The following is a 64563-nucleotide window of genomic DNA, read 5'->3' on the forward strand; positions in this document are numbered from 1 at the left end:
GATCTCTGCACAAACATCAAATATCTGAGGCTTCCCTCTGCATAAAAGCAACTTTTGCTAGAATTGTAAGAAGGAGAAAATACTTTTTAAAGTTTCAGTGTCTTTGAAATATTTCTGTGGGACCTACAATTTGAAGTACCTTTTCTTTTTTTAAAGAACCATAGTGAACTTCATTACCCCAAATCTATTTAAATGTAAATAGCACATCAAAAAGGGATCAAAACAAGCATGAGAGGTCTAATTCACCTTAGGTAAAAGTCTCTCTCAGATAACAAAGTTATACCAAAAATAATTTAAGTGATAATTGTTTATGAAAACCATGAAATACATTTTTTTCTTCAAGGACTGCAAATACAATGAACATGCATGTCTGTTCTTGAGAAACTCGTAGCGAAAGCTGCTGCACATTTTACTTAGAGCGTAATTCAGGCAGGCAGCAAGCAAAAAACCAATTTTTATTAAAAAGCCAGTAATCCTAAATGAACATTAAGGATTCTCCTTTGGGAAGCATTCAGGTTTGCAGAAGCAGAAGCTAAGAGCACTTTTTTTTTTTTAAGGAATAAGTTTGCTCTTACCTGACCAAGCTCTTGAGTGCGAGGCTCTCTCCAGCCAATGTCCCTGTCTTCTGAAGATGACCTGCATCAAGCATCCTCATATATAGAGCTTTAGAGCAGGAAAGAGGCAAACAATATCATCAAGGACATCCAGAATAATTGGTGGGGAGCAAAACAAACAAAGTATGGTTTCTGGTGACTTCCACTGCAAATATTTCCCTGGAGATGTTGGGTGTTAGGTAAGTCATTGCGCAACAATCCCTGGGTGCAGAGGCAGACCCAGCCAGCCCTGGGTGCCAGTCCCCCCACTGCTACCTTGTTTAGTACATCAGCCTTTTGGGCTTGCTCACGTGTCAAGATGCGGAGATGGCTGAAAAGTCGTGCCCTGATAAAATACCTTTTTTTTTTTTTTTTCAAATACAATTGAGGTCTTGCCTGAAAAATGTGTCAAAATACTGGCCACCCCTCGCTGATAAGTACTTCTACAGTTCTTGGTGCTGCAGTACTGAGTGCTTTACCTTTACGGTAAGCCCATGCAGAGGGGATGCATGACACATTATGGGTGATAAATGAAGGACCAGGCAGCACCTTTCTCAGTGTAAAGCCAGACCGTGGAGACAGTAACAGAGCCGGATGGTCACTGTCCAGGCCATCAGGACATGCCCAGCTTTCCCATCCTGACGTGCTTACAAACTGTGACCTTACCCAACATTTATCAAAGCCAACAGCACCTGTCCAGTGACCTGAATGGCTCGTAATCCATCTGATAACTGAGGAAAAGGAGGTATTGAGTTGGGAAGGAATAGTGACACCATGATAAGGCATATCGATCAGGTGTCACGGCTTTACAGCTACCCTGAGCTGACAGACTCTTCGGAGAGGCACCATCTGATTCGGCAATGCTGCACTGGTCTAACTGGCATGGCGTCATTTCTAGGTCTTTCACCTTGGCCTCAGAGCATTCCAGGAGGACTGGAGGTGGGATGCGCAGTCACGGGGAGATACCGTTGAGAGGATGATGCCATTGACCACGAAGCCAGGGAGTTCCCAGGCTGGAGCTCATTGGCTGTGGATCATTTTGAAGTCCTGGAGGGACTGTTGGTCCCAATGTAGACATATCAAGAGAGGTAGCCTCCCTGCCACACCACCTCATGCAAGGAATGTGCTGCAGGAGAGGAACAGCCATGCACCTGGCCAGGGTTAGCTCCATTCAGGCCCTCGCCCTCTCAGATTTCTGGCCAGGTTTTTTCCGTGCCTAAAAATTGTGTCCCACCCGGTCCATCATGGCTCTTTTACTGCCAGATAATTTACTGCTACAGGCAGGAGAAAAGGTGAAAAATTTCTGCTGAGCCAACATGTCATGTGCACCCACAGCCATGCTGGCTTTTCCCCTTTCGCCCCGTCCCCGATCACCAGCACCACACAGATACACAGAGCCGCTGCCTCGCGCTGCACCAGAGCAGCAGCTCTTTGGGGCAAGAAAAAGAAAACCCTCCTCTGTGGGCGACCGACCGAACGCGGCCCCTGTGCGCAGATCGTGTCCCAGTGTGCACAGCCGAGGCTGTCCGTGGCGGGGGGGGGTGCATTGACCAAGGGGACAGCGGTGAACTGTTCGCTCCCCTGATGTGCTCATTAACAACACACGGGGCTGCCCCCCATCACTGAAGAATAATAGTCCAGAAAAATGCTTGCTCAGACTTAATACTTTCTGCAAACTTGGAAATAAGTATTTGCAGCAGATTAGCCAGCTTTTGTCACACATTAATTCCGGCTTTAAAAAATATCCTAGCTAAGGGCCAAGGAAGGGATGGCAAAGGTGCCAAAGTACTTAAGGAGTTGTCACCTCTCCTTGCAACCTGATCAGCCAGACACCTCAGGAGCACAAAGCCCAGCTGTCATGGCTAGATCATGACATTTGATAAGGTGGAAGAGACTGTTAACAAGATGGTATTATGTTATCATCCCTCCTGAATCACTTCATACTTTGGGCAATCACTATACGAAACCTGAATTACCATAAAGACAGACTTGATAATGGTCAGCACACCGTAAAGTGGCACTTTGGCACCGCAGCGAATAGCTTCTGAGCAGTGACCTTTCAGGCATGACAGTAACTTGGCCTCTCACCAGCCGTTGCTGAATGCAGAGGTCTCAGACAATTAAATATTTTTGATAAACGAAAGCAGATTCCCATAAAGAGAATGACATCGCGGGGTCCAGGTCTCGCTAAAGCAACTTTCAAAGCCCCAAGGACACAAAGCCAAATCACTGTGTGAGGACAGAAACACAGAGTAAACCAGAACGGACTGGGTCAAAGGGAGAAGAATAGGACTGACGTGAACAGACGCTGCTTTGATGCTCGGATCACCTGGAAACTGAGACCTAAGGGCAGGCAGTAAGAGGGACGTACCCCCGAGAAGCGTTAGAGACCTTAACCTCAGCAAGAGGGCCATAGGCTCTGGCCGGGGCAGGCGAAGCGAAATGCATTAGCCCTGGGTGAAAAACGAGACGGTTCTGCTCTGCTCTCCCCTTGATGGCATCATCCAGATGTGGCCCTTCTGCCCGAGGAAACCATCTCCGTGGGGACCGCTGAGCCAGGGCAGGCTTGGCTTGCTCTCTCATTCCTCTGGGACCGTTAGCTGTGAGAGGCCGGTACATCCCCTGCTGCTGGGGGGATCAGGGCTGCCGGGGTCCGCGTACAGCTCCCGGGGACAATGCTGGTGCCTGTGCGTGTCCGAGGGCTGCACCTCCGCCACGTGCCCCAGGGCACCAAATACCAGTTACGTGATAGTGCAGCTTGGCAGCGTGGTTAAGTGTTTAATGAAAAAATAACTAGGTGCCCCCTGAGCTTTCCAGCCTTGATTTCTCCTAGGAGGGCTGCGCGCAGATATTTTGATTCATTTTTGTTCTTCTTAAGGGAATTCAGACTCAAACTGCTCGATTGTTTATTAGCTAATGCAAGAACAATAGGGGAAATCTCTTAAAAAAACGTGCTTGGCATTGACAATGTTTGCAGCGAAATGAAGAGAGAAGGCACCATAAACACCAGTCCTCACGGGGAGCTGGTTTTACGGCTGCTTTCCTCATTGCTTAGGACTCCTGAGGAGGACAATTCCTTACACGCGTTGCAGAACAAATGCCTGCTGGGTCTGGCAGCGCACACAAGAAAACAAATGGAGTTCTCAGAGCCTGCCTCACAGCGAGATTTTCTAGGGGACAATTTCTTAGAAACACAATGATCTTTTCAAAGATATCCTTAATTCTGCACCAGCTACCTGTCACCACGAAAAATGTTCAAATCATGTTGGCTCGATGAAATCAAGATCGAAGCTGTTTATTGACTTACTAATGACAGGTAATTATCCAGCAGTCACTGAACTATACGCTTGGGATCAGTATCTGCGATGCAGCCAATAAACCACGATGCTAGGCACTTCTGAAATATTAAAAAACACACGGAGATGTCTAAATGCCCATCTCTAACTCATCCCAAGCAGTCCTAATCCCACACAGATGACTGCAGACGCACTCCCCTCCTCTCGCAGCACATGCACCCCGGGAGCAGGGGGGTGCCCTTCTTGCACCCCCATCCTGCAGGAGATGTGGGTGCTGCATCCCGACAGCAGCCCACGCTGCTGCCTGCAGCACACTAATGCACGTGCTATTTCTGTTGCAAGTGTGATTTATTTAGGGACCAGCCCTTTCAAGAAATACCTCCTCTGCCCAGACATGCCCAGCTGGCTCCACTAGACGCACGGCAGGCCAGAGTCTCCTCATAGGACGATGGGGTCTTTTTATTTCAGCTTGTGGAGTCAAACTATTGAAAAGTCAAGGAAAGAGGGAGAAACGCCCCAGGAACCCCAGCACCCTTACTGCTCCCACTCCCACCCGGTCCCGCTGGGTCCTTGCAGCAGTGGCGGGTTGCAGCCGTACCTCCCGCACCTCAGGTCTCTGTGAGGGGCACGTCCAGCACTAGAGCATTCTGCAGATTTAAAAATAAAAAGCACACGGGCAGGATTTAGCAGTTGCTTCCATGCTCAGATGTGACGGACTAACGGCACTAACTCCAGCGATGACCCAGGGCACAGCAAAACCACCACGCGAGTGTGCCTACCTCGAACCCGCTGATGTTCGCCCGCTGGTAGGTGATGCCCAGCAGGTCGGGCAGGGGGACCCCTCCGCGCAGCACCCCTGGAACGAGCAGGAGCCGCTGTCAGAGGCGCTCCGGCCATGGCGGGCGCTGCCGGCATCTCCGGCGCTTCCCTGCCTGCCTGCCCTTGTGCTGCCTGCCCGTGCCTGCCGAAGGTCTGGCAAGGGGTTTGGGGAATACTCAGAAGGAAAATTGGCAGGGCTGGAATTTCTGGGTTTTGTATCTTAGCACGAATAAAATCTCTGCTTTTAGCATAATTTCCACATGAGTTAAGCAGATAAATTGATGTTCCAGGGTGGGGTTTTTTACTGACACTTTGGCTGTTTTCAGGCATGGTACAGAGGGACATGTCAATTTTTGGCGACTTCAGAAAGGCAAAGATCTTACAAAAACTGCTCCCAGTTATTTATGGCAAGTGGGTTTGCTTTTAAGGACAGGAACAATGTTCAAAGAGGCTTCAGAGCAGAAGCCTGCATCCTCTGCAGTGGATCTGTTCTGCGTGGGCAGATCTCTCCTGCCTGTGAAGGAGTGGGCACGCCGGAGCCCCGACCAGCAGGCATTGCCCTCCTCCAGCTCCCGCTGCAAACCCCGCGGGTGCAAAACAGCCGGCAAGCGATTTTCCTGGCAGAGTCACTCACAGCCTTGAGGGCAGGAAAAGCATGCAAGGTCAGCCAGGCAATGCCATTTCCAAAAAAACCCGAAAAGATAACAACAGTCTATAGGAAAAGAAATGAGAACTATTTTCCCCATGCAGATAGCGAATCCTCAGATGAAGTAGCCGTGCTTACTGTTGATCGATGGCACATAAGCCACATGAATAATATCTGCCAAAACTCCTTTCAGTGGAAGCTCCTGAAACACAGAGAAGTGGGGTAAACCACCCATCGCTCTGCATGCCAGCAGCCGCGTCCCCCGGGCTCACCCCATCAATTCATCCAGCACCTTCTCCAATCACAGGAAAACTGCAAATGTCCCCCCGAGCCAAATGGGAACATTTGAGAAATTCTGAATTCCCATGAAGGCCCCATGATGCCCCAAAAGCCCCAGATGAGCCTGTTCCCAGCCCCAGCAGCACTCTGCTCTCTGCCCTACAGTTGGTGCCGGGCACCCAGGCACCGTCCTTGCAGCCCGAAGCCCGGCTGCAAGACAGACGTTATCACACTCGCCCTCCCAAGTGTCCCTATCTCAGCGTCAGGACTAGAGGGAGGTGAGGAGTTGAAGATCCAGCACACGCGACCTCAGCCCAGCCCAGCCCACGCTCCCACCCCACCGGTGCCGCAGGGGCCAAAACTCTCCCATGAATGAACATGGTGCATTACGAGCAGGGACCCCTTTCCGGAGCATTCACGCCTGTGGGCAAATGGTTTTGGCAGTTGGTTTGTCAATTGTTATTCCTTGAAATGTTATTCCCTGAAATAACATTCTGATCTTCAGCATTCAGTTCGGTTTTCTTGGGTTGTTTTTAACGGATCTGTTCTTGATAATGAAAGCAGCAGGACGAGGCTCCGGGGAGCAAATTCCCGGTACCGCATTACGCAAACTGCCAGCACAGAGATTCACAGCAGCGACCCCAGCCCTACGCGCGGCACAGACCACCCAACTCACGTCAAACGTCCCGAGGGAGGAGGAAGCCAAGGCCACCCGAGACAGGCTATGGGGAGAGGAAAGGCACAGCATCATTCACCTCCCGCAGCCCCCCGGCGAGCTGCCCGGTCGCCCTCAGCAAACTCCTCGCCCAGATCTTGGCCTCCAGCAAACCTCCCCCTTGCACCAGAGGTGCCGTGGCTCCGCCAGCCCCCCTCCAAGAAGGGGCTGCTTCCCACCAACAGCGTTTTCTCCATCCCGAACCAAGTGCAGCTCTTCAAACTCAAAGAGCAAAAACCCAAACAGGTTTTAGGTCAGTTGGATTACGTCATGTTGACCCTCATCTGTTTTTAAATAGCTGTTAGTAAAAGCTATAAAAACATCATGCAGAGACAGCAAATGTTCCTTCTGAAAATGCATGGCTGAGACGCAGCGTGTGGCCTCCCCAGCAGCCCAGGGACTGTCACTCTGCTGGTGGTGGCACTGGGGACCAGCAGCTGCATTACCTTTGCAGAGCGAGGGAGAGCCGCAGCTTTTCTTCTGCAATGGCAAACTGTGCCTCCAGGTTGCTGTGCTGCAAGGGGAAAGGGAAAGGGAGTCCCCACCGGGTCCCCCCCGACCGCTCCAGCCTCACAGGACCCCCTGGCCAGGCATCCCCCTGGCAGATGTCCCTGCCTGCTGTCCCGCATCTCTCGCTCCACTGTTGGCGCGGGTTTGCTGGCTCAAGGCAGGGGTGACCACGTTCAGCCCTCGCCAACTGCAAAAGGCTTCAACTCACAACATCCAGGACAAAGAGGGATTCGGGAGCAGAGTTTGAAGGCGAAACCCAAAATTCGGCGGTGCTGAAGAGCTGCACAAAGCTTTTGTCTGTGGTTATGGTCACCACTGGTGCTTTCGCTTCTCGCATTTCAATCACCACTGGGTGCGATGGAGGCAGCACCCTGGAAATCTGTGGAGAGTCAAAGCAAAGGGGGACATTCCCTTTCCTTCCCAGTTGACTGCTCAGGGGATTATCCTAGTGGGTGCTGAGCATCGGTGACATTCACCAAAGTCAGTTGGAGTCAGCCAAGCTGCTCCATACTGCTCAGTAGTACATCCCTTAAATAATCTTATTAAGAAAAGTTTTACTAATAAAATAAAGAGAGCACCAGTTTGACCTTGGGGAAAAGGTTCCCAGCATGTCTTTGTGAAAGGAGAGCAGCTTTACCTGCTGCCATCAGTAGCCTGGGATGACCCACAGACCGGTAGGATCAAGCAAAGTCCACCCACCTCAGGGATGAGGGCTCCAAGCATTGTGGTCACCAGCGGGGGAAGCCCAAGAACCTGTTGAGAAAGCGTCACAGGGCAGGGACTTAATGCACTCACTTTGGGGGGGGGGAGTTCAACACGGGGAAGGGAAGAGGCATAGACAGCGCCTGGATCTGCCTTGAACATGGGTATAGATTTCTTTAGTGGTCTCTTGAGGAACATCTCAAGCCCAAACCGTGCACCATGTTATTGCTGATGTCCAGGTTGAAGGACGCCTGCAGAACAGAGAGCTCCGCACTCAGGAAGTTTGCAGACAGGATGAGCTGGGTAGCAGCATCCCTCTTTGGTGGCAGAGAAGCAAGAGATGGGTGGTCCATGGGAAGGTCAACCTCCTTTCCCTCCTTTTGGTGGAGAATGGTCTAAAAGGACCAGTAAGAAGAGCCATGTCAGAGAGCAGACGTCTGTTTCCAGGATTTGCATTTGGCGCAGGTACAAGGTACTGGATGCTTTGCTCTGTAGTCTCAGCAATGAAACAGAGCAATAAACTCTACAGAAAACAACGAGCCGAGGCGGTGGTTAGATGATATAATGCAACCAGCACACGTCTGCACCCCTCTGCTGCCCAAGGCTGAGAAGGACAATGCCTCCGAGCAAATGGATGTCAGCAACATCACCGCTCCAAGACCCGGCGCCAGGCAGCAGCACTCACCTTCAAATCCAGCTCTATGAAAGTTTCACTTGTCATTGGGGGGTTCAGCAGAGCGTACCAGAGGGTCCCAGCAGTCCCAAGAGGGATCTCGGCTGCATGGAAGCAAAGCGGGATGCTTAAGCAGAAGGTGCACACTCTGCACTGGGGGAGAGCGTTCACAGGCACCAAACGGCCGGTTCACAAGTGCCATTTACGGCTTTGGTGGGCTCCTGCCTCCCTGCAAGCCTCTGTGGTGCCAGGCTCTCCCGAACCTGCACCGAGGAGGGGGTGGATATTCACGTGGCCCCCATTGGGGTTTGTCCCCGCCTGGTCCCAGTCAGGGCTCAGCAGATTGTCTATCCTCAGTGACAGATCTGCGCTTTCCCTTGCCCGGGGAAGGGAAGGAGATGGGTGAGATGGATGCCGACTTACAAGTCATGGTGGTGAATTTTGCATTCACAAGGTTGAGCACCACATCCACGGCTGGACACAGCTGCAGGGCGAGAAGAAAGGCGTGAGAAAACCTTGCACGGAGGCTTCTGATGGGAGCAGAGCTTTGCGGCTGCCAGACCAGCGCAGCTCCCACCCTGAAGCACAAGGACCCTTCATTATCGATTACCCAGACAAGGGCTTGCCTCATTTTTCTCTGTCCCTGGTTGAATTAGGTTATTCTGGAGTAAACCTGCCTTAAGCTGAGCAAAGAACAGGGCCAGACCCCACTGCAGATATCTGACTAAAGCAGACCGACTTCATGACACGTGTTAAGAGGCTGCGAGTCTGCCCTTTGACAAGCCTTTAGGAACAAGCGTGCTCAGCATTGAGATCAGCTCTGCCCGAGCATCGCATCCCTAACCGCCGGGCTGGGACGAGGAGGCTTTAGGCAGTGACAGTGCCTTTGCTGCGGGTGTTGGCTGCATAAAAACCAGCTCAAAATGCTCCCCTCTACCAGCCTGCAAGCTCCTTTCTGTGGCAAAACTGTGAAACCTGTTACGGCGCAGTGAGGAGGAGGAGGAGATGATCTCCGGGAAACAAGGATGGGAGGAGGACCGGACTTACCAGACCTGGCAGCACTTTCTGAAGGGTGCTGTCCAGAAACTTGCTCGTGACTTTGGGCAGCATGCTGGGCAGAGACAACACGTCAGCCGACACGGCCATTATGCACATAGCAATAATTATTTACTAAAGATCAAAAAGGAAGTCAGGTGCTAAAGAAACCTATCTGGTATGGATTAGGCAAAAATATGCCTAATGTCTAACAAAAGACATTTTCTCTCTTTACAAACCTTTTCTCAAGAATGCCATCTTCTGGTTTTAAACAAAGCTAAAGCTTTCCATGCCTAAAAGAAGCTCTGGTATCCCAGGAGTACAGCACTAAAATGAGGACTGATGCCAAAGACGAGCATTGCATGGAGCAACACAGACAGAGCTGGCCTGAATTTGTCCATAAAAGATTTTGGGTTTCTTAGTGGGAAAAACGAACAATGAAAAGTATTTGTGTTCTGCAGAAACCCGCACCTGGAGACTGAAAGATTTAACAATGCTTTTACCTACCTCTTAGGAATTATTAATATTGGCAAATCATCGCTGCGGTCCTTTGGGACTCACCTGCCGGGGAGGTTGGTTTTAACGCTAACGAGAGCGATGTGGCAGTTCCTGGAGCTGAACCTGGGGATGCCCGCGGCGTCCTGCCACAGCCGGCTACCGGCCGTCAGGTTTGCGGCCAGAGCGATTTCCACGTTTCCACCTGTAAAGCTGCTCAGAGCAAAGCTCGGTCACCGCAGGGCAAACCCCCGGGAGCGAGCGAGCCCACCCCAGCCCCGCCAGCGGCTCTCCCCCACGGGTGCCAGCTCCCACCCACCTTTTCCCAGCAACGGTCATTTGGACTAAGACGGCCATGAAGAGCCCCGAGCCCGGCAAGAGTGCCAGCGAAATCACTGGGGGACAGAGATCTTTCACTTTTAGCCTGCAGAAAAAAAAAAACAGAAGAAAAGAGCTGGGAAAGAGGACCCCGCAGACCAGCCAGGTCGGGCTGCTTATGTCAGTCACCTATCGCTGATATTGCCATCACCATCTTTATTCTTCCACTTCTTGTTTGAACTTCCCATTTAAATACACTTTTAAATTTAAATTTAGAAATATGTTTCTTCCTAACAAAAGGATTGCAGGGTTTAATTTTCAAAATAGTTGAAAAACGTTTTGGCATTCAAAACATCTCCATGCTTTCACCCAGCACAAATCTGCGGGATGAAGGGCCAGCTCTGATCCCCCAGAAATTCTGGGGTTCCCTCAGGATATCATTGACAAAAGCCGGGCACCCCTGGCTTTGAGAGCAAACCCCACCGGCGCCGCAGAGCCACTGCAGCAGTCCCCAGCCAGCGCTGAAGCAGGAGCTGACGCGCTTTGTTGCCTTTAAGTTATAGTTTCTCCATGTATTTGCAGACACAACCATGCAGAAAATCACCGGCTTTAATATCACACTTGTTAGCGGGGAGTGATTCGTTTCTGCCTCCAGGCTGACACTTCCCAACCTTCTGCTTTTATTTTCTCATTCCCAGGTTCAGGCTCGTGGTGTAACGCTGCTGATCATCACTCACCCTGAGATGCCTTTGATGGGTTTGGCGTTTGGCTTTTTTTTTGCAGCTTCCTCTGCCAGTTTCTGCAGAACATCACTCTCATTCCAAGCAGTGGAGATGGCTGGAAGATTTGCACAAGAAGAGGAGTTCAGCACAAAACCCCCAGGGAGGAGCCTGTGCCGGAGGGTGAGGGGCCTCAGCACCCTCCACCATACCCTATAAAACGTCGTTATTAACATATTCCCGTTCCAACACACTCAGGCACCATCAGGACACAACGTGTGCCATAAATTCAGATTACCAGCACTCTTTGCCCTCCCTGGGTAGCAGCTGGAGCTCGGCGAGTGCTTGCTGGGCACGCCATGCAATTTTAGACGTGAAGCACGGGGTGCATTTTCAGGTTCCCACCTTAACGTACCAGTGAGACAACCCGCGTGCCCACGTCGGGGCATCACAGCCGTGGGCTCCCGCTTGCAGCGTCCCACACGGGACGCGCAGACTGCAGGGAAGCAGCTCCTGCTGTGGATTAAGGGCAGTGCCTGGAGCCCGCCCGGCTGGCGGCACTCGGCAGCTGGGGATGTGCTCGGGGGTGCAGGCTGGGCAGCAGCGAAAGGCGGCTTCCTTGCTGCGATGCAGCCGGTGCACCGCTGCCCGCTTGTCTGCACAGACAGACTCGTGTCCACACACAGACGCTAACGTGGCTGAGCACTTACCGCGGTCGATCATTCCAAGATCGATCCTGATGACAGCTCCCGGGTCATCAGCTCCTCCCGACCATGCCAGCCAGCTGCCAAGGAATAAGATGCACCAAATCCTTGACATCTTCTGATCCAGTACAGCTGCTTACAGAGCTCCAGGGGCAGCAGAGGCTTACAGGAGTATGTGGGCTTCAACAGACAGAGAGAAACAATGAGCTGGAGACGGTTCTCAAACTGCACATCAGGGGCTAAACACTGCAGTCATGCTAGAGGAAAGTGAGCAGGGTTCCGTGCAAGTCTGTCAGAGCTACACTAGTCAAAACACAGCCTGAATACAACAATCACTACCCAAAATTCCAATGTCTGAACACCCCAGAGCAGCCACACCAGGACATGCCTGTGTCATGCACCACCCGCCCCGTGGTCGGTACCCAAGCGGGGCGCTAAGCCTTCCTCTTTACAAGAACCAGAACTGCTCATGATGCCTAAAACCTGCCGTAGAGAAAGGGCTGGAGCTGCCTGATGGAGCACACGGCCCACTGGGTCTCAGGGCCACCTCGAGCCCTGGCCCCAGGAGTGGCAGGAGAGCTCACGGCTGTTGGCCACGGCAGTGGCACAAGGCATGATGAGCCCCTCCGCGGGCTATGGACATGGCTCCACCACTCTGCTCCCTCTCGGCCTCCCACTTCTCACTTGCACTGGAGGGAAATGACGTGAGCTGCTGCACCTCGCCATTACAGGGACTCCTGCAGGGAAGGGCCCTGCCATCACCTCACCTGGTTCTTCTCCGGTGGAGAGTCCCCAGAGGTTGTCCAGGCTTTGCACTGATCTCCTGGAGAGAGGCAAGAAACAGCCTCTATATAAATCCTGACTGAGAAAGAGGAAAAACCAAAAGAATGAAAGGGCTGGGTAATTACTGTGGTGTAAGCTAATACCCGAGTGTTTCTGACATCTGCCAACACAAATAATTTCACTAATAAATTTGGAAGTCCGGATAAGCCCTCCAGCCTCGGGTACCAGGCACGTGCTCCCAGCAGGCTGAAGCCAGGTCTCTTGCTCAATGCCCAGGAAGAGCCAACGGAGACTTGCACGTCAAGTCCAAAAGAAAAACCTGATCTGTTTAATTACATGGTACAGACAGAAGTGGGGCAAGGAGAAACCTAAGACATGTAATAGTAAATTCTGCTTTTGGAGATACCCGCATAACTGCAACTCTTGGGATGAGTGGCTCTTGCTCCCCAAAGTTTCATGGAGCTTGTGCAAACCCTGGGGGAGGACATGACATCAGCTGGTGGATAACCCAGTGGGAATTGTGATAATCTCGGTAATACCCTTACTGATTTACATCTTATCTAACAGGAGTGTAAGATTTATAGATAACTCCAGATAAAGAACCCACCACGCCAGAAAGATGCTTTTGTGCTAGTAACTTGATCAGTCATTATGCTGCAAGCTGACATCTAATTAAGCCTCCACAGGGATCATCAGGTCCAGAACAGCTCTTCAAGAGGAGAAAATCCACATCTAAGCACCATGGTGCCATCTCGCCCTGGCAGCTTATCCCCAGCCCCTTGCACTGCTGTAAACGATAATAACGCTCCACAGATAAATCTCCAGTATTGCTTGGGGAAGAGCTGCTGATATTACCTATACTGCAACAAGGTATAGCAGGGGCCAATTTCAAACCGCTGCTCTAAAACACAGCAAAGACTTAATTCTCAGAGACATTTCCAAGTTGTGTCTGAGTCCCTACCCATGGCAGATGCCACAAAACGCCTCCCGCAGCCCCAGGGGACTCGTCTGCAGGTTACAACCTTCTCGATGGATTTACCTTTCTGAACACAGTTCTTGTCTCTAAAGGGGCTGCACGCATCAGCACAGAAGTGTAAATCCTGCTCTCCCTCAGTAGGCTGCTAGACATACATCTTCATATTTTCTCTTGACACTGCTATTTGGATGCCTTCAATGGAAATGCACAACGTGGCTGAGACTCTGCTTTTCTTCTTAGCATTTCTCTGTCATGCTGAGAAGGAAAGCAACACAGCGCTGGTGAGAGCCAAAGGCTTTGAACGTGTCAAAACGCACCTGGAACCAGCGCTCAATAACTCACTTCGCCAATGCACAAAGGACAATGGTTGCCTCCCCGGGCAGCAGGTGTTTCAACAAGTGCTGAACACCTTATCCCATTGCCAAGGGATTCAGACCGAAATGGGCAATTCAACCCTCTCTGGAAGACTGGTCACGCCTCAAAGTTGAAATCACAAATATCGGGGGGGGGAAGTCAGAACACAGAGCATGAAGGAGAGCTGGGTGAGACCATGAAGGATGCGCTTACATGGCATCTGCAGGTAGTCCACGCTCTGTCCTCCAGGCCAAAAGGAAGCCAGGGGAACACGGTGGACCCCAAGCATAGGAAGGAGAGGGACTGTGACTCCCTTCCATGAACGCTTTCACTGCTTGTAGAGACATTGTCAAAGAGGGTGAACGTCACCCACCGTTATTTCCACAAGTTTTAATAAATATTGCCAGTGGCTTTTGGTTGGGAATGGGTTATAAAGAGGAAGGAGTTATTGCACATGGGCCATTCTGGAGGTTAGAGGAGATACCTTAAAAAAGAATTGATCTTCTGTCTGGTCTAAAACTCCCTGAACCCAACAGAAACACTCCTTTTGCCTTCAACAGACTTACCCAGGACTGAAGGAAATGGAGGGCATCCTTGATGAATTGCCGAGACCTCCTGCAGCGCGACACGTGCAGGTCTCATCCCTTCTGGTCTGAGCTGCCCAGCCGGGAGAGCAACGCAAACCACAGCAGCTTCTTGCTGGTGTGGTCGTGCTGGCGGCTGTCCCTGTGGTGTTCGGAAGAAACCATGGCTGTAGAGCAAAGAGACCGATGTTCACTTTTGAACAATGTTTGATTTCTTGGCACCCTCCACCCAGAGACCTTTCTTTGTGCTCCTCGGTAACACCACAACGAAGGCAAGCTGCCCCAGCACCTGCTGTTCAGTATTTCACCTCACTCGGTCAACAGCCAATGCAATCAAGTATATGGGGAAACAATAAAAATGGTATATAAAACAAAGTGTCCGCTCAACGTCCTGGTTTCCAGCCCTCTTTGCCAATTTCTGCCCCATCAGCCATGGTTGTGAGGATATATAAAGCCAGCACAATTCCTCGGTGTGGCCACGGCAAGACACGGACTGAATTAGAAGAATGGGAAGACTGGCCAGGAAAGGTAAAGCTGCATTTGCAAACTGAATCGCTTGATATAGGCATTGCTTGTACTTACTTTGGTGTGTCTCTGTCAGGGTCAGTTCTCATCAGAAGTCCACTTTCTGTGAAGACTGATATAAATATGTATGTTTTCTGCAGGTTAACCTTTCTGAATTACTTGTTTTCTTAATATTGTAAGAGCATTACAAACGCTATAAACAATTCCCAAATGTTTTTCAGAGAAGTAGATAACACTTTCACCTTCTTATTTGATTTTAGCCTCCTCCATAACTTCCATTCATTCCTCAATTAATTTTAGCTCCTGTTTATTTGCTAGTTTTATGCCAGTTGTAGGCTATTATGTGCTCTTCAGCAGGCATGATATTGCCGCCAGCACCCCTCTAGCTTTCTAGGGTTTTCAAGGCTGAGCCTTCTGTCAGTGCTTTTAAATCCCAGGCACCACATGAGAGCTGTGCCTTGTAATTGCACAAAAGCTGACAAGCTCAGGACCACAAACCTGACTTGGGAGCGGATCCGTGGCTCCACGCCTCGGTGGCCAGGCCAGGGCCGTGCCGCTCTGACCAGGCTGCTGCGGGTGCCCTCTTCTTCCAGGTGCCGGCATGGCGAAGCTCTGCACCCTGAGCATCCTCCTGAGCCTCCTGGTCCCCGCTCACACCACCAGGTCACCCGACTGCGGGGGCATCCTCACCCCATCAGGACTGAGCTACTGTAAGTCCTGACCCCACATCTCCCACACCATCAGCAGGGAGGGGAGGCAGCGGCATCTTTCAGTCCGGTGATGAAATACTGTCACCAGAAACTTATGCCTTTAATCAGCTGACTTTCATCATCCCCTTGCTATAGCTAGTAACAGGGGCGTTTAGCAAGGGATGGAGGCGTGTCACCTGGACAGATTTCGATCTGTCCATCTCTGTGCGTCAGACCACAAGCTCCAGAGGGTCTCATGAAATATCTGCCCTATTCCACAGTTGCTGAAGTTTCAAAGCCATATGCAGAGATGGTCCTCAGGCAGGACCTAATGGCCCCGACAGTCACAGACCTGTTTCTCGACTCCCCAAAGCCCAGCAGGTGAGTCCGCGGCTCTGCCTTGCCCAGGCTCTGCCACTGTACCACTGGCTCACGCCGGTGGTTCGCTGGAGCGCTTTGAATATTGTCACAAAAGGCATTTTGCCAGCAAGGGCAAAAATCCTCCTGGAGATCAACACAGCTGTTTGCCAGAGGGTTTAGAAACGAGCTCCTGCTTCCTCCTTTGGGGTCTGAGGGCAGCAGCCCCAGTGCCACCCTTGGGGCACTGATTTATCTGTGCGCTGTGCAGATCTCATGGACTTTAGGGCATTGCCCACTGCGAGGGCAGCCAGGGACTGCACATCAGTCTGTGCTGGTGTCCTGACACCTTCATTTCTGCTCCTGCAGGAATCAAATTAACTCTGTCAAAGTCACCGAGCTGTCCCTGTCTCTCATCCCCGACGCCGGGCTGCGGCTGAGCATTGATGTGGACCTCGGTATCACACCTGCCCCGTGAGTGCCGGGAACGCGGGGCTGGAAGCAGCCCAAGCTCCCAGCCGGAGCAATGGGGCCACATCCAGCACCTACCGTCTGCCTGTGGGAGCAGGGGGGCCGGGGCGAGCGGGACCGGGAGCAGCCCCCACGCTCCAGCCTCCACCTCTCCTCCCCGGCACAGCTCGACCACCAAGGTGATGAGACTGTCCATCCTGGCGGACCTCCACGTGGAAATGAACCCTGAAGGGAACCTGGAGCTGGTGACCTCTGCCTGCAAACCCACCATGGAGGAGATGCAGAGCACCGAGGAGATGGAAAGGTCGACCCTGCGGTTTTCCTCGTTATGGGCTCTGGGTTGCGGGGTAAAAGAAGAAACTGAGCCACAAGCATTTCTAGGGAGGAAGGTGATATGACTAAGACCTGCTCGCTGCCCTAAAAGCTTACAAAGGTGACCACAAACCCTTTATCTTCATGGGAGGAACTTTGTTCTGCGTGCAGGGTTGGTTCCACCCTTTTAAGTGCATTTCATTCTCTCATAAGGGAGTGGATCTTTTTTAAGTAGTGCAGCAGGAACATTTTTAATGCAAGTCCAATGACAGTGCTTCAGTGGTTTAGGATTCTGAATTGAAATCATAGCTTAATAGATGACAGAAAATAACGGTAATACTGTCTCCGGATACCTTTTGGATCCAATAAAAGACACTCACCTACCCTCAGCTAAGCTGGTTCTCACCTAACATCTTCTGTTCTGTTGTTTTCATCCAGCAAGTCCTCTAGTTCAGACGTGGAGAGCGAGATTAATGTTGATAAGGTAAGATAAAGTTTGTAAAGGTGTGAGACAGCAGAAGACAAAGTTGTGCAGTTCTGTAAGAACTAAAGCACTACAAGTCAACCTGGTGCTTTGCCAAGTGCCCCCGCAGCCCTGCACGCATGGCAAGGAGCAGCAGCCCCATGGTCACCCAACACTGCCGTGCTCCACCTCCCGGCTGCCGCACGGCCAGATGATGGGGACATCCGCATCAGGGGTGTTCGGGGACGCCCGATGCTGCAGACCCCCCTGTTCATCTACCACCTCTCTCTTTCTTCTTCATGCCACAGATATGCCTGGAAGTCTCCAAATTGCTGCTTTCGCCAAACGAACAGCTGATGTCTCTGACAGGTGAGTGTTTGGCTTTCAGCCTCCTTACAGACTAAGGGCGTCGGGGCTCAGTTTGGAGCAGGTGACGAGATGGGATGGGCTCCCACCCTGCAGCAGCGGCTCTGCTGCTGTCACCTCCCCGGGGACCCGCTCCCTCTGCCCGGCTCTCTTTCCCTGTCTCTTTACTTGGGAAACTCACACGCTTCCCAGCCCCAACCTGCTGTCACTGCTCCCCTCTTTCCGAGCGTCCCTCTGCTTGGTTTGCAGCTCAGTTCCCCATCACGCCGAGCTGCCAGGTCCAGTACCTGCCCCTGGCTGCACCCATGTTCTCCGAGCAGGGAATCACCATATCCTTGCAAGTAAGTCCTCGCTTTCCAGCACTCAGAGCCCAGCTCCAGGCTTTGGGAGAGCCGCTTCCTCCCAGTGCTACGTGTCCCAAGACACCTTAAACTCCTTTTCTCCTTGCCTGTATCCCGGCAGACGACTTTCCAGGTGGTGGGGATGGCGATCCCCCTGCCAGTCAGCCCCGTGCCGTTCAGCATGCCTGAGCCGGTGAACTCCAGCCCTTCCCACCTTACCCTGGCTTTCTCTGAACACTTCTACACCAGCCTCTTCTTCGCCCTGGAAATGGCTGGAGCCTTCAACATGACCATCCCGGTGAGTAGAGCAAGTGGGCAAGGAAGGAGTAGAAAATATGCATTTGGAGGGACAACCCTGGCCCACGAATGGCTTGGAGGAGACACGCGCAATGCAAAGAAATGAGAGTCTGTCTCCGAGTGCCTGTGGGAGCTGCAGCCCCTCACCCCAGGGCTCCCAAAAATATTTCTGGTTTAATGATACATGGAGAATTTGCCATGAAAAGTAACCAGAACGCTGGTCCCGGCACATACTGCCATGCAGGAAGGCTCCTGCATGTATGCGCAAGCGGCACAGTGCTCACCACGGGGTCCGCACGGCCGTGCTGGACGCGAGTCCCAGAGCAGCAGCCCCAAGCAGCCATCAGTCCGATCACAAGCCGTGCTTTGTTTTTCAGAGCCCACTGACCACCGCCACCATGGCACAGAAGATTACTCAGGTTCGCTGCTGTTGCTGGCGCTCCGAGAGGCACAGCCCCAGCTCAGGCAGTGCCCCCCCGGCCACCTGCCCACTGCCCCGGGGGCACACGGGGGATGGCTGCCATGCCCAGAAATAACCCCCCTCCCTCGGCAGATGGGCTCCCTCTTCCAGGAGGACCTACCGGTGATACTGCAAGCTGTGTTCAGGAGCTCGCCTCGGGTGGTGCTGGAGGAAGGCAAGGCAGCCCTGAAGCTCTTCCTCACCATTCAAGTCGGGGCGGGATCACCGGCTTTCCAGAGCTTCCTGAGCATGAACGTGGTGAGTGTGCCCTGCGAGTACGCTGAGCGTGCCCTGCGAGCGTGGCCGAGCTGCACCCAGGCAATGCCCTTTGCTCTGAGACCCAGCCCGACTGCAGCCGTTGCAGGGGGCTGATTTAGCCTTTACCTGCCACAGCGCTGGCGGTCCCGAGCAGCATTTGCCTCCGTTGAGTAGAGCAGGATGTGAGGAGCACATGGCAGGTGGCAGCACACGGATGGGTTCCTTGCATCCCACTATTCAAGACTGAAACGGGACTGTTTGCTCACTCTGATCCTGCCCTCTCTTTCCCCTTGCAGGATATGTCTGCGGGACTCCTCTTTAGCGTCGCTGACACAAGGATGATGATCTCTGCAACAGTGATAGAGTAACAAACCCAGCTACGCTCTGAGTCCTCGAAGGGGACGTGTCCCAGTCACAGCAGGGAGCGGGGAGGCAAAGTGGTCTGGGGAATTTCTTAGCTTTTATGGTTTGAGCACTGCAGAGGTAGCTCTATCCCGAGGGAAACTGTGGGACTCCAGTAACGTGGTTAGAGAGAAAAGTGGAAATTGCACCCGTCCACCCCCTGCACTCAGCACAGGCGTACGCAGGCGACCGGCACACGCCAACACCGTCTGCCTCTGCCTGTTCCTGCCACACCACCGGCACCGCTGCTGAGGAAAGCGCACGCTCAACCGACCCATCGGCAAACACAGCCTGTGACTGGGGGAACTCCAGTGTGCCCCGCCACGGCGGCACCTGCGGCTGCCCATCGCTCCAGACCCCGGCCCCGCAGCGTCCTGCGCCCCTGCCCGCCCACCCCAGCGCAGCCTGCCCGCTTCGGCAGGGCCCCGCAAAAGCTATTCAGTCTGAGTCCTGGGCGTCAAAATGTCCTCAAGCCCTTGCTGCTGTGCCCAGGGGGAAAGTCAGGCTCCAGCCGCCTGCTCAGATGTGCCCGGGCACCAGGTTCACTGCTGGCTTGGCCCCGGGCTCAGCCGCGGTGTTTGGGGGAAAACCACAAACCTCACTGCTTATTACAACTTATTACAAGCAGCTCCTGTGCCGCTCTTTGTTTTCCAGGGATATCGAGCTCAGCCTGGCTGCCTCCAACGTGGGTCCCGTGCCGGTAGGTGCCCCCAACCGCGCACCCCCCAAGCGACCGAGTGCAGCCGTGTCCCCTCTTTGCGCCATGCTGGTGTGACTTGCTGAATGCAACAGCCTGGCCACCCTCAGCTGCACCAGCTGGCTTAGACTGCCCTAAACCATCCCAGGCAGCAGTTATCGGCAGGGGAATATTTACTTTGGGTGCTCGCTGCACCCTGCAGAAGGAAGAGGCAGGTCCGTGCGGGACTAGAGGTGCCATGAGCATCAGGACCCCTCTCTTGCTGGTGCCTGCCCCTCTCCTCCTGCTTTAGAGTCACGCTGTAAGCGAGCTGACCGTGGATTTCCCTTTGGCAGGCTGCCTTACTGGAGGAGTTATTCTTGCCCACAATCCGTGAGGAGGTACCGGCTCAGATGAACGGTGAGGAGCCGGGAGTCCTGCAGCGGTGCTGCCACACAGGGTGCACGGCCAGGACGAAGGCAGCACCCGGCTGGCAACTGTCCCTCTTCTTTTTCCTAGTGGTCCTGAGCGAAGGCGTATTCCTGCCCCACATCTCCAGCTTTACCTACACTGACGTCAACGTCATGATTCACAAGGTAAGAAATAAGACATTTGAATTGCTCCCTATGTTTGATTTAAAGGGAACCCGGGAGCAATGCTTACCTCCCAGCTCCAGAATAAATCAGAGCCTGCTCCTCTAACCCTGTTAACCCCCAGAACCAAGTTTCATTGCTTTAGATGGGCATAGTTCCTCTCTAGCCCCCCTGACATGAGCACTAGCGGTGTTGGAGGGGCCATTGGCCTGCGGAGAGCCCGTGCAGGCTGACATGAGCCACACGAGCACCTTGCTCAGCCCTCGTTCCTCCCCTGCCTTAGGACTACGTCTTGGTCCCCTGCAACCTCAAGCTACAGGCGAGGACCGGAGAGCAGACCACCGTGGGCTGAAGTCTGGTGTTCGGAGTAAAACAGTGGCAAAATTGTTCCAGTGACTCCGAAATCACGCTTTGTGTTTTGTCACTGCTTGAAATGTTGAAAAATCTTCTTTCTTGCCTTGCTAAAACAACACTTTCCTCAGATTTAGGATAATAATGGCATTGCACTAGCGGCTTTCTCTTCCGCTCCTGCTCTTGGTATTTTTGTTGCACAAAGAGGATGGATTGTAACAATGTTCCATGCTTTAATTAAACATTTCTCTTTAAAACTGCATTTTCTGGTATGACTACTGACTTTTTCCCCCCTCAACAATTTGTACCTAAAGACAGATTAATTTTGTCTTGCTAAATACTGGTACCAGTACGGCTGTCCAGACCTTACATTTAATTAAGGGAGCATGAAAATTCTACTAATTTATAAGGATGCAAAGCAGGCCCATGCCTCTCAGCTGCAGAATGACATGGCTCCTACCAGCAAGAGATCTTTCATCTGCTTTTCCTCCATTTCTCACGTTACTATGGGAACATTACGGCTGGTGGTTTTCTCTGGGTCAGAAAGAAGGGAAGAAAAAAAAAAAAAACAGTCTGCACAATGGTTTCTAATTTTAGGCTTGAAGGCAGTTATATTTTCAAAACTATACTTCTGACAAAGCTCACCACAGAGAAGATGCTGAATGAAAGGTGACTGCACAGGTACAGACGGTGCCACGCGCCGGCTCAGCACGCGCCCGCCCAGAGGCGCCAGCGGCTGCATTTGGCAGTGTTGGAATGCTCTTTCCTACTGACCAAACGTGCCTCCGTGCTCGAGAGGTTGTTCAGAAAACTAAAGGGGGGGGAAACAATCCTCAACAGACTTGAGTGTCCAGAATGGGAGGGTGGGCTGGTAACAGAGCTCCCAAAGCCGCTCGAGTTGCTCCATCGCCGGGTGCTGTTGGCAGCTGCCTCCGGACAGGGTGAGTGCATCGCTGTGCCGGTGCCCGGGAAGAGCACCCTCACTGCTGACTGTGCAGCTCTCACATAAGCTCTCTGATGGTGTTGCTTCACTTAACACCCCAGCCATGAAACCATATTAATTACATATACATCTGCTTTCACTTGCAACAGCTATACACATCGTTTCTAGCCTCTAGAGCTGCTGAGCAGCACTTCAAAACCTCATATTTCAGCGACTCAGAAATAGGAAAGCAAACAAAACAAGCCAAGTTGATTTATTATAGGGAATAAAAAACCCTGAAGGTTTATATGCCCAGCTTGGGGACCTGACTAATGATTTTAATGCCCAAAGTTGGCAATAGTGGGAACTGCTCCTAATAAAAGTTTCCTGGTAGACCTGCAACCATTATTCTTTGACTAATATGTCTTAAACCAGTTTCCCAAAAGGAATAAGCTACAGTAGTAAAAAGACATATTTACTTACCAGTGAATATTCTGGCTTTAGGCTTTACTGCATGGCTCTGCATCTCCAGTGTAAGGTTGGGGTCACGGGAGCTGCACACCCCGACTCCCAGCCCCACACACCCTACCTGGGACCCGCCACGGGCTCGGGGGCAGAGCTGGCTTACGCTGGAGAACTGGGGTCTTCTGCTGCTCCCTCCTGTCACCCGACGTACAGCTGTGTCCGCAGGAGATGGCCAGTGTTGTCCCCAGCAGTCACTTCAGGTTCACCTGGAAAAAGAAATGCTGAAAAAAGCGTTGGTATTAGCGTCTTTGGCATAAACAAAATCCATAAGCTTCCGGGGCAGTATCCCAGGGTCCCACAGGACGCACGGCTTCCCTTGCGGAGGCACGTGGAGCAGGACGTGACAGCCGGATGCTTCAAATGCTGGGGAAACAGAGACGGGTCCCTTCGCCAGCCCCCGTGGAACAGCAGAGTGACGAAGCTTTACCAGGGACATTCCTGGAGCAAAAGCTGGAGAGCCCATAGTCCCATAAAGAGATTTTCCAGCATGTCAGGGTGCCAGCACGCTGGAAAATGACTGTTTAGTGGTTTTTCCACTGTGGACAGGATTGTCCCAGTTCTTAGGAGTTCCAACTTGCAGTTTCCTGCTCTGGATTTACTCCTGAACCCACCAGCAACTCAGAGCACTAGATTTACAAGCTGTAGAAGTAATGAGTTACACCGAGGAGATGCTGCCCTTTCCTTTTGAAAAGGTTCCTCTGCTCCTTCCCGCTCAGCCCCATGCGATAAACGATGCGACGGAGGCCAGGCCCCGGGAGGAAAAGCCATTTCCAGATGCCCGAGGAGACTTTTCCACTTTTCTGCTATCCCAGGCTCGCGCAGCCCCTGCCCCGGCTCGGCAAGACAGCGAGCTCTCCAGTTACACCCCTCCCGCTGTCTTTTCTTTCTCAAGTCAAACAGAGCCCAGGACAGTCACAGATCACAGATTACTCTGCAGCGTGCCAGCAACATTAATCCCCCCCAGCAACCCAGAACGCACACAGAAGCACTGGCCAGAAAAGCGTGCAAAAAAGGTGCTGAACTTTACTTACCGCACAGGAGGTGTTTGCTCAGGAACCAGAACAAAACCTCGTACCAACAAAGCCCATTACGCCAACCTGCGGGCAAAACGATGGACGGAGGAGCCAAGCCCCGTCAGTCCAGTAACCCCGAGGCGGCACAAAGCAGCTGCGAGCGCTCCGGCTGCGCGGCTGCCAGCGCAGGTCAGCGGGGCTGCTCATCCTGCCCACCGGATAGCGGGGCCACACAGCCCCCGAAACCCCGCTCTGCCGGCACCGCGAGCGTACCGACGTCAGGGAGCACGAGCAGCGGGGTCTGAAGCTCCCGGTTCATGAGCACGGCCCGATCGACCACGGTGTCACTCTTGTTCACACCCTGCACGGCAGAAACTCACCCGCGTGGTTTAGCTGTGCTGGGGCTGCCCGCAGCACGCTGCTTGAGCAGGGAGACCCATCCCCACGCAGGAACGTCACTTCTGCCCGGGGACAGGGCAAGGTCCATGTTACCGGCAGCTGAACGGCCTTTGGAGAGCACGGTTCCACGGCACCATCAGCCTGCACGGGGCTGGGAACCAAAGGAGCCGTTCAGACTCGCCAAAACACCGGTCTTCAGCATCACCATGTGCTTCAACCCACCCAAAACCCTCCTGCCGTGACACAAGACATGCCAGCTCACACAACGACGGTGTGTGACACCAGGTTTGCCATTTGGCACAGCACAGGATTGCTCTGGGCAGTTCGCATGAACCGGGACTGCCGGTCCAGCGCATCCTCTGCCGTGTTCAGTGATCCCTCTGCAACATCCCCCTGCGATGCTGGAAATTAATGCAACAACCAAGGGCTTGGGCCAGGCAGATTCTGAACTATTCTTACCTTTAGGCAGAAATGCAGAACAGGATATTGCCCCATCCGTTACCTGGTCGGTGCTAGACTTCTTCTGTGCGTCACCCACGCTTTAACAGTGACATACCACCAGCAGCTCTGGGGACACTGGCCAGTAAGAGTTAACACACTAGTAATAGCGTCTAGTGCTGGGAGAAACAGGTGTTTGAGAGGCCACTTAAGACCTCAGATGTTGGGGGGTTTACCCAGAACCTTTTATTTTTTCTGAAATCAAAAACGCCTGAATTCTTTTCCCTGGGACACGCAGAGACCGACTGTTATGTCGGTCTAAGCAGACACGGACTATTGCAGCCGGATGGGTGTGCTCCAGCGTTATCATGCTTCTCAGGTATCTGGTAATGAAGTTTTCCCCTTCAGATCCTATTAGAAAATGCTTCACGACCTTTGGAAATCCGATTTCATTCTGATTTCTGCCTGGGGATTAGCACTCGCTCAGTAGGTTACCTGGCCAGGAGTAGCCACTGAAAATCCAAGCGGTTTTTTTCTCAGGAAGTTTGAGTGGAAAAAGTTTTCAAACCGAAATATCAGTTGTCACAAAGGAACCAGGTCCCATAGCAAGAGGCAGGACAGATACTCTCCCTGAGAAGCATCAGAAACCAGAACCTCATTCCAAGCACTAAAAAAGTAGGAATGTTTATTAAAAGAGTTACATGACAAACGTACCCCGAGCTCCTGCTCAGCACTTCATACCCTTCTGAACGTGGATGGTGACATTTACTCAGAAAGCCATATGCAGCAAGTTCACTTTCTCATTATACAAGAACAATTTTCCCTCAGAACAAGTTTAACAATTCCACTGCAGCGTCACATGCAACTGCTATAACCGTGACCCCCAAATCACGCTAATTTCTCTAAATAAATATCTGTACACAGAGCTGCCTATCGGGTTTTGGCTTATGCATGTATCTTAGTACTCACACAAGCCAATTAACTTGAAAGTGTCGTAAATGTTATCAAGGACCTTGAATCAAGTTTAGAAAAGAAAAGTAGATAATGCCGGTCTCGATGCTCCATCCTTGCTGGTCTTTCTTCCTCCTTCTCTGCCCAGAAAGACCTCTCCGTGCCTTGTACTCCCCAGCTCACACCAGAATCACCAGCAGGCCCTGAAGAAGCGCAAGGAGCGACACATCCACGTTATTTCCCGACTTCCAGGGATGCTGGTTCACAACGGCTTGTCAGCAACACACAGTGAATAGAAAACCCTCTGGCAAAACACCCTGTGCCCACAGTGCCCTTCGGGAAGCGTTGGAGAATATCCCAGCTCCTCTGAGACATCTCCAGGATGCACAGGGCTGGAATTTGGTGCAATTCAAGGCACTTTGAACGGTGCCACTGGAAAGGGCTTGCCAGACCCCCCAGACCCACATCACACAGAGTGCTCCGGAAAGGAAAGGCAGCCTGGACGGGGGAACCAGGACCTCCCCCAGAGGGGCTGAACACTGCTCACCATGTACCTGGTTCCATACTACTCATGGGCATGAAGTACTCAGCACCACTTTCTGGCCTGAAGGAGGTCAGACAGAGCAACCCTTTCCAGCCTGTCAAGGCTTAAAATCTACAGCTCTCGCACACTAAACCACCACTGGCAGGGTCCTGTTAGAGGAGCCAGCTGCTAGGAACAGCCCCAGTGACCTGCACTGGCGCCTTGCAGGAGGAAATAGCCTTGCTGAACACTTACCGCCAATATCTGAATATCCACCTTTATTAAGGGAATGCCCAGCACGTTTGGCAGAGGGATCCCGATGCCCAGAGCGCCTGCAGGGGACAGACAGGTCCTTGCACACCGCCGGAGGGGTGAGCCCAGCTCCCACCCCACGGCAAAGCTGCTCCCAGGGAGGGCGAAGGGAGCAGAGCTGCTCGGGAGGCACGGACTGCAGCACCACTGCGCACCATGCGTTTTGGCTCCTCTGCCACCGTTGCCAAGGCCCTTAGGACTGAAGCTGGGGTGGATGGTGTAAGAATAAGGTTGGGACTTTTAACTACAGCCTCAAAATGGGGACTGCAGACCTTTAATCGCGCCAACTCTCTTGTTACAGCTTTCAATCATGCACACATATCCCTCTCCCCTCCTCAAAGCACTCCCAATGCTACAGCTATCCCGGTCACCTTACCATTGATAAGGGGCAATAACGTTTCCGCCAGCAGACTGCTGCAGTGTGGCTTCAAGTTCGAGATCTGAACCAGAGAAGGAACAAGCGTGTGAGAGGCGCTGCCAGGCATACGACAGCGGCACGCACAGCCCAGCACCGCGGCTGGAAGACAGCCAGTCCTTGGGACTGGAAATCACTTCCCACTGACACAGCAAAAGAACAAATAGTCCCTCTTTTCTTTAAAGCAAATTATTTTTCTTCCTCGATTTGTATTTGGTGCTTCCTTTGGGAAACCTTCTACCAGGTAAAACTCCTGCTGGAGCTCCGTGTAAGCTTTGCCCAAGCAGGGGTGAATAAACAGGCTTCAGGCTTCACATTTGCATTATTAAAAAAAGCAGAAGGGGAAAACAAAAAAGCAGCAAAAGAAGAATTGCTACTACCTACAAAGCAGAGCAGCTAACAACTATCCTCAGCAGATGTGATCCGTCACAGCCAGGACACGTTTCAGCATCACACAGCGACTGCGTGTCTCCCTCCTTCCCCAAAGCCGCAGCGCAGAGCACTCGGCCACGCCATGCCCCTAATAAAGCCTAGACTGGTACGAGGGACTTACGTTACTGATGCCAACATCAGAAGACTCCAAGGAGAGGGAAATGCTGCAGGGAAAGCAAAGCAAACAGCACGTCAGACACCAAGGCACCGGCCAGAGCTCGCAGATCCCTGTCCTGAGACCCCTGCCAGCTCCTAGTGCAGCGCTACTCAGCCCGTGGGCAAGGGATCCCTGTGAGGCATCATCGGGGCACCCATAAAGGGATCACTACATCGTAACACAAAAAGCAGGCACTGTCACACTTGCAAGAGAGAAAAGAAAATAGGAAAATAAAAGCTTCACCTAGTTCTTATTTGCGTGTAAAGCAAGCAGCACTGCAACAGGGCACACGCTAGCTCCTGGCTTCCCCTTCCCTCTCCCGTGCTCAGGTTATTCCCCTTAGGAAGGGAGTCAGCTCCTGGTTAGCTGAGAGCAGAGCTTCTAGAAAAAGCATCCAGTCTGCATTTAAAGATCATGAGCTCTGGAGAATTTGCTACAGCTTCTAATCTATCATTGCAAGCACACAACTATCTCCACAGCTAAAACGTATGCTTTATTTCCACTTTGAATTTCTCTTTCCTACTTCCATTGAATCTTGTTACATCTTTGTCTATTGGATTAAAAGCCCTTTGATGCATTTCCATTCTCTATATTGCTGCATACAAGCTATGCCAATGTTGCTTCTAAATCTAGCTCTTTGACAAGCTAAATGGCTTGAAATCCTCAAACCTCACACTACAAGGAATGCTTTCCAATCTTTAATCATACCTTGACTGGCATTAATGACAGTACTTTCCTTTACTCCTTTATCACTCATGTCCAATATCAGACATTTCAAATTACCGCCCAGGATCAAAGTCAAGCTGACAGTCTTACCATTATTCAGGTTACCTCATTTCTCCTTGCTATAAAACTGACACAGACTTTTCCTCCAGTCTCCTAAAACTTTCCCACTGCTGTAACTGTTTCCCAAAAGTCAGCGATACCTGTCCACCTCGTGCCATCAGCCGGTACGAAATTCCCAGATTCAGAAATATCTGTTTTACAGACACTGAAAAGCATTTCAAGTTAGCGGCCCCAGAGCTAACATTGCACCGCAGAGAACGTCACCAGCCTGTCAGAGGGCAGCATCGCCCGGCTCTGTCGCAGCCGCGTTTGTGCAACGCTCCCGTCCCTTCTGCCCTGCTTCAGGCAGCTCCAGCAGCGCCGTGTCACCGAGGGACACGCTCTCACAGCGCTTGGAGCGTCCCTGATGAATTGCAGCCCTTCCCGCTGTCCTGCTCTCTTCTGGCCGCTGCTTCCCAGCAAACTGAACCTGTACCCTGAGCGCCGGGAAAGCCGGAGTTTCCCCGCACGGCTGAACACCCAGGGCTGTCTCAGGGGAGCGAGCGGGCTGGGGCGGCACAGCCGGCTTTGCTTCGAGCCCCCCCACGGAGCCGCTGCGGGGACAGCCTACCTGCCCAGGGACAGCCCCAGCACCAGTCTGCCTCCAGCAATCGAGATGTGGGCGTTTAGACCGAGGTCCTGCAAGCAGAGAGGGAGAGGATCAGCCCCTGGAGACGTCCCCGTCCCAGCTGCCAGTCACCGGGCTGGCTGCGCACTTCACCGGTTGGAGGACTTTACGTCCACACTTACGGCCTTCAGCAGCAGGAGGTTGAGGATGGCTCCATCTAAACTCTTAACGAACACCTGAATCATGACGGAAAGCTCAACGGTGGCTTTGTTTTTTTTCCAAGAGGATGAGCGGGTTCCCAGACAACGTTAGCTTAATGCTCAGAGGACTGGTCCCAGGGCAGGTGGAGCACTGTGGGAACGGGGGACAGAGGGGGGTGACTCCCATGCCCCACACACTGGCCAGGCCGGGGATGGACTCTCGCAGCCCCCTAACTCTGTAGGGCCTCCCCCAAGGTCACAGAGACCTTGGACAAGCCACATTTACAGAGCAAATAGGTCCGGCAGCACGGGTCAGCACTCCTTGCTGCGGGCAGTAAGGGGCTGAGGAAGCCAAGGCGGACACGCAGGGGGCTGTGGCCGTAAGAGGGTGCCCGTGGTGCCGAGGAAACGGGAGATGCCAGGCGTTTATCAGCTCTTTCGGTCTGTGGCTGTGAGCTGCGAGAGAAGACCTTCCGCTGCTTAGGGAGCGGGAGAAGGTTGGCTACAGCCGATGGCACACAGGAGAGTGGGCACCGTGCAGAGGCTGCCGAGGGCTGGGCACAAACCCCCGGTCCCTTCACCCGCTCGGGCAGCAGGGCAGCCTCGAGCTGTGCTGGCACGGCTCGGCCGCGGTGCATGCTCAGCATGGCCAAAAGGAGGGGAGCAGAAGACTGGAGACCTTTGGCAGCAGCACCCCGGCACGTCCAGGTGCATCGCTTGGATGGCCTCGGACCTGGTGAGGTTTACACAAACCCTCGCGCCAGCAAAAGTCACTCACCCCCGCAGGAAGGAGGGTCGTGATGGCTTCTTGCAGGCGGCTGGCACCGGAGAACTGTTGGAACAAAAGCACAAGCAGCCCCGATGAGCACTCCAGCTGACTTCAGCAACACCCATCCTGCCAGGGCCCCCCCCCTCCTCCCACTTGTGTCCCTGTTCCCAGCCAGCTTGTTCACACTCCTGGGGCCAGTCCCCGAGCCCTCATTCCCTCGCTGTCCCCAGTGAAGCCCCGGGCAGCTCAGTCACACACAGACCTATGTTACAGCAGCACCCCGAGCCTGAGCCCTCTCCATCGCTCCCCAGCTGCCTGGGCGATTCCCGGTCAGTCATTAAGGTGACAGCAACCAGCAGCAGCAGGAGAGGCTTTCAACATTTGTCAGTGTGTAATATTTCCCAGTGGAAGTACAGATCGGAAGTACAGAAGATGCGTATGCCTAGAGAATCGCATTGCATATACGAAGTTGCTTTTCTCAGTGACATTTTGCAGACTCCTTGAAACGGATTACAGACCTCCAGGAGTCCATGGCATAACCAGTACACAACTGGTTTTAACAGGTATCCCTGGGGGTGCCCACACAGAAACAAGAACGGCTGACGGTTGCACATGCTATTATAGCTTTCTGAAAAGAGCAGTGAGGAGGCAGCGCGGGGGCTTGTGCATGGCTGCGAATGCCATGCACGACTTGCTCCCTGAGCCGAGCTAAGGTCAGCCTGACGTGTGTCCCTTGCCACCTCCCCTGGCATGCAATACAGGGGCTGCTACACTCACAACTTCTGGCGTGCAGGTGAAGGTCTGCGGCGGTATCTGGATCAGGAGGGACAGGACTGCATTGAGAAAGCTCTGGCGCAGTCCCAAGACCAGAAGCTTGTCCAGCAGCGGAGGCAAAGCGGAGGGGGACGAGTCATGGGGGATGATGCTGCCTCCCACCTGCTTCACTGCACCCTGCAAAGAGAGGCGACACGGGCGTTAAACTCATCCTTCAAAGCTCTGAGGCATGCCCAGATCCTCGAGACGGAGAGCGCGGGGTCTGTGCCCACTGAAACAGCCCTCCTCTCACCAGCAGCTTAGGGAAAGCATTGGGCTCGGAGCAATTCCTTCTATATTTACTAGACGAAAGGAGTTGATAAAGGCCAGAGCGCGTAACTGAGGCCTTCTTAGCTAATAACACACTTTGTCCAAATCACAACTCACTGCTGCAGTTCATCCTTGAGATTTCACCCAAGAGCAAGCCAGCGGTGAAGGCGCTGCCAGCCCGGCGGTCCCAGCCCTGCCTTCCCTCCCTCCAGCGCCCAGCCGGGCGTGAGCCATCCTCTGACTCTACAAACTGGTGCCGATACCACCTACATGCTAAGGGACCAGCGCTGACCATCCGGGGGTGGTGGGGGCAAAGACTAATCCCGATGAAGTGTCTGCACAAAAGCCAAAGCAGCAGTGCTGATGGTACAGACTGCAGTGTTCGTTATCAGCCCTTGCTGTTCTTTATTGCTTATGCCCCAGTTGCTTCTCGCTAGCCACTTTCTTTTCTTTAAGCTCTCCTGTGTGAAAGTACTGTTTGCTTTTTGCTGGTTTTTTTTTTTTTTCCTCAGTGAGACAGAAGTAAAAAATACATCCATTAGCATGGCTTAGCATTCACCCACCAGAGCGACTGAATGGCGAAGGCAAAAAGCAGTAACACCCAGCCTGCGGGCAGGGCGAGGGGGAGGATGAAAACTGCTTGTCCCAACAGTTACAAACAGCAGACACACCGTCTCAGGGTAAGTTTGCAAACGGAGCAACAGAGGGCTTGAAGAAAAGCACTCACAGGCACTTAGCGGTGATTTGGGTAAGGGTCTAAACATTTAGCTAGCATTTCCAGAACAAGTCGTTAGCCCAGGTCCTGTGTGGGGTTGTACTGGAAGAAGAACTGCTCCCACGGATGAGGGGAGCACCCTGAAAGGCACCACGCCGCGGTCACACTCACGGGGTCCTGCTGCCCAGCGTTAACTTACGTCTAAATCCAACCCAAGGAACAAGCCGGAGGTAAACGGGAGGCTGGCCAGCTGGTAGTGAATCGTTCCGGCCGTACCGACTGGGATCACCGCTTCACAGAGAAAAAAGATGGTTACAACATTGGGAAATAAGCAGCAACACAAACTCCTCTGCTGACCCCGCAGGCCACCGGCCAGACCTCAGCCCCCCAAGCCAGGTCCCGAGCTTGCACTTCTGTGGGACACTCGCTGCTACCCAAAACGGCCAAAACATCCCCAAATTCAGCTTTGTGGGATCCGTCTTTAGAAAATAGCCCAATAAGAGCATCAAAGATAATAAGCTAAATCCAAGGGTGATGTATAAAAATGGCGTGAGGAGGGCCAAGGCACGAGCAGTTCACTTGGACTGCTCGGGCGTGAATTCGAGGATCAGTAACAGTCCTGCAGAAGTGCAGCTCCTCCCTGACACGCTCTTGGACTCGACGTGGGAATGGGCACTTCCCACCGCAGGACTGCGGGGAACGCGGGGAAGCAGCACCTCACCCTCCGCAAGAAACGCACCGTTGAGAGTGCCCAGGAGCTGGATGTTCACGAGGTTGACGACAATATCGACTACTGGACACAGCTGCAACACAAAGCAGAAAGGCGACCGCTCAAGCCCCTCGCCACCCCTCCGCAGGGAGCCGTCAGCCTGATCGCACCCACTCCTTTTACTCTACACCCCCAGGGAAGCAGTGCTGCGGGGCACTGGGGCAGCAGCTGGGGTGCTGCTGGGGGCAGTGGGGCACCCCTGGAGCTGTGGTACCGCACCAAAGGGGATCGCTTTGATCTGGGGAATATTTCAGGCATCGCCCTGCGGGCAGAAACACGCCGGCAGCGGCCAGGCTGGCCACGGGCATCCCGGCCGAGCGGCGCGGGCGCTAGTGACACGGGAAAGCAACACGGAGAGACGGTGCAGCTTGCTGTGACCTTGCAACGTGTTCCTGATATTTTTCTGTTTCGGGAGGGCAATCTCCAGGCTTACCAGACCGGGCAGAGTTGCTGTCAGCTGGTTAAGCACTATCTCATTTACTGATAGGGACAGTAAGCTGGAAAAGAGAAAAAAACAAATTCCAATCACTACAAACACAGCTCCAGGATAGGAGACCGAAGGCTCTCCAGCCTTCATTTCACACACTACTGTGTCCGTAGCCAACCCCTCAGGGACACTCTTGCAGCTAATCCTGGCAAGAGCAGGGGCTGTGCGGAAGGCAGGGAAGGCAAGGAGCTGCTCGCCTCACCGAGGGCAGAATTGGGCTAATTTCCGAGAAGTGAAGGCTTCCGCACGTGGGGTGTGCAGACACCACTGCACAAAAGGAGCGAGCCTCTCGCAGCGTAACCTGAGTTTGGTGGTATTTAAATCAGGGCTGGTATTTAAATCAGGGCTGTCGTTAAGGGAGGGTGGGGTTGTTATGAACCATCTCCACATTAGTTATGGGAAACAAACAATTTACGTGTGGAACAACAAGAGGAGAAATCTGCTGTGTAACATTTCAACACTGCTGCTAAATAGCTCACTCTGGGATGCGCGATGCCTGCAGGCAGCGCACAGCCATTTACTTTTGATAATCAATATATTTCTGGACTATTGAGTTAGAACATGCAGCAGCACACTCAGCAAGCCACAGACAGCAGGAATTCATTATGCATCTTGTTATTTATGCTCAAGTTGTGCCTGTAGACACATCTGAGGAACGGCCATGAGGTCAGTCGCATACATCCACACTCCCCCTTACCCCACAGGGAGCTCACTTCCTGCACACCATCCCTTTAATCCTGCTAAAGCTTAAAATATGACCCCCAGAGTGGGTGAGTCGTGTTCCTCTGTTCACTCACACAGTCTCTTTCAAACCAGCTGCTGCACTGATTGAAATATAATGCATAATGCAAAAATTAATTAGGAGAAATTCAATGAACCTGAAAAGTGAGTAATTCAAAAGCAATAAAAGAAAATATTCCCCATCATCAATTTACTGTTGCACTCATCAATACATTAAGTCAGCAAATTCTTTCTGCCAAGAATTTAATAAGACTGAGCAAGAGATGGGACATTTGCATGGGATTACACACGCCCGCAGCAGTCAGACCAGGAGTCCATATGCCTGGCATCTTTCTGTGACAGCAGCCAAAGGCAGAGTATAAAACCAGGGCAAGCAATGGTGCCGTTTTCCTAGAACTCTCCCTGGGCTGTTATTCCTACCCTTTGGATATGAATTCACCAGCTAAGCCTAAAGAAAGTGCACTGGAAGAGGTATCAAACCTCATACTTCATATCTTAGTAGTTCCACGGGCAAACAGGGCAAATTAACCCTCATCTTCCAACAACCACATTTTTTTGCCAGTTCCACTGAAGCAACTGGCTTTGGCAATGGGAAAGAAATTACTTCCCTGAGGCCTGGCTCTGTATCAGCTTAGCACCGTCTGTGTCCTGGCAGACTGTCTAGATCATTGGATAAAGAGAAGAGGATTACAGGCAATGGAAAACATAAATCCACAGGCACTTACCCAGAAAGGAGCTTGATCTTTACGGCACCAAGAATGCAGAGGCAGTCTTCAATGACAACCTGGACTGTGCCCGATTCAAAATTCGTGCATTTAATGTTTGCAGTAATGTTCACGTCCACTAAGATATCAATTAGTTCTGAAAGAAGGCCAACCAAGCTGAAAAAAGTAAACGGGTTGAACAGATTTCATCTCTCAGCCTCTAACCGAGAAACTTGGCAAAGTCAGAAGCGACAAGCTGCAGCTCCATCTCCTGCAATTCATTAGAAATGCCACAAGCCATCTTTTGGTGCCTGTACTGCTCCATGACTTTATTATAGGTAAGAAACACCTAGAAATCCATAAAAGATGCAAAACGTTGCACCGTAGGAAGCCCGTGCGTAGGGCTTTCCCTTAACAGCCACCGCGAGACACCACACTCACCAGTTGCCGCTGAGCTCCAGCTTCGCGGCGATGGTCAGCTGGACCCCGATTCCTGGCAGCAGCACCACTGACAGCCTGGGGAGCTGAACCTTGACAAGGTGTAGGCTGCAAACAACAGCAAAAGCTGGCACAAATTAAAAGCATCTTCCAACAGCTGAGCAGCCGTACGCACTGAGGAACCTACAGCGCCCACATCACCACGGCCACCTCCAGCTGGAGGCACAAGCGTTACAGGCAAGAGATACCAGCTCCGGGATGAGAGACAGAGTCTGCAGGTGAAACCCAAAAGAAGGCATCCTAGAACCAGGTTGGGGTGGAAGCCAACTTTACACAGCAGTCAGCTTTTTCTCTCTGTGGCCCCTTCCTCCCTCCCTCAGCACCGTCAAGCATCTCAGAGGTCAACAGCAGCAGCAGAGCCGTCATTCGGCATCCCTAACCTGCAGTGCACTTCACCACCCACCTTGCTACCACACAGAAAACTCTTGTCAGGCCAGAATTCAGTATCGAAATAAAGCAAGGATAACTACTTGGGCCAATCATGCCAGCTGCAGCTCAGCTTTTGTTGCTTCAGAACTGCTGGTCAAGGTGCACTCGCGGAGAAGCCCTCGCTCCCCACTTACCCAGTGATGCTGGTGGGAGAGTTCAGCAGACCCCCTTCACCCATGATGTTTGGGAGCACGAGGCCCTGGAGGTGCTGCTGGAGAAGCCCGTTCTGAAGTATGGCATCCGAGAGAACTGGAAAACATCTCTGTGTGAGGACTGGCACTTGAAGCAATGACCTCTCTCCACTCGGTCAGATGTCTCCCAGCAAAGGAGTCACACAACAAAGCCCCACTGCCCCCCAAAACTCCTTATAAAGTCATCAGCTGTCTCAATGCAGTCAAATCACACAGGGGATGGTATTCCACAACACGCACTAAACCAAACCTGCCCTTGGAGAACTAAGCAGGGGGGATAGCAGTGGAGAGCATCCCAGACCTCCGACTTAAAGATTACAGCACGGTTGTGCGCTACCAGAAATGACAGTGACCCCACTCAGGGGTCGTGCTTCAGCTCACAGCTTTTTTCCCATTTATAAAGGGGATTTGTTTGTTCATTTTAAATAGCAGCAACTTGAAACAAGCCTCTTTTTTTTGCTGGAGCATTGCAAAGATTAACGCGGCTGCTAAACTTCACAGCAGTTGTTCACCAAATATCAGCTGCTCCAATATGGAAATGAGAAACTAAGACAAAAAGAGGAAATACTCCAGATCTAGCCCTGAAATTCTGTACGGCTGCTGAAACGTGTCCCAGTTCTGGAGCTTAGAGATTTCCCTGACCCGTGCCCCAGCAACGGCTGTCAGAAGCTCTAAGCAAAGTCTGCAGCCCTGAGGAACTATAAAATAAAGATGAAGACACTCGGGAGGTTTTACTCCACATAATGGTCCCACACAGCTTTCAAAACAAACATAACTCATGTTTTCTAGTTACCATTCTGCATCGCCCCTGGACTGACAGCGCAGGACAGACCCGACAAGACTCCTTGAGAGGGCGAGAGGAGGCCACAGAAAAAGACGATTCCAAAAAGCTTCAACATCATCATCTCCAGAAGACTCCCCTGCTGGCAAGGGAGACATGAGAGTGAAAAGTGGGGGAAGAGCCTCTAAGAAGAGACCCCAGTGTCTTTACGAGGAAAGAGGTCGCGTGAGAAATCCCTCCTCTACTCTTCATCGAGCTCGAGTAAGACTCTGCTCGAGCCTGGGGCAGCAGGACCTTCTTCATGTCCATGCACGCAGACAGACTTCAAGCGTGGGTCAATAAAAGCCCTTTCCTTTGTGACTTGCCCCGAATATTCTACGTGTTCACACAAAAGAAAGCCAAACTGCTTTTCCCCATAACTGATGTTTAAGCAGTCGTTATTTCTGTGCCCCTTAGATGAAACGTTACACGCGTTTTGGTAAGGGTCTTTGCCAAGGGAAGCATCTGAGGATTATTCTTGTTCTTTCTAACTTTCAAAAGCAATAAACTAAAGCTCCAGTGATAAAAATAAGCTAACTATAAAGTTATAAATAATAATTATTAACATAAATTTAATTATGAAATGACAGACGGAGGCAGATGATTAGGAGCTCGGTGCACAGCAAAATCTCAAACTAACGAAGCCAAGCACTAGGCACGCTATGCGCGTCCCTCCAGAGCGACGACGCTACCACCACACACGTCTCCCTGCCACCACACAGCCTTCACCAGCCGAGGCTTTGAGGCACAGATGATGTTATTACCTGCATCAGCTGCAGCCGGCTGGGAAGGGCTCTCAGGTCCGCTCGGGCTCTTCTGGAAGTCGTCGAGACTCTGTGTCGTCCTCCCTTTTTTTCCTGCAACTGAGACAGAAGCGGTTGCCCTTATATAAAAACTGCAGCTAACCAGACACACCTTTTCCTCACAACCTCCGCGTCTCATGAGCGGGCATCCCTCTATACTCTTGCTCTTTGCAAGCAACACCCAGCTGCCACCTCTCTTGATTTATACGAGGTAACGTCACCGCTGACTCGACCGGTTGCCGTTTCCCTTTGTGGCCCGGATCACTCGGATGCCGCTTTTCTCCCCCAAGTCTGTCTTAAAAAGGATGCCCTGTAATGGTGGTCCCAGTGGGCATCCCCATGCTTTGAGGAAGCCAACTTCTTCGGAAATCATGAGAATTACTGAAGCATCTAAATCTGACAGGAGGCTGGTGGGGCTGCCTGCACGGGAAGGCAGCGCACAGAACACGTGGGCACGGATTCAAGGAGGTTTATAGTTGGAAACTGTTTACTTTTCCCAATCCCCCAGGAGCTGTGGGACTTAGAATGCTCATTCCTGTTTCAAATACAACGCTGGAAAAAGATTTTCTTGACAAAAAGCAACGTGGAGAGGTTGCAGAAACCTGATAAATGTTGGCTTTGTTAAGACCAAGCTTCAAATTGATTTCAGTTGCATCTGTAAAGAGTGTCATGAATTGACTGTAAAAAATGAAGCTGTATTGAAATGTATAAAGCCAATAATAAATATCATTTTGAATAAGCAACGCTTATGCTGGCTGAATGACCCAAGGGCAGCAGAAACGCGTATTTCAGAGGAAAAATCTCATCCCACAGGGATGAAAATCTCATCCCTCACGGACGCCTTGGCCGGGCTTCGCGGAAGTTTCCATTGTGCAGGGCCCTGGGAAGATCTTATCTGGGGACTTTGTTCGGGTCTGGTCACCCATGTTCAACAGGGACGGACGCAGACGGATACCGGGCAGCAAAGGGCTGCCGAGATGACTGGGAAACCGGAGAGGGGCCGGCGCGCTCGGCCTCGTGGAACAAAGATGAGGAGAGATACGATCGTTCTCCACAAACAGAGGAGAGGGGTGAGCATTGGGGAGGTAGAAGAGAGCTGCTCGGGCTCAGGGACAATGTTGGCACAGGAACAAACACGAGCCAATACGTTCAGGTTGAAGTTGGGAGAAAGCTGCTACTGCCACGGCGAGTTTTGGGCTAGCTTTCCCATGGGAATGTAGAAGGCAGCAAAAATAGCCTTAGGATGCTCTTCGATACCGCACGAGGTGCAGCAACAGCGAAATGCTCTCACGGAGCAGGAAGGTCCTTCAGCACACGATTCCGAGGGCTCAGACTCAACGAAGCAACCCCATCACAGAAACGCTGTATGAGCTCTTGTTCTATTTAACACACGCTCAATCTGGACTGCACGTGGTGTGCCAATGACAGCCTAGTCCCAAAAACAGGGAATGAAGTTAGCCCCCCCGAGAAGGCTGGAGCAGCAGAGCGAAGTCAAAAACCATCCTCCCCAGAAGACGCAGACCAGCTGCCCGCTGAGATTGTGACTGCAGCGCTCGCTCAGCGGGGAAAGACACGGAGCAACGCTGCAGCCCACCCCTGGCCCTTCGCGGGGTGCGAAGTGCAGCCACGCAAGCGGGGTCCTTCCCGCAGCTGAGCCCCGGGCAGCCGATCCCCCGCCAGCACGTGGCGGTGCCGGCACCACCACCAGCTCCGCTCCTGCGTCCCCGTTCTCTCCCCGGGTGTCTCAGGGTGATTTAACGCTTACTGGTTTTATTGCTGACTCTGCTGCTTGCCCTAACGCTTTTCCCACCTGGGACAACCCATCCGTGTTTCTCCTTTTTTGTTCCCTTTCAAAGAGCCTCGTCCACATGCACAAGGCCGGGCGGTCATCACAACGCCCACAGTGAAGCCTTCAGGAGACGCTGCTCCGGCCCTGAACACGCTACAGGAGTATCGCTGCTGGCAGAAGTCAGCTCCTGAGCACGTACAAAAGCAGAGTTCCAAATGGTTTCAGACATGCCACTGTGTGTGCAATAAACACCCGCGTCGTTGCATATGCACAACGCGACTGCACGCTCAAATCAGATAATCTGGCAGTTAAATGGCAAGAGGCAGACATCTGTGTTCGTACCCGACACACGCGTATTGTACCAACAGCCGCCAGCGGAAGCTGTAAGGAAAGCAGCACGTTTTATACCCCGCTGCAGATATTTCTTCTTGCTGTGCGAGTTTTTCTTCTTCAGTCATATCCTTTGCCTCCCTCTCACGCACCTATATTTCATTCTCTCCTTGCAGCAGTGATTTAGATATCACTTACCAGGAGGCTGAATTCAGTTCTGCAGTGACAAGGGAATATATATTAAAATGAAGCATTGCAAGAAATGCTAGAAGAGATTATCACAACACAAATGCCGGAAAGTGGAAGGGCTTATGGAAAGACTAACACCCGCAGAGGAAAGACACTCGGAGCAGGCTCCTGCATTCTGAACTGCCCCAAGCTTGCGGCTCAGAAAGATGGCAGGTTAAACAGCAACCGGAACTTTAGGAGAGTAATATTAAAGTAAATAAATACTATCATTTATTAAATATTATTAAATTCACTGATGTTTTTTCTCCAGTGTTCAGAACCACGGAAACCAAGGGAAAACTTACTTAGGAGAACTACGTACATCTCAAACTGAAATGTTGAGCAACATTAAAGAACAAAAAAAGTCAGAATTTTTCCACCACAGTTTGAAGAACACCACCACCACAGTTTTATGACAAATGGTGGCTTGGAGACATTCCAGAGGTTTGCAGGCTACAGGAACACAAAATTTCTTCATTGTTATGTGGTGAATAAAGAAAAAAAGAAGAGTAACCTCAGCCTGCAAAACTTCTTTAAGGGGCAAATAGTAACTCCTTATGAAGAACACACATAACCTGAATCCTGCCTCTCGAGGTGAAAAACCTAAACCTGGTAGCATGACTTACACCCTGGGACGGAGCTGCCTTGGACAAATATTCAGCCTGTTCTCTTGCAGGGACACGTCCTAGCAGTGACTGCGTCCACATGGATGCCGTGAACATTAATGAAACCACTCGGTTCCCACGTCGATGGAGAGCCGCTTCCCTGCTGCCGAGAGAAAGCAGCCAGCACAAGAGAAAGGAGAAAGCACTCAGGTAGGACGATGACACAGCAAACCTCAAACTAAATTAGGCTGCTAGAACAAGAGCTGGGCAGGGAAGGGGAAAAACCAAAGTAAGTTTTCAACACTGACCGCGCCTGGCCGTGAACTCCCAGCCCGGCTTCCGAACCGCTGAAGTTCAACTTTATGAACTGTTTTCCCCCTGGCACTTTCCTGGGGAACACGGCAACGATGGCAATACGGTCGGATTTGCACTGTAGTAGGTCTGATGCTTCGGGCAGCGTGTCGGTCAGCGGCAATTCAGTCCAGAGGCTGGAAAACAAATGCACGGAAAAGGGTCGTTTGATGCCGTGTTCACTCTGCCTCGTTGAAAGCAGCCTTGCTCAGGGGAGATTTTTATCCATTCCTGTTTGTGGAATTGCTCAGGGAAGTGGAAGGAGGGCACCTCTCTCCGAACTCCCCAGTCCCATGTAGCACGCTGAATTATGCTAACCAGAAACACTGCGCCAGTGAAGCGTCCGGCTTTGTAAAGTTACCTGTGTTCTTGCCTGGTTTGGGATGGATGAATCTTCCCAGAGCCAGACTTGACAGCTAAATTCTAGCAACAGGATTTGTCAAAACATGAACTAAAAACTCCTAGAAAGGAGCTGGAGGGTTTTAGTAAGAACTGAAGGAATCAAACCCTCCTCAAGTTTTGGGACTGGATGTCAGCCCAGGATTGTCGGAAAGCCACAATCCCCCCAGCCAGATCTACAGTTGGTTTAGCAGCTTCCATTGTCAGCAGCCCACAAGGGCAGCGCAGCTTAATTAATACCAATCGCTCTTTATAACAACCACGAGCCTTGCCAAATTGGTCCCCGGCTCGCACTGACCCAGGACTCCTGCTTAGCGCACGTACCAGGGACTCGTGGCGTGATGTGCGTGGGCAGACGTCAAAAGCATCCTTTCCAGGTCCACTTGTGTCTGATCGCTCACCCGTGCAGTTTCCTACACCGGGAACTTGAGAAACAGAAGCATGGTCTCGGGAAGGGTCACGCAGAGAGCGCAGGCAGGAAAACCGGGGAGGAGAACACGAGACTCAGGGGCAGCAGCTCTAAGGAGCTGCCTGTCAAACGGAGCGAGAACAGCAGCATTGATTTCTGGATGCATCCACAATGCCGAGCATAAACAGCGAGGCAGAGTAAAGTCGCTGCCATGAGATAACAACAAATCAATGTCTCCAGGAATTTTATAGACAGGAGACTTTCTCCTTCCGAGATGTGAACTGAAGCAGAACAAGCCTAATGTTATCAGCCACAAAAAAGAGACAAACTTCATTAGCCAGATGCGAGGTGACGAGTTGCAGCGCAAAAACAGAGGCATTTTTGCAGGCGTGTCTTCAGGCCTTACCGAGACACGGGAGCGCCACGATGCAACGCTGAAAGCGGCGCTGGCCAGAGGACTCGCGGGGGAACCGAGCCACCCCAGGCAGGAGGGTGCTGCAGCCCTGCAAACCCCTCCCCGCCGCTCCGGGCAGGCCTCGGTTTCACGGAGCTTTGCAGTATTTTGTCAGGGTCTGTCTGTCACCGGCCTGCAGAGACCGAGTTGAAGTCAAAATGCCGCCCTGAGCACCCTTCTGGGGGGAGATCGTGCATCTTGACTTCTTCAGGTCTGGCACGTCCCAGGTTTCCCCAGGGCATCCCTTCTCAGCTGGCCCCACGCAAGGCAAGCTCGGCCGCTTGCCGCACGTCACCCGATGCTCAAAGGCCCGGTCAGGGCAGCAGAGGAGGCTGCACCCCTCCCGCGGGACTGCCCGGAGCCCCCAGCGAAAGGCCACAGGGCACGCACAGGCTCACGGCCCCGCGTGCGGGGTGCGTGGCCGGAGGAACCCCCGGGTGTCTGCAGGCAGCCGACCTGCACTGGCGTCCCGGCGCACGCCCCAGCAGAGCCACGGCAGCGTGGATTTCTCAGTGATGCAACGTGGACCCTGAAGTGAAATCTAGTCCTATATTTTAAACAAATTAATCCCTTTCCTGCCTTCCTCCCATCACTTCCAATCACTTGCGCTGCGAGCGCTGTGAACGCCTCAATTCCTTCTCACTCTTCATTCTTCCAATTTATTTTTCGCCTTCCTTCCAGCCTGGAAAACGGATTTCTGTCCATTTTATTGTCTCAGAAAGCGTCGGCACCGTGGTGCCAACAGAGACCTTTTAAATAAAAGACAGCTATTTCCCTTTGACTGAGGGAGAACAACACAGACGCAAAGCCATGTTTCTGTCTTGCCTTAGGTTTGGGGAGGCTTTGCATTACAAAAAGAAAAGCAATATTGAGTGAAATTGTCCTCGATCATCTCTACAATCCCTGGGAAGAATTAGCAGCAGCCTTATATTACACATATACATCTTCCGTAAGTAAAGATTTTAGGCTTTCTGTCTTATTCTCAGCTTTTAATAGACTTGACATGGTCTCTTTGGACACGTCATCAGCACAGGTGGCAGAATTAGTGCCGTGCTTTGTCCAGACGTTCCTCGGGGGATAAATTACAGCCCCCACAAGTAGGCAGGCCTTTGGAGTCAGCGTTATGTAAATAAATGCTTATTTCTAGGAAGATACCAACTGCTCTAAAGAAACTGCAGCTCAAACAAGAGCGCGAGTTCATGTTAAAACAAACCTCATTAGTGAGTTAATTACCCTGACGAGGAGGACTGAGGTCTAACTCACCCATACGCTATTTTCCTTCCATGGTCAGTCCAGTGTCGGCTGGTCCGTGGATCCTGCCTCAGGGCGGATCCTGCCTCAGGGCAGAAGCCTCAAAACACCAGCGCGACACTGAAAGGAGGAAACCAAGAGGCATTCGAGGAGATAAAACCCGGAGCCGGCTGGAGAGCAATTTCGATGCAAAAAACAAGCGAGAACCTCAGCTCCCAGCGAGGGAAACAAGTGAACAGGCCTGAGGAAGAGCCATGTTTCCTCGCCCCACGAAGCAGGCAGTGCCGGGAGCCCGCAGCTACCCCAGGACCCGGGCCCACGCTGCGCGGACCTCCTACCGACATGGAAGCAAGCGGCCCTCGCCCCGGAGAGGGGTCTCCCCAGAGGCTGGCAAAACACACCCACACACTGCAGCGAGCAAGAGCACAAGGGAGAAGCCCCGGGGACACGCCGGGCGCAGGAAAACAGCCCCACGCACACCCAGCACGGGGCTGACGCGGCCGGAGCAGCCAGGGCCGGCGCCGCAGAGCCGGCGGGGAGGAGGCTCGAACCGGAGTCCCCAAGGGCCGCGGGCGGCTCCGTGCATCTCCGCTCCGACCCGGGGCGCTGCGGGATGCGGCGAGGCTTGGGTTGTACTGCCCCCTGCTGGCGGCGTGCGGCGGCGCAGCCTGCAACCGCGGCGGCTCCGCGGGGCAGAGACCCCCCCACGCCGGGGGCAGAGACCCCCCCACGCCGGGGGCAGAGACCCCCCACCGGCCCCCCAACCTTGCGAACAAAGCCCCACCCAACGATCAGAAAGGGTGCCTGGGGTCCGTGCGGAGCAGCGGCAGAAGAGCCTTGCTGCCGCCTGATGCCATTTAACGCGTGTCCGCGGCACGGGTGTTCGCTGTCAGAGCTGGAACTGAACCTAAACCAGCTGGGAACGTACTGCAGAAAATTACTTCAAAGACATGCACGGGATAACACTTCTGAAACAACTCACAGCAGGGTCAAATTGATTCCTGTGCACAAAAATGCAATATAGGCAAAAAAGAGAGAGATCAGTTAATTCCCCTTTAACTCTGAAAAACAATTTGATGCAGTATCTGACACACGGCAAAGAACTAAGCATCAACCTAGAAAACAAATATAGCACAGGGGAGCGAGTCACACACCAGGCCCTAGTATTTCACACTACAGAGTGAAGTTAAGAAAAAAAAACTGCTTCAAGGCCAATTTCTCTCACTCAACACAGTAAAAACCAGACTTTGTTAATGCTGGAACAGCACAGATTGATCCATTAGCAACATCCGCTATCAAGCTCCACCGCCCGAGCTCCTCACATGCCCAATGGCAGTATACCCACCTTCACAGGCGCGCCAAAGGTGCCCCGCCATCGGCGAGCGAGCGGCCCCACGGCGCTGCGGGAAAGCACGCTACGTTACTCAGCTGCACGGCAGCAAAAAAGGTGCCATGGTGAAAAACCTGCTGCCGTCTAATTAAAACCTAAATAAGGTTCCACAGCCGCTTTCAGCACCCTATCATTTAGCAAGGGAGACCCTTTGTAAACATTTGGGGGCACAGATGCTCACGACTGGAATTTGTGTGTGAAATTACGGAGCGCTCTGTGGAGACGTTTGAGCTGGATCACCACAGATAACGAAATGGCTGAACCACAGCACGCGGCCGTTAATATCGTCTCCAAAACGAAGAGCTGGATTCTTCAAGGCATCGCCAGGCTCTGGTAATTTCCAGCAGTCTCTCCCGACTGCAGATGCTCAGACCATAAAGAATCACTACACATTTTTGCTGCCACTGATATTTTATTGCCCGAGGCAACCACTCGCTGGTCTGCCTCCGAGATAAGGCTGGGCGAGCTTCAGAGAGTTTGGGTACTTTGAGTGGAATCTTCTCAACATCAAAGTCCCAGTAGGGTTTTTAGTGAGACTTTAGAAACCAAGTTAAGGATTTTTAATGTGCCATACAGCAACTAGCATCAAAGCAGCAGCCATCTGCAGGGAACTGCTGTTTAACAAAGTCACCGATAGCACGGAAATAGAGCTGAACTAAACAGCTTTATCACTCGTATTTTGAGAAACTTTTATGTACAGGAGATGAGCACTCTGGAGGTTTACTTGGAGCAGAAAGTCTGAGGAAAAAAAGTGACTCTCCTATTTGCCATATAGAATCACTCAGATGAAAATGAGGTCTTGCGAGTCTTTGAGCTTGTGCCACACAGCTCAGAATAAGTATTCTCGTTGAATTGTGATACTTTGCAGCCCTCACACACAGAATCAAGGTCATCTCTAGCGGCTGGCAAGACAGCTCTGCCCCCTGATCTTTGCTCTTTCAGCATACAATTCTTTTTTCTCTTCCAGCAGAAGTTATCGTTAAGCAGGGGCTATCCGGGCTCTCAGGAGAGGGACCGTGTTTACTATGACCATAAGCATCAGCAACACTGCTGCATGGGAAACACGGCCGTGCTGTTCCGACTCGGACTCTGATAAGGCCAGCGACTTGTAAATCATTTTCTCCTGTTATTTCTTCCCAGGAACCACGAGCATTTTGTCACTCGCACCGAATTCTCTGCGTGCCTGTGACACCGCGCCCTTCAGAACCGGCGGTGAAGAGGCTTGTGATCAAATACCCAGGACTTCGGGGTCACGGCACTGCCTCCGCTAAATCACGCCAGCAGCGAGGGCAGCGCCTGTGCCGCAGCTGCAACAAAGAGCATCTGTTTTGTCAACCAAAATGCAATTCAGCACGGAGGAATCCAGGCGCTGCTGTTGCATTGTTAGCTTTATCGCTCTCAGCAACACAAGCTGCTTTTCTGGAAGCTGAAGCAACCATACGTTTTCTGCCAGGTACCTCTATTTTATAAAGAATAATTAAGACAAGCAAGGGCAAAGAAATGCCGCTGTGGCAGAGCGGGATACATGGCTCCCTTCTGCAGCACTCCACACCCAAAACACATGTGAAATGCCTGCTGCCTCACACAGGTGATCGGACGTTTAAAGATATAACCACCCAGAAAACAAAATCACAGCGATTGCCTGTCTTGCCTGAGACATGGTAATGCCTTCAGGCGCACACGATTCTCTCACTTGTTTTCGCCGAGCTGCGATGCAAGGAGGAGGTAAGACATTTTGAGACTTAATTTTCTAAGAAGAAACGCAGGATCCTGATTAGACGCCTGTTCCTTGTCAAAGAAAATGTGCGCCCAGTCCTACACGGCGACTCTCTGCCTTCCTGCCCCTTCCCTTTTTTTTCTTTGTTATTTTTTAAAGTAACAGCCTCTAGCATCTTCTTTTCAGATCACAGGCACCGTGCCTACAGACACCACGGCCCCATTGCTGATACGATGCTGATGACATTTGCGCAAAGCAGCAAGCCTGAACTGAAATGCTTTGGACGGCTTTCCGTGACCCTGCCTGCTTGGGCAAAAGCAGCTCTCCGCTGTAAGCCAAGAGCTGGGCAGAAGCAGGCTTCCCGGTTGCCACACAGCTGAAAAATCAAACAAATATTATTAACTTAATGCCAGCCCTGGGTGCCTCCGCTAGCTATCAAGGCCACCTTCGGCTTTACCAACAGGCAGAGACTTGTAAAAGGCTGAGCTGAAACAGTATTTCACGGCTTGAATTGCTTCGAATCCCCACGGAACAAGTGTCAGGACTTCCAATAGCTCTAGTGTTAATAATAAAACAGGGACCTCTTCCAGTATCAGAGCACAAACAGTAGTTATTTCTCTTTCAAAGCTTTGATTCCTAAAACCTTTCTTACATTCAGCTTGACATCAAAACACCCATCTCATTCACTCAGACTGTCACAGGAGAATTGTATGCTGCTATTAGGAATAGCCCTGGGGTGAATTAAGAACAGCCTGTAATGATGTTCCAGTACGGCAACTTTATTTCTACCAAACCAAATAAATGAGCAATATTTTATCTGATGTGCCTTGGCTCAGCGGAGAGCGGCAGCTGCTCCCCATATGATTTATTGAATGGATGTTTTCTAAATAGCCAAAGTCGGGCTCTGAAGCCAGTCACAAAATCTCCTATTCATAACAGCCCAGCGCAGAGATAGGGAGCGAGAAATTCAGATTCTGGATAGTGGAAAGTTTAGGCACAAACCATTTTATTTGCAATTTTTCCCCTTATAAATGAACATACCTGCAAGAAACTGTATAACAAAATCCATAAATATTGATGCTCAACAGCTGGCAGCAGCCATGCAGGGCACAAACAAGCCTCTTGGTACACAAACGCAGAAGCGATCCAGTCCCTTTCTGGCCAGCAAGAAGTCAGGGGAACACTGGGTGCTCAGAGGCACATGGGGTGCCTCAGGAGACTGGTGGGTGGGGGGTAAGGAAGGGGTGGAGGGTGGCAAGGAAAGGTGGACCTTGCTACGTCTTTGGAAGGGGTACCGGCAGCACCTTCCAGCACTGCAGTCCCACGGGGCTACGGCAGCGTCACCTACCCGCTGCGCTGGATTGCTGCACCGGAACAGGCAGCCCCTGGCACTGCGGGGAGATCAGCAGAGACAGAAGTACAGCAAAGAGAAAGAAATCACAGAAGCACAAGACCTCCAGCAAACAGGACTGTGGCATCAGCAGCTGAAGCAGGGATCTGGGGCTCTTGGAGAGCTGGCAGGAGGAAAGGTGTTTTCACCTTGGCGGTTCAAATATGGGATATTCTGCCAAAGGACAGCTCCGAAGCCAAGAAGTTAATTAGATTCACAAAAGAGGTCTGGACATTCACACAGGCACTGAGGACGCAGGAAAGCATTGACCAGTAACACATTTCAAGGATATTACACTTCGGTGGCTCCAGCTCCTGCTCCCGGAGACTCCGAGACCAACACGGCGAGGGAGGCAGACGGGTGGTTTGACACGCGCGGCAGAGCGCTGGTACCTCCCTGGGAAGGGCCTGAAAGCAGTAGCTGTCAGCAAGAAGTGACAGTCCCGAACGGACAGAGGTGATCCGTTCTGGGTACTTTAATTATTGTAATGCCAGAGCAAAGGGAAAAGCTGACGAGGGCAGAGTGAAACCCTGACAAGGCAGCAAGCACCTGGCATAGCGACACAGAGATTCCTGCCTCAAGACATGAAAAACGCCCAAATATTTATAGCCCGAGGAATGCCAGGCACCTCATTCCGCGCACTGGCCACATGTTTGCTCCGGGAGTGGGACGGCCGTCCCTGAACTGCCGGGGATAAGGGAGCGAGGGGCGCGCCAGACCGCGCCGGGGAGCCACTGGCTCCAAGAATTACCATCTGTGGAACTGCTGATTAAACACGACCAGGCTGGGAGGAAGGCTCAGAAGGCATTGGTCTCTTGGCTTGTAGTTAGCATGTCAGCCCTGTCTCTAATGAAACATCAGTGAAGCCTTAAGGAAAAAATAGCTTGAAACGTCCACAAAATGCTCACAAAGGCTTGTCCTAATCCCAGTTCGAGTCCCTCTGTGCAGATTCCCAAACCAAAGAAGGCTTTGATGCCAGCGGGGCACATGTTCACCGCAAGATTCCATACCATGGCTATTAAAAAAATTAAATTAAAAAAAATTTCTCTGATACTTCGCCCTCAACCAATATGCACTCAAAGAAATAAACAACCACCTGGCCTTGCCATTGAAGAGCGGCACAAACATTTCCACAAGCAGATTATTGACCAGAAGTACAGAAGCCAAGTTATAAACAGGTTAGTGATTCAATAAACAAAACAGCAAAGCATTTCAAAACAGACCATACAAGCCTCATTTTACCTGCCCTCCTACAAAAGCAGTCAAATATCTATTTATGAGATTATAACTACCTATTTTCTATGCCATTTACCAGAAAGAAGAAAAAGAATCAAGATAAAAAGAGGGCATATTTTAGCTGCAAAGGATTTATTCATTCAATTTACATTTGAATCAATTACCCAGGCAAAGCTCAAACACTGCCAACGTGATTTAGGTGGCTGAACACACATCATAAATAGCATAGCACTGAAGTCATATAATCCGCATCTGCAATTTCTGGACAGCTTCACCAGTGGGAAGAATATCCTGACTCACAGTGTGCCTTTATTTGCGAGTAGCGGTGTGCTTTGCTGCAGTTAGGAACAGAGCCTCCGAGACCTCTCCTTCAGGGAAAACCCTTGGAGTTTCCCGTTCAGCCCAGCGGACTGGGGAAAAACCCCGGGAAGGCTGGGTCCAGCATGCTGGCCAGGAGCAGCGCTGGGCACGAGCTGAAGAGCCGTGCGAGAGCGGGGCAGGGGCTGACCAGGCTGAGCGGCACCCTGCCTGCCCGCTGAGCAAGCCACGAAGGCAGCCTTGCTGCTCGCCCCCGGAGCGGGCTCGGGCCGGGAGAGCCCCTTGCTGTGCCCGGAGGAAGGGGTGAGCAGCGCGACCGCCTCTTGCGGGTTTGGACGAGGATGGATGTTATCCACAGAAACCTTGCCCACGGCGCCCGGCAGCAGCGAGGACGCTGGCTGGCGTGCTCACCACCTCGCTCGCTCCCCGCAGCCCGGCTGCGCGAGGTTCCTCCGGGCGCTCGGTGATCAGACCCGCGGGCACAGCCGCGAGCTCCTGTTCGGCAGGGAAGTTACAGAGCAGCCTCTTGGAAGGCCCTACCCCGTGTTTGTAGAAAGTCAATCTCACCTGCTTTTTGAAAGACGGAAGGGAGGTTTTGCAGCTTTTGCCTGTCCACAGAAGAGGGAAAGAGGCGCGGAGGCCGCCGCCAGCCCTGCTATACCACCGGCTGCCCGGGCAGACCTCCCAGCAGCCTACCATCACGTTTCGACACACCTTTGGGGGCTCGATCTCATGCCAAGGGAAGGTTGACCGCAGTCGGTTCACAGGGGTATCGGCAGCGCTGCTGCGCGAAGGGGCAGGAGGAAACCCTTCTGCTACCCCGTAGTGCAGCCGCCGCTCCGGCTCCTCTGCGCACCCCGTTTCTCGCAGTCTGCATGCGAAGCGCAGCTGCTCGCTCCCTCCCTGGGGGGTAACAGATGCCTGCGATGGGGAAAAAGATCACAAGGGAAGTGCTGGGAAAGTACAGCCATTCACGTGGAGCAACCAAAAGAAAGCAGGAGCACCAGTCCATGTCCCAAACTTTCCCTTGAAGCGTATAACCGAGTACGACACTGGTTTGGAAGGGGCACTTCTAGCAGAGTGTATTTTTAACAAGGAGACTGTTTGTTTAGATCCTCTGTGCTTCCTTAGCTGTAATTCAAAAGCAGACACAGGAGTTTTTCCCCCCATTAAAATAAAGTAATCAAAGTTTTAGAATAAAGAATTACGTGAATTAAAATATCTTCAGCTCATGATGGTCTTTCTCTTTACTGTTCAGCGTCAGACACGCCACAGCAGGCAACTCATCCTGTACCTCAAGATTTCCTTTTTCTTGCGGTAGTTCTGGCACACAGTACCTCTCTAGGAGAATAGCAGATGAAAAAAAGCTCAACTAATTTCACAACCAAAGAGTGAATCCTCTCTTCTGCTAAGTTTTTCTCTAGTAGAACATGTCTTCTCTGCAATAGAGTTTAGCCTTATACCAATGCAAGAAGAGAGACAGAGAATTATGAAGCTATAAATCCCATTAGCATCAAAATGCAGCTACGGAGGCAAGGGGATTTTACGGAGATAAGATATTTTTTGAAAGAGCACTAGGAGGAGGAAAAAATTCTTTTACAAAGCATGCATTTTTCATAGACCTGGAATCCACAGCACGTTATAAAACTGAATTTGTTGCTGTTGTTTTTACTTTACAGCATTAATCACTAAAGGCTTGCTTAGGTGGGCAGGAAAAATCCATTTTCCATTGTATTAACTTCATACAATTTAAGAAGCCTTTCAAGACCCACACAAATGCAAGTAAATGCTTTGAGTCTGGCTGGTCCTGTGCTAGCCTGGGCACACGGCTGCAGAGGAACACAACCAGCTGGACCTGCCTTCGGCAGGCGAGCCCGCGCTGCCGCTCCAGAAGGCAGAAAGCACCTAAATCACAGCAGCTCCGTCTACCCAAGGCTTGATTTAGAGCCCGTAGGAAACGAGCGTTCCCAGAGCACTGTTTCCAGTATCGCAGGGGTGCGATTCTGTTTAATCCTACGTCCTTGCGCAAGTGGTAGGATTCACAGGCGGAGCAAACACACCACACGAAGAGGCACAGACAAAAGGGACCGCGCACGCGACGGCGGGGAGAGGCGTTCTTTAAGCCACGTCCCGGCTGCGACGCACAGGACACGTTTCGAGGACAACGACAGCCTGCTCATAAATCCTGCTGGCGGCAAGCATAGCAGGTCAACCGCTGGTTAGGGACAGGAGATGCCTCCTCCGAGGTATTTGGTTCTGCGCAGCTTCTGCTGGACATGGTGTTTTAAAAAACACGGTGTTGAGAAAAGCCATGACACACGGAGATACTGCAGGGAAGGGGGAGAGGAGGCTCACCCTGCACCCTGGAGGGTTACCTGTGCAGAGGGCAGTAAAGGTCTTTACGTGCAGTCCTGGGATCCTGAGCGTTGGGATTTTTCACGACTTTGATGTATGCTGAATAAATAAAGATCTCAACACCCTCGGCCTGCCCAGTCTCCCCAGTAAGGGAAGAACCAGGGTGGGGGACAAAGGGAAGTACCAGAAAAGTTCAGTGCAGGTAGTTAACAAATTCCTTTTGTATTTGCAAAAGTTTTTATGCATTTACAATACAGGAATGTTACTCCAGTGACAACACGCTGCCTTTACTCAATTCTTAGTAAAATCATCTTACTACAACGTGAAGGAACAGATGGATTTGGCGCATGCATCTGGAGATAAACAAACCTAAGTCAGGTGTATGCAGAAACATGCGTCAGGGCTTTTTAATTTTACTGTTCAGCCCCCCAGATAACCACATCTTCATACGATATATACATACATTGCTTTAGCACATAAACAGTGCGGTCTAAGAACCAAACCGATGGTTGTGTGTATGCAAGATTCCTAATACCCAGCTTGCCTTTTAAGAATTAAACACATGTCAAATATGCAATTGCTCCAGCAAAGAACAAACACTTGAACTGCTCCAAAAGGGGGGGGAAGAAAAAACCACAAAACCAAAACAAAACACCACCAAAACCCCTCTTGGCTTGCATAATTTGGATTTTGACTAATGAGAATTCAGGGAAGAAAACACCCCTATGGACTTACAGTTGATTTCCAGCACAAAAGCTCCCAAGGGGTCTTGAAGAAGGTTGATCTGAAAAAGAAAAGATGAACTCACAGGACAGAAGAACACGTTGCTGAAATCCTACCCCATGTCATCTAGAGGGAAGCAGATTTCTGCCAGAAGGGCTCCGCGCATCATTGCCACGTTAGCAGGAGCCAGTGTGAAAGCTGTTTTGGCGGTGCAAGGTGTTGTCACGGGTTTGTCCCCCACTCCTGCCCCCAACCTGCTGCTGGGCCGCTGCCTCCCGCTCCGTAAGCTGCTCGCACACCGCTCCTTGCGGGAACTATCGCAAAAACTGTTGTGAAACTTCAGTCTCGCAAATGACGCTCAGCTCACGCTTACCTCTAGAGGTATTTCAGTGGAGTACTTACGCGCTTTGGGTGGCTTGGACACATAAGAGTTTCCCTCTCTCAAACGCAATTACAGCTGCACGGAAACAGAAGGAGATTCATGGACAGAACACCAGTGGAATCAATACATTGGATCAGGTGGAAAACCCTGATTTGGAGCTGCTGCTGAACTCTATTAAACCATCTAAATTGACTTAATTAGGTGTCAAAACAAGTCTGCTTGATATGCAAGAGATTTATTTTAAAAAGCCTCAGTCCAGTTTTAAGAAGGGGGCTCAGCTCCCAATCAACGCTGCTCCTCCAATAAACTTTTAAAAGCTGCATATACCTTGAAACACAGGCCGTCTCTGGAAGTTTTCTAGCTCTTCTCAAATTTATATTTAGATAACAGGGATGCCAATACCCAGACAAAAAAAAACCCCAAGTCATAAATATCAGTCAACAACTGATTCAAGAGAAAATTGGGAGACAATTTAGGATGAAAGCTAACCTTTACATGCCTAAATTTCCTAGAAGCCCCCAGTACAGCTACAATTAGCTCTTCACAGATCTGGATGGAAACAGCCACGTCAGAAGACATTGAACTTTTTTTTTTTTATAAAAAGAACTTTGTCCATCCCCGCCCTCCTCCTTTCTCTTTTCCATAAGTTTTTCACTTTCCATATGTTTAGGGGAGCATTTAAAAACAGAGTAGCTTCTCTGAACACTTAGCGAACGCTCCCATGGTGCGCTCTGTCTTGAAGCTGGTGTCAGATGGATGTGCGTGCCGCTGGAAGAGGCACATCGCATTCGGGGTGCCCACGGTGCCGCAGCCCATAACAAGCACCCGGACAGAAGGGGAAGGCACCGGGGCATCTCCCCACCGGCATCATCAGGTGCACAAGGAAACAGAAAAGGAACATCGCTTACAATTTGTATGGTGCAGCAACCTCCTGTGCCCAGTGGGAAAGCAGCTTGAAAGTACTTTAGGTGTCTGAAACACATGAGAATGTTATTCTACTCCAGGCACAGAGATTTTAGCTTAAGTCGGGGGAAAAAACTAGGCCTGGATAGTTTTTCCTTTTAGAGGCGGCAGAATCTCACCCGTGCTGTCACACGCCGTTTCAGAGATGTTGTCATTCATTAGCACCGCAGGACCAAGCAGGGATGTCCTCCTCTGGAGATGGGGCACAGAAGGATGGCACACGCTGCTCGGGAGGGCTTAAGGTGTAAGAAAAGTACAGTTCGCTCTGCTCCCGGCGGGGACCCGTCTGGGGCAGCCTGGGGGGGGACAGGCTCGTGGTCCGGGAGATACACCAAGGTTCTGCCCCGTTGCAGCGGTGTGGCTTTGCAGATGGGGTCTGACGGCGCACGGGCTCCATGTCTACACCTGCAGGAGCCGAGTGAGAAAGGTTCCTTTCCTCTCCTGCGTGGCTCTAGGGAATGTACTCAGAAATGAGCTGTACCTTGTTTTTTAACTCAAACAGGATGTCGTTTCTTCACGTGGCTTCCACGCCGACGTCAACATTGCTGCAGACAAAATGAGACTATTATGAAACAAAACAAACCATTATCAGACAGAAGCAATTGAGAAAAAGAAGAGGGGTGATCATCAGGGGAGGATGTGACCCCGATTTAATGTTTTTAAGTGCTGCCTCCAGGCTGCTGCCTCAGGAGAGGGCAGTCTTAGCAAGCAGATGAACTCCACTCCTCGCCCGCGAAGGAAGAGCCAACGGACCACCGCAGGCTTCCTTCCGCAGACACCTCCGGGCCGGTCAAGCCCACAACCCACTGGCCGGCTCAAAGGCTCGCTGCTGAGCGCCTGCCACGGCGAGGGCTGCTCCCGGGGAGGGCCCAGCTGCCAAGCCCCACCGGCCAGCCCGGGCTGGGCACCGGCGCGCCCGACCCTCCTGGGCAGCAGCACCGACTGCAACGGCTGGACCCCAGCCTCCACAGCTACAGGGCCACTCAGCTCCTGCAACGTGGCGGGAGCAGCGTATTTCCCTAATAAGAGCGTTTTCCCCCTCCCCAGGGGTAGAGCCGAAGCCTCTTAGCACAACGCACGGCTGTAAGATGGTCTACGTACAGAATGGTTCACGCCTGCTGACAGGCTGCGGAGAAGCGAACGCAGGGCAGCGTCACGGTGAGCTGACGTCTGTGCAAGTCGCTGCCGGGGCACAGAGGCAGAGGTGAACCTGCCAAGGAGAATCTAAAATCAAAATATTCCCAGTGGGTGACACTGTGACACGCAGAGACATGGAAGAAACCTTTCTCAGGGCACTTGAACAAATAGCTATTCTGCTGGAAATAAATCCCAAACAAAGGTGGTGGGTAGAAAATGGGAGCTGTTGACAGGCCTTAGCAGAGGCCTCTGGCCCACACAGACGTTTCTGCGTGTGAAAAATCAGCAGCACTCACCTCAGGCTTATTTTGACATCTATCACTCACTGCTGTCTGGCGAGCGCTCTGCCAGCAGGACCGGCGTGCCGCGGTTTAACCCGCCGGCGACAGTGACCGCGCCAGGGATGAAGGCATTTCCACCGCAGAGGCAAAGCCACGCCGAGTATCTACCATGCACCATCGCAGCTCCCAAGAGCTGCTGTCTGGAGGAAAAGGCAGGATTAAAACCTGTTTCCCACAAGAGCCACCATCGTTGCCGCCCTTCCGGAGCCTGCTCTCTGCACAGCCCTGCGGAGGAGCCTCCGTTTCCACTGAGCACTGCTCAGCACGAGCGGATGGACACACCGACATTTCTGCAGGGGAAGATGCGTCCTCCTCAGGTGACTGCTGTATCCCAAAGCTCCCAATCTGCTGCCCACACCGTTCACCCCCAACACGCTACGGCTACTCTTGACCAGAACAGGCAGCATCTTCGCTGGTGTCCCGCTGCCCCTTCACTAGGGCACGGACACCAGGAGCTGGGGAGCTGCTGAGAGCTCGACGCAAACCTGTGTAGCGATAACAGCACCCTGTATCCCTGGGGAACCTTCTTGGGTCTTCATCCTCTACCGTTTTTTGGGACTCCGCACATATTTTAACAAGAAGGGACCAAGGTATAGTCTTTCTTTCCTGCAAAGTTTCTTGATGAAAAATTTCATTTGTTCTCCCTCCTCTTGCCCTTGCAGAAGCCTTCATTATACTTTTCTCACGCTGCTGAAAGAAATTTAATCTCCACCAAGTACCAAAGATACTGAGAAGAGCAGAAAAAACCCCACCTTGACCCCAGTTCCCGGGACACGCTTGGCCTTGACTGGAAGAGCTGTGACATTCTCGATGTACAAACTGTGAAACGAGACAAGAAAACGTGAGCAAAGGTACTTAGTCTCAAAGCATCCAGCAAAGCAGCCTCTGTGGGGCCCTTTATTTGCTTTTAAAACATAAACAATAATACCAGCAAAAGCCCACCCCCAGAAACCACAGCTGGAGATGCAGGACAGCAGAAGGAAGCGAAATGCAGAGAGAGAACAGAGAGAAACGAGTCTGGCTTTTGCAAGGCAAGCCTCCAAGGCTGCGTCTTTTCTTGCCAAACAACAGACACATTTATTGAATAAAACGGCTGGGATTTGGGGGGAGGTTTGCCTTGTCATTTCTCTCCTGACCATCCCTTGTAGACAGGGCCTCGGCTTCAAGATGTTTGCAAAAGCCTCTCCCTCAATTAGCTCCTGCAGGCAGGCTGTAACGGATGTACTCCACACACCTTTACTTAGCACAAGTTCCTCCCGCAGCCACCAGTTTTGCCATGAGGAATACAATGCTCACTGCAGAGACGCCTTAGTCTACAGCTGGGCCTCGAGACATTGTCAGAAGACAAAGAATCATGCAGAAGCCTTTGTTCTGTTTGCTACTCACCCTTTGATAGCTGTTGAATCCACCTTTAATTCTGGGAACGCAAATTTGCTCGTTTCAGACTCAAAAAGGATATTCGTTGAATCTTCACAAGCTGTAGAGTAAAGCACTATCATCAGGACGAACGCTCTGGATGCTGACCTGCAACTACGGAAGAGCATCCAAGCTGTCATTTTCTCACTTCTCCTCTTACGGGAGGTAACGCTCAAAGGAAGCACGGCGCTGGCTCTGCATTTTCAGTCAGCTGAGGCTGCACACAATAGAATTCAGATTTCTGTATGCATGCAGGTGCACCCAAGGAAGCAAAGAGACATTTGTGTTTTGAATTCAAGTGGATTGCAGCTCAAAAATAGCTGATGCTGTGAGATAGATGAAAAAAACCCAAGTCCTTCAAAACTCAGTGGGGTTGAGGAGGAGGGGGTCTACAAAAGACGACTGGCTTAGTTTCCTAAGAAGAGATGACATTCCAAATGACCGGACTTTAATAGGACCTATAGACAAACAGAGCAGCGAGGAAACAGAGATGGAGAAATGCTTACGCAATGTGCAGAACGGCGGAGATAAAACTGGAGAGGTTTTGCTCACCCGCCTCCTACGCTTCTTGAGAGATGATGGTGCCTTCTGCCTTTGAACCTTGCAGTGACGCCTGCAGACCTGAGAGACTCAAACCTTCACCATCTTCAGTCTCGATAACCTGCCAGCGACACTACCAGACAAAGCATCCTCCCTTTGCTCACCTTTCTCTCTAATAATTCAGACAGACAGACAGGCATACCCAACTATTCAGAGGAGTGAGTAGAAAACCCTACAAATATTTAAGATATCATAACTTACCTTTTTACTTTTTCTCTAGAATAATCCACCCAACATCAGCAATTTCAGGGTCTGAAATAGCAACTCAGAATTGCCTTGCAAACTATTTGAAGCGTACTGTTAGGTAACGTGAATCTATTTTTACTTAACACAGACTGGTCTGTGCAGAGAACACTCCCTCACACAGGGGGGGAGCCAGAGGTCCCTCCCCCGGACAACTGCTACAAACTCCAGCCCTGGCAATAGCTGTTCACATGGCAGCCACCCCACAAACCGCGCCGGGCGCGCCTCGGAAAACCCAATCCACAAAGCTCGTCTGTGCAAGCGTTTCATCGTGCGCTGTTACGACTCAATTCCCCAAATCATGAAGCAACGATCATTTTCTACAAAACATTCATAATAAATAGAGCTAACATTAAAAAAAAATAATAAGGACCTTGCCCTGTTGCTCTACTCTTATCTGGAATAATGAGAAAAACTGTGCTTAGTTCTGAGAAGTTGAGTGATGAGATCTGGATACCAAAGAGCCCCACAGCCCAAAAGCTCAGGAATACAAAAGATCAGAAAAAGGCCCTAAAACCTTAGGAAAAGTAGAATGCAAAGCTGGCGAATTAACGCACCTTGTCCACGCCACGACACAGAGGCAGCCTCGTCGCTGACTTCTCAGGCACCCGACCCTCCAGGCAATCACACCCTTCCTGAGCTCGCCTGCGGATCTTTCTGGCTGCACCTCAAACCAAGGTCCTTCCCCCTCCCCTTCCCAAGCAAAAGGAGCAAACAAACACTTCATGCCGTTGACTATGAAGGTGCACTGCTGCAGCTGCAACCATCGTACCAAGAACATGTCCTGCAGCCTTCCTCCTCCTCCTCCCTGCCAGCTCCAGCAGGTACCCAGAGCCGCAGGGAACCCCCTTAAATAGAGACCGTTCTGCTCCAGGTGCCTGAGTGGCAACCAGGCTGGCAACGGTCCCGAGCACGGGCCACACCAGCGACTGATGCAGCCCGAGAGGTTAAAGGGGTGACAGAGGGAAGGCCAACCCGCAGAATCGCGCTCACTGCAGAGCTTCCCTGCCTCCGTGAGGAGCAGGATGGGACCCTCTTCCTTGCAAGCCCTCGGCGTCCTCCCTCCTCTCCCGCCACCCCGCCGCGCAGCGCATCGTCACATTGCCCTCGGGGAGGTGAACACGCACCGCTGCCAACTTGCCATGATGGAGGCAACACGCTCTGCCCGCCCGAGCCCCCAGGCTGCTGCTGGCCCCGATATTACCAGCAGCCGTTGTCCGAGCTCTGCTCAGTTCCAAGCTACTTCATAGACAACAGGACACTTCAAAGCAGTCCTGCGATGGCATGCTAATAACCCCTCCACGAGCTCTGCACAGCAAAAGGCTCCTGCGCAGATGTGCTAATTGCTCATCTGCCCCTGCAGAGTAATGCCACATGCCCGGCTACAGTCCCAGGGGATACACCCCAAAAGACAAACCTATATTTCAAGCTATATTTGCAGATGAAATGTCAATATCCAGCATCTCTGTCTACTACAGGTCAACAACTTAAGGCAAAGAGAAGCACAAAAACCCTCCAAGAGCCTTTCGGGCATGGATGGACACCATCTGGGTTTGAGCACCTTTTTCTGGCCATCCTGGGTGTCACAGGAGCCCTGTCTTACCAGTCCATTTGACCAGAACCCCTGCTTTGAAAAGCTCTGCCCCCAGTCCCACCACTGACGGTCTCTTTTTGCTCTGCCCCCTCGCCTTCCACGCACAACTTGCAGCGGCTTTGGAGGCAGCCAGCGTAAAGGCCACTCGAGGGGAGGTTTTCGCCTGCCCTCCGCAGTCAAAGGTGCCGCCTGACTCGTGTCAACTTAAACCCTGGGTTGCTATTTGGCCGACCAAGCATTAGAAGATTTGCACATCGGAGGCAGTCAGCGGTCTGCTGCAGCCAGTTTTATTTCACAGGAGCCCACGCAGGCTGGAGCTTTAACCCCTGAATTTCCGCCCTGGCAGTGCCCGTGGCTGAGCTGCCGGCTGCTCCGCTGCAGCACCGCTCTGCCTGGGCTGGCCCAAGTATGCCAGGATCCGCGGTGGCAAACAAAGCAGCCGCCTGCATCAGTGCTGCTGCAGTCTCCTTTCTTGCTCAAACACAAGCTTCTCCCAGTTCACGTACAAATACTCATTTTACACGCAGAACTTCTCTCCTTCGTGTCTGCCAAGACTGTTCGGAAGGATTCAATAGACAGTTCTTCTGGAACAAAACACCACTCACTGGGTTTGTTCTCTGTTGCCCCATTCCCCGCTTGGAGGGGTGACAGCCTCCCGTCAGGCACAGCCAGCTCCAAGCACACCAACAAAGGCAGGAGCCAAGCTGGCGCGAGGGGGACAACACGCTGCGGACGTCGGCTGGTCGCTGGCAGACCCACGGGGGCTGGTGGCAGTGATGTTGTCAGGACCATTGTCAAGGCTCCGCCTGGTTCCCAAGCTCCAAGTCATTTCACAAAGATGTTTTTCTAGAAAAGGGATAACTGTGAATTAATAAAATACGAAGGCAGGCTGTACAGCACAAAGCATCATTCCACCACTTGGGTTTACCTTTGTGTTCAACATCATACGTGCAGTAGAGCTCAGGCTTAGATAAAAAAACCAAACAATGCCACTTACTTGTTAAAAGAAGGTAAGTATCCAGTTCTCATCAGGCATTTCCCCCATAACTCTAAACGCAGAGGAGAGGAAGCATTTGCAGGCATCCCTTTCTTCCCCTGCAACCGAAAAGACGACCCGGAGTCTCAGCGTGGCCCCTCCTTGAGACGCTCCTCCGCCCTTTGCCGGGGGAAGCTGCTCCCCATAGCTTTGCACTAACCCTTTTTAAGGCTGCAATCCGCGCCTCGCTGGTGCTTACAGCGATGATGTAGTGGAAGCTGCCACATGTTTAAGCTTTCCTAACTGTCCCCTACGGTCTACTAAGTATAATCACCAAATAATGTGCGCAAACATGAACGCGTCCTTGGTAATTAGGGTGCCGCCACGGCAGGGATATCGGCCACGCAGCTGCCTCTCTGGCCAGCCACCACCATCCCAGTACCTCACCGTCTTGCACGCATTAGCAGAACACCGCGCAACGCTCCACTTTCCCCTGAGCAAAGCTGCTGACAGGTTGCTGCTCAGGATTTTAGGTAATAAAAATAACAAACTATCAGTGTTTTAAGGACCAAGTGTTCAGAGGAAGGATTATGAGCCTGTACAAGTGGTGTATTTGCACTTCACGCCAGCTGCTTCCCTGAATAAATCTGTATGGCCAGGTCTCTTCCCCACTGCACCGAGTCTCACCCCGCAGAGCCTGTGGCCCCATTCTGCTCCAGGGCCAGTGCCACGGGACGGAGCCGCGGCAGACGACCACCCTCGATGCCTGCAATGCCACAAGGAGGATCACAAGGCCAGAGAGAGGACTGCAAAGGAGACATTTTAACCGTTGATAAAAATAATAAAGCTCAGAAGTCCTTTTCTTGGTCTCAGGTCTCTGCTTTTCCCAGCAATCCTGTACCCGCTCCCAAGAGATTTCACTCTCTGAGAAGGGACAGAGGCAGCAACATCCCTGCGCCGTTTGTCACCTCTGAGCAACCTGCTCAGCCAGTTCTGAATGAGCTCGGTTTTCATCATGTGTGGTTTTAAGTAACCTATTCCAAGGGATGTCTCTGCTTTCCCAGGATTCTGGGAGGCCAGCGCACCCCCACCAGGCACCTGAAAACCCAGCCAAGACGGGGCGAGGCTGCGGAGGCTCCTGCCTGAGGATGCTCCCGTCCTGCCACCTGCACACCCGCTCAGGAATGCTCCGCTGGTGATGGGAGCTCCGGGAAACCCGCCCGCCTGCACGCTGGGGCGCAGGAGGTAGTTCAGGGGATACTCACTAACAGCTGCAGTTACTGTAAACATGAAGATTGGCTGTAAATATTCCCGATCAAAAATGACAATGTGAGGTAACAAGAATTACAGCATTTTCCCACCGTTTTTTACTGCATTTTGGCCAGTCTGAAACTAGTTTTTATTAGCTATAACTCTAAAATTTAAGTGTCTGCCCCTAAAATGGAGCTGAACCCAGATTTGTTTGCTCAGAGGAACAGATCTTACATCATCTTAGGAGATCAAAAGCTAGAGACCAAAATAACTAACACTTTGGGGACAAGGCAATTAAAACCAGAGATAAATATTTACATATTTCTTTCCTTTTTAACAGCTACACATAAGTAGAAACCTACTGCAAGGGCTGACAGGGACCCCTCAGCGCCACAGACTGTTCTGCGCTTGCCTCGTTTCAGCCCTTCCGGCGTCTGCATGGCACAAGCCCTGGAGACCCACTGGCACTGCAGCTGGAACCAAATCCTGCTCCCCGGTCTCCCACGGCACCCGGCCAAAGCCTACAGGTATCTCTGAGGAGGAAACCCTTTTGGCAGGAACCAGGCATCCTCCCACACCTTCAAATAAGAATATACAGAGTATAAAAAAAGCACATGTTAATTAAAAAACCAGTCACAGCAGCTAATAAAACACTGGGAGGTAAATATCTGCTCTGATGAGATTATTCTGCCACAGAGCCAGGGTCCCACTTCACAAAAGGCCAGCTGATATTAACAGGCGAGTATTCCATGTGGTGGTACCTACGTCTCCCCCTGACAGCTTCCACAGCCTGACACTGCGGGTGCTGCTGAAGTAATGATAAGCCTGAGACTTTTTATATACAAAATGAGAGATATGTTCTTCAAATGACCCTCCAAGAGCTCAGAAGCTCTGAAGGGACCAGGGATGAAATCCAACCATTCACAATCTGCTGAACAGATAAAATAAAATTAATTCATGAAGATTCTCACTAAGGACAAGCTCAACAATTTATGGAGGTTCTTGCCAGTTTAACCTTACATCTTCTCCACTAAATTATTTCTGCAGGAATTGTGACTTTAAGAAACTACAAGAAAGTTATCTGCCAAAAAAAAGAAAAAGGGGGACTTGCATCCTCTCAGGGACATGGACAGAAATAACAACTTGTGGGGTTCAGTAGCTCACAGCAAACATTAGACCAAAATCTATGACTCTCAGGCTCCGCATGGGTCAGTCGAGCACAGTCTTGTTTAGAGATCTGCCTGATGTAAAGTCAGGACCCCCCTCAGACCGTATTTCTGCATTCAGTACAGGTCAGTGTTTTAGTTTAGTTTCCTCCTGAAGATACTCTAATGCCCAGTCAAGAAGATCCAGTCATGAGCATCTCTAGACGCGGGCTGGGCAACCGCACTCACCTTTACAGCGCTCTGCCCAGAATTTGCCCAGCATCCCACCTTTCTTATCTACTGATGAAGCGTAAACGCAGCCATCCTCAGAACTGGTGATCAGGATAGTCGTGTCAGGATTTTGCTCACATTTCTGTTGTAAAGTCGCCTAGACGGGAGGACACAGAGCGACTCATGCATTGCCTGCTCTCCTTCCTCCATGGCCAGTGGGTAGGATGCAGAGCAGGACCGACAATTCCAACCTTTCGTACAGCTGCTGCTTCACCCCTTAGACTTTTCTGCCAGTTTCGCTCATTTTGGTTTTGCTAAAACTTCAGTTTTAGCAGCGGCTCTCTGATTCTTGAGAGAATCAACACTTATCTTGACATTTTCATCTTCTGCTGGTTGGGCCGTCTGCAAATGTCAGAAGCATCATCACATGCCCAAAGCTCCTACACTTCAAATTGTACCCCACAGACCATTACAGTCCCGCTTTTATCTGAAGTACATTCTGCACGTTTGAAGTCCGTGACAGCGCTTTTTGAGGGGCATTTCTTTCAAGATTAAGCATAAGAGAATGTCTTGTAAAGACAGATTCTGCAGCCACTCTTCTGAGATATAAGCCAGCCAGAATTAGAAAGCTACGCTGCTGACCAAGCCAAGGCAGAGGGAAAAGCGAGAATGCTGGGAGGTGATGCTCCTTCATTTCTAAAAGAATGTGTTGCCTGGGAACAGGATTTGCGGAGAAGAAGCAACAGCGCTTACACAGCGAGAACGGTTTGGATAAAGCCAGAGTTTGCTCCAGCTCTTACCTAAATCACAGGACCACACTTGCTGATGTCCTTTTGCTTCAGCTGTCTCTTCTCCTTTGGGCTGTTCCGTGACAAGTGAAGCAGATGCCAAGTCTGCGAAAGTAAAAAACAGGAAACAGAAGTCTTTAGCACCTTGAGGCATCGTGTAAGACCGGCTGTATAAGCCCACCCAGCACGTTTTCCTCTCACCAGCCTCACTTGTAGGTTGCGCAAAAACTTTGTTTCTCGTGCATACTTGTTGGGGATTCCTCTTGATTCTCAGTAAATGTCTGACCACTGAAAATGAGTCATGTTTCATCACGAAAGCCTCTATTCATGTTTTCTACTATCTTTCTTTCATCGTGCTGCATTTAATACCATTCATTGGCTTCAATAATAAGCACTAAGAGCAAAACAGTATCCACTACTAGAAGCACTTGGAAAAGTCGAATCGCTTGTTTAGAGACACGCCTGTCAGGGTGGCTACAGCAGTTCCCACTAGAATCAACTTAAAAGGGCTCCGTTGAGAATAGGACAGAGCCGTCAGCTCAGCACAGGATCAACTCCACATCCAAACAATAGTCATCAGAATACCAAGATGATGAAATCCCCTCCTACTTTCCTTAAAATCAACTGCTTTGGGAAAGATAAGGTAAAGAACACGATGCACTTGCAAAGCATGCAACAATCCTGCTCAGGTGCTAGCAGTGCCATCTGGAATCTGCAAGAGATTCTGAGCACCAACATGTAAATCAGAGCACTCAGTGAGTCGTGATCAGAGTTTTAATCAAAGTTTATTCCATTGATGTGGCAGAAGATTTGTTCCACATCAAGCTGTTTATGTTATGATGTGCAAGCGAGTAGATTTAGCTCATGTTTCAGTCTGCTAGAAGCCAAGATATTTCTTAGAAACACGGTCCATTTAATTCTACTTGTTTTTTACTGCTGGAGTACTATTAATATGCCTATTGCTTTTATTTGGATAACTTCTCCATCACTCTTCAACTTGTTTCTAGTGGGCACGTCTCCAAAACCACAAAACCCCTGCAAACACTCACCATCATCCCAGCTCAGGAAAGGCTAAAGACAGACAGGATTGCAGAACAGTGGTAAAAATAATGTAATAAAGCCCATCTCCATGTATTAATTAGCACTGATGAGAAACAAATTTAACTTTTAAAACAACTTCTTATGTAAGTGTAAGTGAAATTTGATGAGCTGGACAATGTATAATTTGAGTGCCTGCATGAACTAAACAAAGCATCCATCAGAAGAACTGGTAGTGTCGTCGTCCAGAGAGAGGGAGCAGCTCCCTAAGCATGCCCAGGTCTCGGATACGCCTGTGCCATTAGAAATGGGGTGATTTCACTACAGACCTGATTGCATCAGGAGATCAGCTCGCGTTTCCAATGCTGAAAGACACGCATCTTGCACAGGTTCATCCAGCATTACAGAAGGATGCCTTTGCATCCCTGATGGATTGCGTAGCTAGGGCTCATGCAAGCTGTACCCAAGATCTCATCAGTTATGCACCAACTCTTTATAATGTATAACTTCAGAACTATTAATTATACAAATTTATAAATGAGAACAAAGAACAAACTCATTGCTAGCTCTTGATGGAGACAGGACATGATAGCTATCAGACAAATGTAGTGGCATGATAACTAGATTAGGAGATCCGTAAATAGAGCTTGTTGGAATTGGAGGCTCTGTAACCATTTTAAGGCAGAAAGGAAACAATGCCTTAAGGACATCTGCAGTGCTGTGTTAGCAGTGAGTGCGCCGTGAAAGCCTAGCATATACCGAAATACCCTGTCATGCAGAGCCTGTCTAAACCATCATCTCCTTGCAGGTACGTTGAGAAGGATTTCTCTTCTCTCACCCACGCTCCTCTTTCACCAGCAAGGTGGTGCATATGGAGAAGTTGCTTACTGTACTCTAACAGGCATCAACAACCAGACAATGGTCCATCGATATATTCCTGCCAGGAATGGTGTGCAACAAAAGCGATCCATCAAGTACAACACAGTAAAATTGCATTAACATGCAACAAACATCGTGAGGCCAAAAAGACAGGGAATCAGAAGGCAGAAAAGTTCTAATTGT

General features: G+C 51.4%; 3 protein-coding genes across 3 annotated transcripts; 1 reads left to right on the forward strand and 2 right to left on the reverse strand.

The window, feature by feature from the left end:
- Positions 1 to 4497: 4497 nt before the first annotated feature.
- BPIFB6 (BPI fold containing family B member 6) lies at positions 4498 to 11975 on the reverse strand. Its single transcript, XM_059827389.1, has 17 exons — positions 11927 to 11975; positions 11672 to 11684; positions 11511 to 11584; positions 10819 to 10918; positions 10083 to 10187; positions 9830 to 9976; positions 9281 to 9344; positions 8657 to 8717; positions 8246 to 8337; positions 7779 to 7955; positions 7558 to 7611; positions 7067 to 7237; positions 6795 to 6862; positions 6310 to 6355; positions 5493 to 5556; positions 4669 to 4745; positions 4498 to 4536 (listed from the first exon to the last, which is right to left on the reverse strand). Exons 1-17 carry the CDS (start codon positions 11973 to 11975, stop codon positions 4498 to 4500), a joined length of 1401 nt encoding a protein of 466 aa, XP_059683372.1.
- A 2732-nt stretch (positions 11976 to 14707) lies between these two features.
- LOC104264546 (protein TENP-like) lies at positions 14708 to 20763 on the forward strand. Its single transcript, XM_059827390.1, has 16 exons — positions 14708 to 14729; positions 15320 to 15436; positions 15697 to 15796; positions 16142 to 16246; positions 16410 to 16547; positions 16994 to 17039; positions 17327 to 17387; positions 17634 to 17725; positions 17847 to 18023; positions 18400 to 18441; positions 18576 to 18740; positions 19037 to 19104; positions 19797 to 19842; positions 20175 to 20238; positions 20338 to 20414; positions 20695 to 20763. The coding sequence occupies exons 1-16, from the start codon at positions 14708 to 14710 to the stop codon at positions 20761 to 20763; spliced, it is 1389 nt and encodes a 462-aa protein (XP_059683373.1).
- A 4426-nt stretch (positions 20764 to 25189) lies between these two features.
- Positions 25190 to 35733, reverse strand: LOC104263343 (BPI fold-containing family B member 4). Its single transcript, XM_059827170.1, is given in 16 exon segments — positions 25190 to 25213; positions 25789 to 25865; positions 26222 to 26285; positions 26814 to 26856; positions 28246 to 28313; positions 28425 to 28517; positions 28519 to 28593; positions 29221 to 29274; positions 29989 to 30162; positions 31209 to 31300; positions 31749 to 31812; positions 32212 to 32275; positions 33732 to 33887; positions 34152 to 34256; positions 34772 to 34886; positions 35622 to 35733. Coding segments are annotated over 16 exon segments (1380 nt in total).
- Between the last annotated feature and the right edge of the window lie 28830 nt (positions 35734 to 64563).

The sequence above is a fragment of the Gavia stellata genome, chromosome 20 (genome assembly GCF_030936135.1).
Source record: "Gavia stellata isolate bGavSte3 chromosome 20, bGavSte3.hap2, whole genome shotgun sequence".
Lineage (NCBI taxonomy): Eukaryota > Metazoa > Chordata > Aves > Gaviiformes > Gaviidae > Gavia > Gavia stellata.

Excerpts from the sequence above, each read along its gene's own strand:
- BPIFB6 (XM_059827389.1), bottom strand. The coding sequence starts at position 11,975 with ATGAGCAGTTCTGGTTCTTGTAAAGAGGAAGGCTTAGCGCCCCGCTTG. Across the intron at positions 10,919-11,510 it reads TCTTGGAATGATCGACCGCG|CCATCTCCACTGCTTGGAAT; the intron begins GTAAGTGCTCAG and ends CAAATCTTCCAG. Across the intron at positions 4,537-4,668 it reads CGAACATCAGCGGGTTCGAG|AATGCTCTAGTGCTGGACGT; the intron begins GTAGGCACACTC and ends TTAAATCTGCAG.
- LOC104264546 (XM_059827390.1), top strand. The coding sequence starts at position 14,708 with ATGGGAAGACTGGCCAGGAAAG. Across the intron at positions 14,730-15,319 it reads GGGAAGACTGGCCAGGAAAG|GTGCCGGCATGGCGAAGCTC; the intron begins GTAAAGCTGCAT and ends CTCTTCTTCCAG. Across the intron at positions 15,797-16,141 it reads GACTCCCCAAAGCCCAGCAG|GAATCAAATTAACTCTGTCA; the intron begins GTGAGTCCGCGG and ends CTGCTCCTGCAG.